Raw genomic sequence first — 72,089 nt, 5'->3', positions numbered from 1 at the left:
CCCAAGTTTTCTTCTGTCTCTAAAATCTGGTGAATCTCATTTTCATAATGTAAAATACCAAATGTCCCCGAGGCTGTGTGGGGGTAGAAAGCTGCTCCGATCTTCCCTTAAGGAATATAAATGTGGGAGAGATGCATGAAGATAGCCTGGGGTTTATTGATCAGGAATCGAGAAAGGGGATGGTGGGAGCGAGCTGGCTGCCACTGGGAGCCCCCTCTCTTCCCAGCACCCATCCACTCCCTCCCTCCCAGTAAACCACAGGGAGTAGGATGGGACTTCCCAGTAACCAGCCATATACTGCAGCCCCTGTGGGTCCAGCCCTTACCTTCTCAGACGCCGGTGGGAGGGTAGGAGAGTGAGATAGATGGATGAAGGGAGGGCTATTGGAAGCTTCTAGCTCCAGGCCAGGTTAGGAACCAGTCAATACTGATTAGCTGTCAGGGACCTGCCGGAGAGACAGGAAACCCCCAAGGACACTCATTTCCCCTTGAGAATCAGTGACATTTTTTTTTTTTTTCCTGTTCTTACTCTCTAGATGGAGTAGCTTGCAGCTGAACAGGATTATTCTGCCACTTGAATAATCACATGCAGTGAGATCACTGGCTTGGCTCGGCTATGTGTCCATTTCCTGCACAGAATCCCACCCAATCAGAGAAGTGTGCTGCTCATTCAGGAACTGCTCACAGGTCCCCGAAGTCTTTGAAGCAGTCGGCTATTTCACTGAATGGCTCCTGGAGCTAGTGGTCTAACCTTTACTTCATCAAGGACGCTCCAATACCTGGCTCAGCCTCTCTAACTTGACACAAAAAGTAATGCTGTTTTGAATGACTTCCTTCCTATATAAATCAGAGCTAATTCAAGCCTAGTCCTTTAGAATGTCACTGTCACTTCCTGTATTCTCTTCCACGGTATTGCATAGGATAAAAGGGTGGGGTGGGATCGTCCTAGTTGGCCTCTAGGGGTTATGTCTAACCTTCCCCCCTGCATGGCTGCTGTAACTTTTCTCCTAAAAGTAACAGAGTTAACTGTTAACACATAATTACACCTACCCGTGAGTCTGTTAACAGGTTTTGCACTCACAATAGCCCTGACCAATAAAGACTGTTATTACCATATCTGAATAAGAACTATTATGGACTATAATCATCATTATCAGCTCCAGTTTAATGATGAGAGACAAGAAGGAAGTTGCTGGCACAGAGAAGTGAGGTCACTTGTCCAAGGTCACACCAGCAGCAAGTGGCAGAAGCAGGATTCAGACCCAGGCCTTTCCACTCCAGAGTCAGTGTTACCTATTAACTAGTATTGGGTATTACACATATGCTCTTCTGTGTTCTTACAGCTCTCACTAGCGTCTTTTCATCATCCCCATTTTATATAAGTGTCCTCTAGCTAGTAAATAAGGAAGGCAGGATTTGAATCCAGACCTCCCATGTGCCCAAATTTCTGTTCTTTGCAATCAGACAGTATCTCCAGGTGAAACTAACACTAAACTACCATTCCAGCAGACGAGCAGGGTTATGTTTCTACCTAAATTTTACAATAATAACCCAAATCTGAGGACTTCCCAGGTGGCTCAGTGTTAAAGAGTCTGCCTGTCAGTGCAGGAGCCACAGCAGACTTGGGTTCAGTCTCTGGGTTGGGAAGAGCTCCTGGAGAAGGAAGGGGTAATCCACTCCAGTATTCTTGCCGGGAGAATCCCGTGGACAGAGGAACCTAGAGGGCTACAGTCCATGGGGTTGCAAAGAGTTGGACACGACTGAATGACTGAGCATGCATGCATGCAACCTAAATCTGGTGTCAAGATGATATGCTCAAACTGTAAAGCAAGCCAATATAATTATAGCGGTAAGCAATATACTTGTTGCTTATATACTTATAATATAATATACTTATAATATACAATTATAACAGTAAGCAGTATACATTGTGTGCTCACTACCAAGCATTCTTCTGAGCACTTTATACGTATAAATTCATTAAGTTTGACAACTTACCCATAAGGTCCCCTCTCTGGAAGTTTAGATTCACTGATTATGTGTGTGTATATATATATGTGTATATGTATATGTATATATATATGTGTGTATATCTATATATGTGTGTGTATATATATATACTGTGTTGTTAAATGGGTACATCTTTTGAAGAGCAAAAAATAGCTGCTTCTTGTCTCAAAGGAAATAGGCACACTCAAAATTAAATGCATTTTTGCTGGTAGTAAAACATATTTCCTACATTCTGAACACCTTCACTGAAATCTAAGCATCAAGAACATTTCACATAGCCCCAATATGACCAATCATTTTCTAAACATCTGAAACCTGAACAGGGACACACTGATCTTAAATCTAAGAATCCATTAAATGGAAATCTTGGCTTGAAAATGTCAAAAACTCTGAAAATGGAAAACTTCATGTATTTTGTGAAAAACCTGGTTTAAAAATATTTTTATTCGAATGTGGAAAGCAAGCAATGAAAATAAAATCAGCAAAAGTGTTCATAATCTGTACTGAAAACTTAAATTCTTTAACACCAGAGGAATACAAACCTAACACTCCTTGGTTTCTGAGTGGACTCACAGCCATTTTAATGAACAGATTTTATTTCTCCAAATTTTAATGACCAAGGAGAGAAGGGGGCCTAGAAGGTAAATCAAGTGGGACGAATGAGGCTATTAAATCTGAGAAGAGCAGCACAGCAGACAAGAAAAAGGTCAACGGAAACTACACCAGGGTACCCACACATGAGCACACCCGTGTAACCCCCAAGCGGGCTGATACACATGCTAGATCATCTGCAGAACCTGAAGAGTGGAGACTGCAGACCCTCAGACAAACGCTGTGAAGACAGCAAAAGAGCCTGAAGAGCTGTCATTCGGTGAGACAAAATTAAAAGCATATTCAAAGACGGAATCTGCAAGCAGTATCCCCACTCTGGGCACCATCATGAATGAAGATGCTGGGGAACAGGGACGCGCCACACTGCCTGCCAGTGGTACATCCCAGAAGCTCCCAGAAGATCTGGGACTGAAAGGCGCCAACCAGCAACAGCTGGCTGTGCACGGGGGAACAGCTGGTTGCTGCTGTAGCCCTTCTGGTGAAGGCCACCTTCTAGGGTGTCTTCAGGTGACACTTCCTGTGTCCCAGGAAGTAGGACACAGAGATTGTCAACGGCTGGATGATAAGGGAAGTGGGGCAAGCCGAATAATTTCTTCAGAGTTGCCCTTTTCTTCCTCAAACATCTGGTACCATGACAACGTCATATGGGACCAAAGGTCAACACTGACATGAAATGTCACCAACACCAAACCAGAAATGTGACCACAGACAGAGGAGAAATCTCCAGAGCTCTCAGTGGGAAAGGTAAAGGCAGACCAAGCAGAGTTCCATTTGCAAAACTTTATTTTGATGCTAAACTAATATGCTAATAATTTATAACTACACCAGTGAATTTTTCCCGTTTTACTGGTCTGCCAGTGGCTGGACAAGTCCACATAAAGGCATTTATTTTAAGGATTGTTTGATGACTTCAGGCACTGCTTTGAGCCACACTTCATCCCTCTTATATTTCTTTGCACTCAATCGATACTGTGGTCTCAGGATACTGCACTGTCTTCACTTCAGGAAATCTCCCCTAAACATTTCACACAGTGCCCTTTAATTCACAGCTGCACTCACTATCCACTAGCTCAGGCTTTATCAACAGGATACGATAGAGAAATTTGGAGAGCAAGCACTTTTTATGGCCTTATTTCCCTATACCTTGTTAGAAAAAAAAAAGAGAGAAGCAGGCAGATTCGAGACTGCCACAGCTTTCCACTTGAAACAACTATAAAATATCTGTTTACAAAAGCAGTCAATCCTATTTTATGCAAACTTTTTCATTCCATGTCCTTATTTCTTAAGACAGTCTCCAGGGTTCCCAGGAAAGAGCTGTTCAGTTCAGTTCAGTCGCTCAGTCATGTCCAACTCTTTGTGACCCCATGGACTGCAGCATGCCAGGCTTCTCTGTCCATCATCAACTCCCAGAGCTTGCGCAAACTCATGTCCATCGAGTCGGAGCTAAGCAGGAGACATACCTCCTGCCCAAGCAAGAGAAGCCACCTCAACTCTACAAAAGCGTGCAGAACCCAGCTACTTCCGGGATCCCCAACCAAGATGGTAATAGAACATCATGTGTTCAGAAATATAAAGAGTTGTCATGCAAGGTGGATTCCCAGCCCCTTAAAACAACTCTTCCGTTCACTCCTCAGGCCAACCCCTCCCACCCGCAGCAGGTTCCCAAAGCACAAGGAAATCCAGAGGTGGCCATGCTTCTACTCCTACCAATCTCATCTCCAGTCTTCAATCTCCTACCAATCTCATCTCCAGTCTTTGGAGGAGAGGGAACTGCAGTTGTCCCAAAGAAGGGATTTTTTTTTTTTTTTTTTTTTTAAATCCAGGACTCTGTAGTTCAGTTTAAGCACAGAGCAAGAGGTTTAGACGTTTGGACTTCTAGAGATAGCTGAGTTTCCTAGATGTGACCTATTTAAGCCAGGTCACTTTTATTAACTTGGCTATAAAGCAGAAATACTTTATACGCCAATAAAAGGTAATTTTAATAGGTAATTTTAAAATGCTCTTTCAAAGTCTGATTATGTAGTATCGCTAAGTAAAATCACCCAATTATCTAAAAGGAAGGATGAGCCATCTACGAAGTGAATGAATACCCATTAATTCATGCAGGGCACTCAGAATCAAACGGTTTGGTGGGAGGAACAATCATCACTTTCGATTTCTTTTCCTTTTTAAGTAACTTCCAGAGAATAATCTATTTTAAATGAAATAGCCACAGTAAAGCCGCCTCTAGGTGAACTTCAGAGAAAATGACATCTCTTTTAAACACACACACACACACACACACACACACACACCCCTTACACCCACAACAACAACTCGTGGCGAAGTTAGAGGGGTCTCACAATCACAGACAGATCCGGAAGCTGCTAGAAACAATTAAGCAGGGTTTCAAAATGACTGGTACAGGATGTGCCCATAGAAAGAAATGTTGCGCGCGCTGGTGGGGCTGCCAAGCTGCTACTGCGAAGTACCGTGAACTTTTAAAGGGTGGCCTGGGGTCACTCTGGCCGCCCTCCCCCTGTTCGGTGGCCTCACAAACACACCAGCCCTAGAGATACTTGGCGCGAGGGGCGAGGACGGAGATGCGGAGACCGCGAGCAGGAGTGGAGGGAGGGCCGAAGGGAGGGTGCCTGCGGGAGCTCCGGGTCGCTCTGAACTTGAAGGTTTCGCTTTCGTCCAACTGGGGGACAACGAGGTGGCAATAAACTTCCTCTCCCGAAACACCCCCTGCGCGACAAGGACAGCAGGAACGCCCCTGGAGTGCCCGAGCCCAGCTTTTCCGCCGGCCCGGGGGCGCAGGGGCCTGCCAGGCGTGGGGGACGGCCGGGATGCCCCGGGAGGCGGCGGCGGGGTGGCGTGGGCGAGGCCCCAGGAAGCGCCTACCTGTGCCGCGGCGCGCTCAGAGCCCGGAGCCCGGCCGGGGCGCGCAGGTGTTCGGGGGCCCGGGCACGGCCTGGGCGGGCGGGGCGCGCATCGTGGCGGGCAGGCTGCTCTCTTCCAGCCGCGGGGACCGGCAGGGCTCCCGCCTCTTCTCCAGTCGGCGGAGGACGCGGCGGTCCCGCGGCGGCGCGGCTGCAACAGGCAGCGAGGCGCAGGAACGCCGGCGGCGGCGGAGGAGGAGGAGGTGTCTGCGCGCGGCTCGCGTTTCCTCCTCCCTGGCAGGGCGGGCGCGGGGGAGGCGAGGGGAGGGCTGAACCCGGGATCTCCCAATTCGGTCCCCAGGGACCTACGACGGGGACGCGACGCCCCCTCCCTCCCCACCGCGCCGTGTGACTGCTCGAGCGGCACGGCCGAGACGCGCGAGTCACTCGCGGGCAACAGCTGCTGCACTGCGGGCCCACCGCCGTCGCCCTCCCCTCCCTGTCTGTCCCTTCCCGGGCGGTCCATCCTCAGCCTGCTCCCGGGCAGCCAGCCTCAGCCCCGAGAGGGTGTTGGCGCGTCGCCCCACCCAGCCCCGGAGCAGGGTCTTGGCCAGACGAATACCCTGGGCTCCGGGCACGCGGAACCCCGCGCCTGATTAGGGCCCGCGAGGAGGGATGTGCGGTCCAGCCCTGTCCTTAGCAGCCTATTTATAGCAGGTGGCGCTGCTGGCCGCGCTCCGGGCCTGCGGGGCTCTCAGCAGGTGGCACCGCCAGCCCGCTCTTCACTGCCCTGCGGTAGCCTCGGCTCCCTGCACGCTCGCCTTCTCTCCCCGAAATGCACACGGTGAGAACTGCACGGAACACGGGAAGGTGGCCAAGCCTCCTGGAGGCTCTTCCCCACGTTACCCCTTCTTCCCGTCCTAGTCAGGGAGAGAACTGAGGCACGGGCATCCTCTGGGGCCGAATCAAGGATTCAGGGAACAGCTGAAGTGTCTTTTCCTATTAAACACCCGTAAACCCATTTCCGAACAACTGCGGGATGACGCAGGGGCTAGACTGCCGGGCGCTTTCCCCCTCCCTGATGGTCCAGAGCGCGCACGCGCGCGCGCACACACCCCCTTTATCTCCCTCCCTCCCTCCTTCTCTCTGTCTGTCTGTCTGTCTGTCTGTCTCTCTCTCTCTCTCACACACACACACACACACACACACCCCTCCGTGAGCCCACCCCCAGATTTGGGGAAGTTCGTTCTCAGCGGCCTTGTCGAGTTTAAGGAGAGACACCAGGGAGATGTAAGACGTCTGAGAAAGCAGGCTCCTAAGGGTAGCAGATGGCAGGGTTCAGGACACAGGCAAACCTCCCGAATCCCTGTCTTACCCGGTAAATTTCACGCCCCAGGGCAGGGACAGAGATTTGAGGGAAGGAGGGAGCTGAGCAGAGAAGGAAAGTTAGGAAGAAGAGGAAGATGGTCTTGGGGTAGATGGAGAGGGGGCTGGGCGGCAACGGAAGGGGGCGACATCCTTCAGGATTTTTTGCTTAGTGTAGCTGCAAGCTGACTTCAGGGAAGTGGCTGAATTTGAGCTGCAGGGTTGGATGTGAACCCACATTCCAGCTCCACCACTCAGTTTGGCTTAGACAAGCTGCTGGACCTCTGGTCTCCTTTCTTTTTACCTGTTAAATGGGACCAATACACACTTTATAAGAGCCCTGTGAGGATGTAATGGGAGTGTATGTAAAGTGCAGCACAGTGGCACATACTGTGGACCTCAAGTAGTGGCAGCAGCTATTGTTACCCTGGCCCAGGATGCAAATACAGGTTCAAGGTTCTCCCCTCCCTCCTCGCCTCCTTCTGTCTCCAGGAACAGTGAGTTGCTAGGAGCTGAGGAGGCCTTTGGAGGAGTCTTTTTGATCAGGACTCGCTTATGGTCCCTGATCCCATTCCTGTGGATGCTCACATCCAAGGGAGTTATATTTGGGTGGGATACAAATTTTTATCCACAGCTTGATTTAAAACTCATCATACTGGTAACTCTTATTCAGTGAGGGGGCTAGTCTATTTGGGGCATTGTGGAAGCCACTTTATATGTATTGTTTCTAATCCTTGCAAACACTCTGCAGGGCAGAGATGATTAAATCCAGAGGTTAATGCCTCTTGGGGCCACAGAGCTAGTAAGTTCTGGGATCTAGAGCTAAAGCCCCTCGTAACACACTTTCCCTCTGGCCACTGTGCAGCTCTCTTATAGCACTCAGCTCGCTCCTTATTATAATGCAAATTGCTTGTGTACTTAGCCTCAAATCTTTTTTTTTAAAAGATAAGGAATATATATAGATGTATACAATGATTAGAATGTTTACTGGGTTATGAAAATTCTTCTTCATTAGATTATAAGACCAGATACACCAGCAGAGTCTGGTGGGCTACAGTCCATGGGATTGCAAAGAGTCAGACTTGACTGAGCATTCATACATACACACACACACACACACACCAGTTAAACCGTATTGCTACGTCTTGGATCACACCATAATTATTTCCCATCTTCATCTCCAACTTACTCATACAGTTCTCATCCCCTATCCCAGAGTGCTGGATGTCAAGACAGGCACACTCATCCAATTTCATTGACATCCCCAAACTGTCTTTCATACATAACCAGTCAGCTGATGGTTGAAACTATTACCTAACTACCTTGTTCAGATCAAGATTGGGCACGGCATACAGAGCATCCTGGCCAGATCTCCTTCCATCCTGCCCTTCACTCCCGTTGCTTTTCCTCATTAACTCCCTCTGCCCCCACTCCACCCACACCCACAGTCCCAGAGTGCAGCCAAGCTTCAGTACGTGTAGGCAGCCAGATGGGGTGCTAATCAGGCCCCAAAGGTAGGAAGTGGGAAGGGTGGGGCACAGAGGCAGGTCTAGGCCTCTTGTCTCCCATACTGTTCCTTTCCTCCTTGCTACTTAGATCTAGCAAGGTGTAGCTCAGAGATTTACAACTTAGTGGCAAATAACCATTTCCATGACCCTATAACCTGAGTTAGGGAAGGATCATAACCTTGTGAGAAGAAGTGATTTCTGTATTACTTTTCCAGTTCCTAGAGTCAGTTACTGCCCTGGGGGTAATCATAAGAGATTTTATAATATCTTTAGCTTCCTGGAGACAGAACTCCCTTTATGATATGTGGTGAAGATTTTCAAATTTTTTTTGCTATAAAGCACTATCTCAGAGAGTAGAGGAGAGCCTGTCATCAACCTCATTGGCAGTCATTTCTAGCAGCTATGGAAGAAATAAAAAAGGGGACTTTGAGACGAACGGTGTTCCTGAGATTGCAGGAGACTGTTGAACAGGGAGGGTGCACCCACATACATAGCAGAAAGGTAGGAGGGACCATTCAGTTCTCATCTGCCAATGCTGTCACTCTAGGAGGGAAGCGGCTCCCTCGCCTTGGCACACAGATATGAGACTCCCAGCAGGACTGGTACACCGTCAAGGGAGAGGCCAGGGCCGCGGGGCCTAGGTGATGACAGCAGAGAGCTCTCTGGGGCCCAGGTTGGTAGTTCTTTGCGTCACCAATCACAAAACTAAGTAGGATCAAATGGATCAAATGTCGTTGGGACTCTGCTTCCAGCCCCTGATTCTCCACCTGAAATCCTGCTATGGCTCATCCTGGAGGGGCTTCCGCTATAGATTCTTTCCTAATTTGGTCCTTTGCACAGTAATTAGCTGTTCATTGCCAGAGACCAGGAACACTGGTATCAGCTTTAAGACGGCTTCAGAGTTCTAGAAAACTGGGACCCACTGGCACCATTGAATCAAGTGGGAGGCCCAGAGGCCAAAAGGAAACAAAGGCCACTTTACTTTTAAAAAGTTAAGGGAACTATGGGACTTGCCTGACAGTCCAGTGGCTGAGATTCCATGCTTCCAGTGCAGGGAACATGGATTTGATCCCTGATCCGGGGAACTAAGATCACACACTCTGTATGTGAAAGTCACTCGGTTGTGTCCGACTCTTCGACCCCGTGGACTATATAGTCTGTGGAATTCTCCAGGCCAGAATGCTGTTCCCTTCTCCAGTGGATCTTCCCAACCCAGGAGTCAAAACTGGGACTCCTGCATTGCAGGCAGATTCTTTACCAGCTGGGCTACCAGGGAAGCCACACATGCTATATGGTGTGGCCAAAAAAAATTTTTTTAATAATTAAAAAAAGAAGTAACCATGTATATATCTAGAATGAAAAGCCTTGGATTAATGCAGAAAAGAGACCTTTAATAAAATTACTCCTTATTGTTACATCTATCAGTTACTTGTTTAAATGTTTATATTAGTTGGAAATCCAAACTCACTATTGCTATGATATATTTTCACCTAACTCCCAAATATACTTAATAAGGTAAGAGTTTTTAACTAGTGAGTCTATTTCCAAAATTGGTATAAAGGCAAGAAGTTAAGATTATATTGGACAGAACCTGGGATAGTAAGGTGGTCCACTGGGGATGCTTGCTCCCCAGAACCTTTGGTGGAGAAGGTTTCTGGGGTGAGTCTGAGTTCAGCGGGAACAGCTCTTCAGTGGTGAAGCAGGATCTGCCTGGAGCTGGGAGGAGGTGGCATCACAGCACCAAGGCTGGGTAACTGGCCAATCCTGCCAACCTGATGCATGACTGTTAGCATCTAAACAGGACGAAAGTCATGCCCAAGTATCTTTATTAACTGTAACAAACAGTCTTGAAGTCAAGATCGAAGAGTACCTTACGTTGGCTTGCCTATAAGGGCCTTGAAATTGCCTTCTCAAAGGCATAAGAATGAGTAAAACATAGTGGAGTAAAAAAGTAAATGAAACGAACAGATAACCAAAGTAGATTTTGAAATTTCACCTATTAAAATAAACAAAAATGTTACTGTGCTTGAGAACTCATGTTTGCAGTGGACGAGACAGCATAAACCCATGCGCTACGTGCTAGAGCCCCAGCGTGGCTGCCGGGAGAGCCTCGTCTCCTTTTATAGACAAAGCAGCTAGAACTCTGGGCGCTGGTTCCACTTCCCTTTCCAGCTCCTGCTCCTACTTGTTAAATCATTGCTCTTCACAAGCAGCTGCCCCACCCCACGAATCTCTCTGACTATATCCAGTGTTTCCTGGGGCTTCCCTCTTCCCACCTGCCCTGGGCCATCAAGCACAAAGCTGAGCAAGTGTCAACAGCATGTCACCTTTCGTTGTATCTACATTTGTCTAAGTCTCTGAGAATCTCTCTGTAGATTGTCAGCGTTATGGATCTCAGGGATGTTACCCAGACTGGTGAGATAACTGAACTTCCAGCACGGTGCAATGCCCCCCTCCACTTCATTGGATCCCAAATACCATTCTGACCTTGCTGGTACTTGATGTAAATCTCATCTAGAAAATGCGGCAGCCAGCTAACTGGTCTCCTTGCTGTTGCCCTTGCCACAGTCTCTTCTCAGTATAGCAGCCAAGTGAATCTGTTAAATTATTAGTTGAGCCATGTTACTGCTCTACTTAGAATCCTCCCACGGCTTCCCAGAACTCCCAAAGTAAAAGCCAAAGTCCTTATAATGGTTTAGGGAGCCTTGTGGAATCCTCCCCCTCTCCGACCCTACACCACTACCTCTGATTTTCTGGTCTGCTACCAGTCTTGGTTCACTCTGCTCAAGCCATAATGGCCTTGCTGCTGCTCAGACCTGTCAGGGGCAGTCCTGCCACCAAGCCTTTGCACTCACTATTCCCTCTGCTAGTCGTGCTTTTCCCTTAAATGTTCACCTTGCCCCCTACTTACTTCACCTTCTTTCACCTTTGCTTAAATACTACCTACTTGGGACTTCCTACATGGTCCAGTAGTTAAGAATCCACTTTCCAATGCAGGGGATGTGGGTTCGATCCCTAGTTGGGGAACTAAGATCCCACAAGCCCGGAGGCAACTGTTCACCGAAACAACATAAAAAGATCCCATGTGCTGCAATGACGACCCGATGCCCCCAAATAAAGTACATAAATAGTTTTTTTTAAAAATAAACACCACCTTCTCCATGAGACCTTCTCTGACCAACCTTTTGGAAATAGAAGCACACTTCTTATCCTATTTTATATTTCTTCAGAGCATCTATCACCCTCTGATACACTGTATTAGTCACTTGTATTTCTTATTTGGCATCTGTTTCCACCTGGCTCCCCCACTGTGTGGGCAGACAATTTTCCCTGTTTTGTTCATAGCTGTATCTCCAGTGCATAGAACGGAGCTCGGCACATAGTGGGAATCCAATAAACATGTGCAGAGTGGATGCAGATAGCTTGCAACATGTGACATTTGTGAGCTCCTGCATATCTATAGAATCCTTCCTTAGGTCAGAAACTTTTCCAGGTTCCGTTTATCCCTTGCGCTCTCATCAAGTTTGTCAGCTGTCCCAGGAGGCATGTCATTCCTCTCCCAAAGTGAGCTGATTGTTAAAGCATGTGACTCCTTGTTTAATCATCAACACAGGATCGGATTTCCAGATACACAGCACAAGGATTGCAACGCCTTGGAACAGTTGAGAACTCATCCACATTCAGTGTTTGTAAAAAATATAGTTAAGAAGAAGATCATTTTGGAAAACTTTCTGAAAGATACAGCCCATTGGCCCTCTAAAATCTGTATCCCCTAAAATCAGTTCCTATCTCAGATCAACCCAAATGAAGAGTAGTTACCTGGACTATATACAGAAAAATTTCTTTTATCGAATTTTATTTTGGCATGACCCCATTTGCCCATATTAGGGGGATATATTTTATAAAAAGTGCCTTTTTCAGCCTGAGATATTGGCTTTTTAAAAAATAAATATTTATTTTTATTTATTTGGCTGCACCAGGTCTTGTGGTATGTGGGATTTAGTTCCCTGCCCAGGATTCAAACCTGAGCCCCCTGCACTGGGAATGTGGAGTCTTAACCACTGGATCACCAGACAAGTCCCTGAAATATTACTCAATGACTCACATGATATCCTTTCAAGGAGAGTCCAGGAAGTATTTTCTCTCAAGACTCTACCGGAAATAACTGTTCTTTTTTGAGTGACTAGTTTTATCTTCATCCCTGGCCTGAAATGGGCTCAAGAGGTTCATTGCTTGGCAGGTATCCAGGTTATTTTGTATTAAGTCACAAGTACCCATTCTAAGCACTTGGTAGCTTGTGCCAACTTTCATCCATCCAAGACAAAATATGAATAACAGTGTATAATTTCATAAGACTCAACTGGGCTGTCCTGAGGTCACATTCTTCCCACTTTGTAGGTATTAACAAAATAAAGTCTTTGTTTAATGAAATGATGGTGAGCATCAATGGTAGGAGTTTTTGTTTGCTTGATTTAGTTTTGTTTTTTGATGTCTTTAGCTGGTAAAAGGAAATGATAGCATGCTTCATCAGTTCCCAGTCCGCGGGAGAATTTTCCTGGTTCAGAAAATCCAAAGTCTTAGAAGCACTGGTTTTCTACCTTACTCCTAGTTTCATTTAGTTTCACCTACTTTCTCTTCCTTTAGTCCCGTTTCCTTATTTACTTACTGTTAAATTTTCTCATGCCTTACATGCATTTAAGCCCCCTCCAGGCATTTCTGGAATCTAGCAGGCATGAATGAATATATGAGTGAATGAGTGAATGAAAGACCAGGCAAAGGACATATCAACCTGCTTGGCTCAGCCTACAGCTCCACACTGCGCCAAATGCTTTCCCTCATCATCACCTGGCGTGTTATTTGCAAGGGCATAGTGCTTTGTAATTGACATCTTATCTTATTAATCTTCTCAGTAGCCCTCAAAGGTAAGTGTTATTTCCCCCCTTTCCCTCATTATATATAATACATGAAGAGATTTAGACTTAGAGCATTTGAATTTTCCTAAGGCAGAAAGCTATGGAAGAAAAATTAGAATTTTAACCTAGATGTCCTACCTCCAATTTTAATTTTCTTCCTCTGTACCATGCTGTTGTCATTGTTCAGTCGCTACATTATGTCTGACTCTTTGCCACCCTGGCAGAGTAGCCTGTCAAACTCCTCTGTCCATGGGATTTCCCAGACAAGAATACTGGAGTGGGTTGCCATTTCTTTCTCTAGGGGAATCTTCCTGACCCAGGGATTGAACCTGAGTCTCCTGTATTGCAGGCGGATTCTTTACCACTGAGCCACTGGGGAAAACCCCATACAATTTTCCTGGCTTTTAAGTGACTGTTTTTGAGGGCAGTAGTGTACAAGAGTTGTGTGGTTTTAGAAGACATAAGGAGAGTCTGGTTATTTCCCTGGGTTTCAGAGTAACCTTCCTGGATGAAAGATGTTCTGTGGGAGGGCTGGGCTTCTGCTGGGCTCTTCTGGCCCCTTCCCTTTAGCTTGGGGGAATGTCCACTGACCTGAGTCAGGGTTTCCCCTAATCAGTGCATATTGAAGAAATGTGATGCAGAGTAGTCTCCTTTTGATCACTTTTTTTTTCTCTTGCCTAGTAATTCCTATTGTGCAACACCATTATAGTGGGAGCTTGCTTCATCACTTGGTAATTTCCTTTAACAGTAGGGCTGAACCAGAGACATTCAGCCCTCTTCTCGTTTTCCTGTTGCTAAATATAAAATGTAAGATGAAGTTCTCCTGTTATTCAAAGGAAAGGAACTTGAGTCCTTAAAATTGAAGCTTAGAGAAAAAATTGAGAGGGAGTTAGAATTTACCAAGATGCCAAGATTGGCAGGTATGTGCCACAAAAGGCTTAGAAGAATCAGCCAGCAGGGGGGATTTATTCATTAGCGAGTCTTTCTCTGGACTTGGGCTAGGCCCTGAAGTGATATAAGCAAATGTGAGATGCCGTCCCTGTCTTCAGGACCCTTATTCTCTTCTAATTCATGGTCAACAAACTTTCTTGAAAACCCATTTAGTAAATACTATAGCCTTTGCAGGCTATTCCTTCTCTGTCCTAGCTTTCAACTTTGTCACTGTAGTGCAAAGGTAGCCATAACATGTAAATGAGTATAGTTGTGTTCTAGTGAGTAAGGGAATTGCATTGGAATTGCATGAATTTTTACCTATCAGGAACTATTATTCTTAAAACATTTTTTCCCAATCATTTAACAATGTAAGAATTACTATATCAAACTAAAAATTCCCTCAAAGGAAACCATCAACAAAACGAAAATTCCCCCTATGGGATGGGGAAACATTTGCAAACCACATATCGGGTAAGGGGTTTATATGTGCTTAATTATTAGCATACTGAGTAACAAAATCTGGCCATGGGTCGAATAGGGTCTAATAACTACCATGATTTTGTAGTGATGAGTATGAATGATAGTCTGAGATACCTATGACAGCTGAAATGTAAAACATGGGTGATTTCTATTGATGACAAAGTCGCAGGGCCTGATGACACTGTTGTGGTTTGTTGCCTTCATTTATAATTAGAAGAAAACCTAAATCTTGGTCAGAACTTCTAGAAGTAATTTAAAAAATGTTTCCTGTTTGCTCTCCAAGTTCACTGATTCTCTGCATTCTCTGCACAGAATCACTGGAGAAACTTTGACCTCTGGTTGACAGTTCTTGGGAAGTCAAAGAGAATGTGGGGAAATGGGGAAGTTAGAAAGAAGGCCTCAGCTTTGAGAACACAGTTTTAATAGAGATGAGAAGACAAGGGAAATTTGAAGGGCATTGTTTCAGCAATGTTGGTTCCCAAATGTCTCCCAAATGCAAGGGCGGGGAGAGGCTGCAGAATGAGGCCAGACAGGCTGATTCAATGGCTGTTGCCTTGAGTCACTCATTTTTGAGGTGGTTTCATATGAAGCAAAGGCTAACTAATGCAGGGGGTAATGTATTTTCCAAATTTATATTTCCTGGCAATTTTCCACATTCCACGAGTTCTCCAAGATTAATACACTGTGTGTTAAGATAACATCTACAACTATTCTTAGTATCCAGAGAGATTCTTTCGAGCTGTATTTTCTTAGTGTCATGTTACCCATCTCGGGCTTCAAAAATTCATTTGCACTTGGCATGCTGCAAGATCACACATGGACCTCAATGTCTACTGTTTCACAATTCATTTCTTCTTATAACCAGTGACAAGACTCCACAAATATATGTTAACTTTCCCTTTAACCTTCCATAACCACAGAAGTTTCTTTAGGTCTGAATGTTCTTCTGAAGCAAGACCCTGTTCTTGTCACAGTGATCAGCCTCAGGGAGCCATGGATCACCGCCTAGCTTTGTAAACTTAGACAAATTACAAAGTATTTTGGTTCTCAGTGTTTCCACCTATGAGATGAGAATAAAAATAACTGTACTTTCCTTACAATGTTGTCAACAGAATTCATGAGTTAGCAAAGGGCTTTCTAGTTGGTGTAATGTGGGAAATGCAAGGTTTGATCCCCAGGTTGGGAAGATCCCCTGGAGTAGGAAATGGCAACCTGTTCCAGTATTCTTGCCTGGAAAATTCCATGGACAGAGGAGCCTGGCGGGTTATAGTCCATGGGGTCACAAAGAGTCAGATGCGCCTGAGCGCAGCACATAGCTCAAAAGTGAAGTACTTAGAATCTGGTGTGTAGCGGAGCTGCCATATTGTTATATTTCAGTGTTCCAGTTTCTCTGCTTTATCTTCCTGTCTGGACTTATCAGTTTTCTTTCCTCTTTCATCTCTCTGTAGGGAGAACAGGATACTAACCTAATAGTCTATTTCAGGTAACCCCAATCTTTTTGGAAATTCAGACTCCAGAAATTCAGCATTTACGCTGCTTCAGAAGCAGTGTAATGATTGCTATAAAGAAAAAGTCAGAAACAGTTTTCCCTTTTAAATGGTCAAAGTTTTTCCAGCCAGGACTGGAAAGTGTCTTCAAAGCCAGTAACATTTTTCAAGTTAAAATTTTACAACTTAAAAGTCTTTCAAAATTCCATTGGGCCCTGTTCCCCATTAATGAGGTTTTGCTGGGTGGTAGTGGGGTGGGCCACTACCCACTACCTGCTACCCACTGCCCGCTACCCACCGCCCACTACGCTGCCCGCTGCCCGCTACCCGCTACCCACTGCCCACTGCCCGCTGCCCACTGCCCGCTGCCCACTGCCTGCTGCCCACTGCCCAGTACCCACTGCCCGCTGCCCGCTGCCCGCTGCCCGCTACCCACTGCCTGCTGCCCACTGCCCAGTACCCACTGCCCGCTGCCCGCTGCCCGCTGCCCAGTACCCACTGCCCACTGCCCGCTGCCCGCTACCCACTGCCCACTGCCCGCTGCCCGCTGCCCGCTGCCCAGTACCCACTGCCCACAGCCCGCTGCCCGCTGCCCGCTGCCCGCTGCCCACTGCCCGCTGCCCGCTGCCCGCTGCCCGCTGCCCAGTACCCACTGCCCACTGCCCGCTGCCCGCTACCCACTGCCCACTGCCCGCTGCCCGCTGCCCGCTGCCCAGTACCCACTGCCCACAGCCCGCTGCCCGCTGCCCGCTGCCCGCTGCCCACTGCCCAGTACCCACTGCCCGCTGCCCGTTGCCCGCTGCCCGCTGCCCACTGCCCGCTGCCCACTGCCCAGTACCCACTGCCGGCTGCCCGCTGCCCGCTGCCCACTGCCCGCTGCCCACTGCCCAGTACCCACTGCCCGCTGCCCAGTACCCACTGCCCAGTACCCACTGCCCGCTGCCCGCTGCCCGCTGCCCGCTGCCCACTGCCCAGTACCCACTGCCCGCTACCCACTGCCCAGTACCCACTGCCCGCTGCCCAGTACCCACTGCCCACTGCCCGCTGCCCGCTGCCCGCTGCCCAGTACCCACTGCCCGCTGCCCAGTACCCACTGCCCACTGCCCGCTGCCCGCTGCCCGCTGCCCAGTACCCACTGCCCACAGCCCGCTGCCCGCTGCCCGCTGCCCACTGCCCGCTGCCCGCTGCCCGCTGCCCACTGCCCAGTACCCACTGCCCGCTGCCCAGTACCCACTGCCCACTGCCCGCTGCCCGCTGCCCGCTGCCCACTGCCCAGTACCCACTGCCCGCTACCCATTGCCCAGTACCCACTGCCCGCTGCCCAGTACCCACTGCCCAGTACCCACTGCCCGCTGCCCGCTGCCCGCTGCCCGCTGCCCAGTGCCCAGTACCCACTGCCCGCTGCCCGCTGCCCACTGCCCAGTACCCACTGCCCGCTGCCCGCTGCCCGCTGCCCACTGCCCAGTACCCACTGCCCGCTACCCACTGCCCAGTACCCACTGCCCGCTGCCCACTGCCCGCTGCCCGCTGCCCACTGCCCACTACTCATTGCCCGCTGCCCACTGCCCAGTACCCACTGCCCGCTGCCCGCTGCCCACTCCCTGCTGCCCACTGCCCGCTGCCCACTGCCCACAGCCCGCTGCCTGCTACCCACTGCCCGCTGCCCACTGCCCGCTGCCCGCTGCCCACTACTCACTGCCCGCTGCCCACTGCCCGCTGCCCGCTACCCGCTGCCTGCTGCCCACTACTCACTACCCAGCCAGGCTGGGCCAGTTCTGGCAGCATGTGGAGTGAGCAGGCGTGCAGGAGGTTCACAACTCAAATGGACATTAGTGCTAGATAAAATGGAACAAAATGCTTTTAAATGTATAGCTGAATTCTAAATAAAATACATTTCCTACATGTAAAAAAAATTTTCCTCCATAAACTGAGAAAACCAGAAAGCAACCCCTGGACCTATGGCCTGAGGGAGGTAGGAGACCAGGCGTGGGTCTTCGGGGCTGGGGTATAACATATCACATACACGAACACACGCACACACACCACACATGGCTGCTTGGAAATGTGGCCCTGGACTGGTAGGAGGCAGGGAGGTGGAGCTGACCCAGTTGTTTTGTTTTTTATTTTTTCTCCCCTAATAGTTTTATTGGGTCCTTTTTTCTAGTTTCTTGCTCCTATTCATGGTGTCCTATCTTAATCCCAGTGCCCAAGACATCTGTAAAGGACTGTGCCTCTGTGAAAAGGAAACCAGAAAAAGAATGTACTTGTGGTCCAGAATCAGAGAAGCGTGTAGTTGGCTTGAGACACTGGGTAGTGTCTCAGATCACAGGTGAGGAGAGTGGGTTCTTGATCAACATTCAAAACCTGTGTCACATGAGTGTATAAAATGGATTTATGTTCACAAGTTGGTGTAGGATTCAAAGTTAATAAAAGTAACATAAAAACTCATCACCAATTTTGTTAGAAGAGTTACAAATATCTTCTCCCAAACTGTGGGTTGTCTTTTAATTCTATTTATAATGGCTCTTATTATTCAAATGTGGTTGACTCTTTTGCTTTATGGTTTGGGTTTTTAATGCCTCCTTTAAGAAATCCTTCTCTACCATATCATAGAGACAATCTCCTACAATTGATTTCTTCTAAATTTTTTTTAGCCTGCAACGGGTAGTTTTTAAAAAAATATTTATTTAATTGAAGTATAGTTGATTTACAATGTTGTAAATTTCTTCTCAGAATTTTAAAAGTGTTCACATTTAGATCTTGAATCCAACTACAATTTACTTTTCCATATGGCTTTGGATATGGTTTGAGGTAGGGATCTAATTTTAGTTTTTCCAACTGAATAGTTAATTGTTGCAGTTTTTAACTCAATAGTTTTTCCCTTTCAGATGGACTTATGATGCCATGTTGGTCATATACCAATTTCTTCTACATACATGTGATTATGTGGTATCTCCTTCCATTGGTTTATCTGTTCATCTCTCTGCCAAATTTATCACTGTATCTTTGTAATAAATCCTAATATTTGGTAGTATAACTTCCCTCTTCTTATTGTTATGAACTGTGAAGAGTCTGAGAATTTATCTGTTTGCAAGCTAATGAGTTAGCCTGTCACTGATTCATGGATCCAAGTAGAAGACGTGAGGCTGTTGAGTCAGAGGCAAGGACTGTATTGCTCACAGCACAGAAGGCAGCATAAGCTTTACATTCACCTCGGTTACCCTTGTCCCCAGGTTCCACAAAAATCAAACCTGAATCAGATCAGGCTTCTCCATCTTCCGCACCACCTTACCTGACCTGCCGGGCACAGTGAAACATGTTACACACACAATGAGGAGGCAGTTAGTGAAATTCACAATGTGGGAAACCCTATGGGGCAAATCATTCCGTGTGGAATAGATTTAAAAAGAAAAAAAGGTGAAGAATTTACAAATTGAAAGATATTTAAGAGACGTGTTACCCAAATGCAGTAAGTGGATGCTATCTGAACCCTGATTCCAGCAAAGAGAGGCTTCCCTGGTGGCTCAGATGCTCAAGAATCTGCCTGTCGGGCAGGAAACGGGTTCAACCCCTGGTCGGGAAGATCCCCAGGAGAAGGGCATGGCTGCCCACTCCAGTATTCTTGCCCGGAGAACTCCACTGACAGAGGAGACTCGCGGGCTACTACTGTCCATGGGGTTGCAAGGAGTCAGACACAACTGAGCGAATAACATACTTTTTTTTTCAAGCAAAGACTAAATAGCATGTATGAGACAAATGATGGGGTTAGAACATTGACTATGTAATTGATAATGTTAAGGAGCTGTAAACATTTTAAAGTGTAACAGAGTAATATGGTGGTGTGTGTGTGTGTATGTATGAGTCAGTATGTCCTTATCTTTTATAGATATATACTGAAATAATTACAGATACAAAGATAGGTCTGGGGTCTGGTTCAGAATTGTCCTGTAGAGAGATAGGGCAAGAGGGAGACTTCAGTGTAATGGGATTGGCCATGATTCGCTACAGCTGGGTGATGGGCACTGGGAAGCTCCTTGTATGATTCTTTGTACACGCTTGAAATTTTCCATAAGTTTAAAGGGGAAAGGGGGCAAGTCACAGGTTAAAATCACCAAGGACTCCAGGCAGGTATTTTGAGGTGGCTGTGTACAGATTAGACTGGAGGAAGGACATCTGAGGAACTAACTGAAGAGGAACAACAGATTCGGAGTTGGGCCACACTGATGTAATTTGAGGGCATTGCAGATGGTGACTGCAGCCATGAAATTAAAAGACGCTTACTCCTTGGAAGGAAAGTTATGACCAACCTAGATAGCATATTAAAAAGCAGAGACATTACTTTGCCAACAAAGGTCTGTCTGGTCAAGGCTATAGTTTTTCCAGTGGTCATGTATGGATGTGAGAGTTGAACTGTGAAGAAAGCTGAGTGCCGAAAAATTGATGCTTTTGAACTGCGGTGTTGGAGAAGACCCTTGAGAGTCCCTTGGACTGCATGGAGATCTAACCAGTCCACCCTAAAGGAGATCAGTCCTGGGTGTTCACAGGAAAGACTGATGTTGAAGCTGAAACTCCAGTACTTTGGCCACCTCATGCAAAGAGTTGACTCATTGGAAAAGACCCTGATGCTGGGAGGGATTGGGGGCAGGAAGAGAAGGGGACGACAGAGGATGAGATGGCTGGATGGCATCACCAACTCGATGGGCATGGGTTTGAGTAAACTCTGGGAGTTGGTGATGGACAGGGAGGCCTGGCGTGCTGCGATTCACGGAGTCGCAAAGAGTCGGATACGACTGAGCGACTGAGCTGAACTGAGTAGGAAAGCCCGAGGAGGCAGGCGGTAATATGGGATCGGAACTTGGGAGAAAAGTCTGTAGTCCTGCACTTAGAACAATGACAGCTTTGAGCATAAAGGCACTTTCAGAGGGCAGAGGATGGATGATTCCACCTCAGGGAATAAACCGACTTAGGGTTCAGAGGAAAAAATAAGGAAGCCTGCTGGACCAGCAAAGAAGTTATCTCAAGCTAGCTCAAGCCTCCACCTAAAGTTTACTTTTGTTTTAGGAACACTTATCAGCTATGGAGCTACATTTCATTCTTGCCGCCTAGAGATTTATGGAAAATAGCTAAGGTGAAATAGTTCGGAACAATGTATGAAGGACACAATCAGGTCTCATCATCTCTGTAAACTGCAAGGGTAACTTCCCTTTGGAAGTTGCACAACGCTCCTTTGAAATGGTTTCAAATGATTCTTTGACCCGGAGCCAAGCCTTGGCTCTGGGTGCCTGAGTCCGTTATGGACCAGGTTCGCAGCAAACACCGAAAGTGGCTTTCACTGGACACAAATGGGAAGTGGCCACTGTTTCGACAACTTTAATTTCAGGGACCTGCACAAGAAAGCCAGGCCAAGAGGAACTAGATTCCCCAACACTGCTCTCCACCCTGGTCACCACGTGCTCATGCTGGAGAGCCGCATCTCTCCAGATAGCTATCTTTCTCCTCCAGTGAATCTGAGTAGTTACTGCCCTGTGCTTACATGGGGAAGTCTCTAGAAGGAGCGTTATTTTAATTCTTGCTTCCCATCTGCCTAAAGAGTGCGACATCTTGCTTTCAATGGTTGAATTACTCAACACAAAGTGCGTTGGTAGCAAGAGGACAGAGGGATGATGTAGGGAAATGGCATCCAAACAGCCCCCCAGAGTCAAATTATTTTGAGCAAAAATGTTAGGAGTTTGAATTTGATGTTCTTGAAAAAGACAAGGCCAAAGGGGGATATCACAGAACTGCCTGCCCATAATTCAAACCCTTGACTACTGCAATGCAGCAATCACGTGTGTCCATATGGATTTCCTCGGCTAGACTACCTGAGGTCACAAACACAAGTTTATTATCACGATCCAGAAAAGTGCCTGGCTCATAGCAAAATTAAAGCATGACTCAATCAGCGAACATATAACGAATACACAAATAGCTCTGAGGAAGTAGAAATTATAAACACGATTTAGATGCCATCCTCTCCAAATTTCTTTAAAGTAGCACACATGCATTTGCTTCATTACTTAAGTATTTCTTTTTAAAACCATGTTTCCAGTGTCAAGAAATAATAATACTTTCCTTTAATAGCATGATGATAGAATTAAATCCATGAGACAAATTAATGAGAGGTAATGACAATGTTTCTTATGGGAGAGAAGAATAAAGGTCTCTATTTCAGAAACACCACGAAGAAAAAACCAAAACAGTTGGCCTGCATTGCCTCATACAAGTCAGACTTTCGGACCTCACTTGGATTTGTTCTTTCCAGGAATCAAGAGAAGGCGACTGCCATTCCCACATCAAATCATACTGTCTTCCCCAAGCAGGCTCAGCTAGAAGGCAGAGGGGGCTGCCGGACGGCGCTCAGCCATTTCTGCCTTCCACCCCTGCAGAGCATGCTGCTGATTCCTGACATCTGCATGCCACCCAGTTCTACCTTCCTCACACCCAATTTCAGCACCCCAACCCTCCCTCCAGGCTGTACGGTTAGGTGGGATAGGAACCCAAGGCTGCCTGTCTCTGTGGTACAAAATGTTTCCCCCCATCTCAGATGTTAGTTCTTTTAAGAGGGCTAGTTGAGCATTCTGCCAAAGAGAACTGCTGACGATTTATGATTGCTGATGGTGCCCTTAATGGATTTTTATATAAAGACCTGCAGCATGAAATGACCTCAGAGACCATTTAGTAAAATCTCTTTATTTTAAAAATGACAAAATTATCACCCCAAATCCATAGTTTACATTAGTATTCACTCTTGGTTTTGTACATTCTATGGATTAGGACAAATGTATGTATAATGACATGTATTCACTATTACAGTATCATAGAGAAAAATTTTTTTACTGCCATAAAAATCCTCTGTGCTCTGCCTACTATTCCTCACTCCTTCACTGATCTCTTTCTTGCTTCCACAGTTCAGATGACAATGATGCATTAATTTAGGTTCATCGATGCTAACAAATGTACCACTCTGGTGGGGGGTGTTGAGGATGGGGGAGGCTGGCATGTGTCGGGGCAGGGTGGGTATGAGACGTCTCTGTATCTTCCTCTCAATTTTTCTGTGAACCTAGAACTGCCCTAAAAAAAATAAAGTTGTAAATAATAACAAAATGGAGGCTTTGGTAGGCTAAGTGACCTGACCACGGTCACAGAGTTGGTTCCCAGTGAACCAAGACTAGAATGCAGGGGCCTTATGTTGCAAGTTTTATGCCCCGCACATTGCTATCTTGCATCCCATAGTAACAAGAAAAAGTCAAGATATACTTGGAAATAGAAGAGGATTTCCTCTAGGTCCTGCTAAATCACCTGCTCCCTGCTCATGGGGAGAAGTGGGGCAGGTACTGAAATGTGCATCCAGCTTCTGCCTTCACCCCCCAGCCCACCCCAGCCAGGGCCCCAGCACTCCACACTTCTCCTCTTGCTGTCCTCTGTGCCTGGAAGACTTCCTTCTCCATCTTTAGCGGCTACTTGCTCCTGAAGGTGAAGCTTCCTCTGGGCAGAATAAATTCCTTTGTCACAATTTTCAGCTCTGAGTACTTTGCAAATAACTCAGCCATAGAATGAGTAAATACTGTAATCAGTAGTTGCGTATTAGCTCTCTAATTAGACCCTGAGCTCCCTTAAGCAGGACTAGATCTTAAATTACCTTCGCATTTCCAGAGACAAGCTCTGTGATGGAGTACCATTTATGTGCTCAGATCTAAAATTTCTTTTTTCCAGAGTACAGTTTAAGACTGGAAAACATTATCAAACAAAAATAAATATTGCATCTACAATGAAGCAGCTGATAGAATACATGGAATATTGTACTTTAAAAGTGCTGGTAGGTGACAAACTATGTTATTATGAGGACATACAGATATTCTTTCCTTCACATAGGAAACATGATTGACAATAGAACTGTAATTTTTCATTGTTCTGAAACTTCTAATAACCATTTAAGAATAATAGGCAATCATTTGCTTTAAAAATAAAAAAATCACACAAAATATATAAAGTATATAAAGAACAGTTTGGTCCTTGGTCATGGTACTTGCTGGGAGTCATTTTGGAAGGTTATAAGGCCATCAGTGATAAGGAGGCACAGATCAAATAATGAACCTGGAAACATCTGGTTTTAGATTGTGATCACATAAAAACAAGGCAAAAAAAAAAATCAAGGTCAGTCACGAAGTTATTGCTTATAATCCTTGCTACTTTAGTACCAAGATTACATTTAAATGTACTAAAGCAAAAAAAAAAAAATTACAGTAATCTACTTTGCAAGTGTCAAATAACCAACTGTTTGATTCAAGATTTAAAAAAAGGAAATGAACACACACCACACATAGATGGTTAAGCTGTTTTTTCCTACCACCTACACAATGTATGATGGTGCATAATCAGAAAATAAAGTTTTAGGTCAAAAAACTTCACCTTTTTAAAGTATCTTTTGCTCAACTTCATAGGTTCCCGTGATTTGTATTTTCCCTAAAAAACAACTTTTGCTCTGTTTATTTATCTTATAAGGACTTGACAGAAATGCAAATATATACATATATAAAAGTGGCTAGCTTAGATATGACAGCCCAGAATTTAGTAATTGTATAGGCTTTATGGCTGTTTCACTTACATATAAAATGAACTTTAGAGGACAAACATAATTGGTATTTATTCTAATGAAAGCTTATTAATCACAACATGTTTTTTGAAGGTTATTTTTAAAATCTTCATTTTTTAAATTCAGATGATGTCCAGGCTCAGCCTTTTAAAAGGAATGTTGGTTTGTTAGATTGGGCCATCTTTCTTTATTTCCCTTCACATTCAAACATAAAATAAGGAGGAATGCAAGTCTATTAAAAAAAAAATACTTTTAGCAATAGTTTAAATTATTTGGCCCTCAAAAACATTGCTTAAGAAATCAAGTTCAGCTTAGTTGTAGGTAAATGTAATTATGCCCAAGGCTGGGATGGTTTACTCTCCTTTTGGCTGGAGGTTATACTTTTGTGGCTGGAAAAAATGCTCTTCAATAGCACTAACTAGTTCATCTAGTTCTTTCTTCAGCTGCTCGGGATCACTGCAAAATAAGGGGGAAAAAAATTCCAAGTCAGTGGATCATTATGGAGCATGTTTTAAAGACTCCCAACATCAAGCAACATCGATGTTTACTCTTAAGTGAAGAGTTAAATCAGATAGAACTCCAGTTACTTAAGCATGGGAACACATCTGTGGCGTGGATAAAAAGCCCATGAGACAATATTCATTATTTTCCCCAAAGGCTTCCCCAAGGTCTCTACTATAAACAAAACCACCCCTTTGCACTTCTCATAAGATTTTTTTTTCTGGCCATGTGAGGCCTGTGGGATCTTAGTTCCCTGACCAAGGATTGAACCTCTGCCGTCTGCACTGGAAGCGCAGAGTCTTAACCACTGGGCCACCAGGGAAGTCCCATAAGAATTTTCTAAACACACAACCTGTAGCCTAGCGTCCCTAAAAGTTCTGCAGGGTCCAAACCTAACAGTGCAGAGAAAACTTTCATGACTCCAGTTGTCATTAAATCGCATTGAGCTATTACAGATATCTCCTGCAAGTCCTTGGTCTTGCAGGACATGAATGCTCCTGATCCTGTCTGTCCTCAAACTACTGGGGGCTTGCTGAAGCCTCATGTGTAAGGCCTTCCCAGGATGCAAGAGATGGGGAGCCTCCTAGTGGGCCTGCTGGCCACTCACCAGGAACTCAGACCCCCTGTTTATCTTTTTAACTTTACTTTGGGAACAAAAAGGTCACAACCAAAGTATAAACAAAAATCTAGGGAACTAGATCTCTTTAATGAAATCAAGATTTTAAGCATGTGAAAAATATTCACTTATGTGCAAACAACTGGAGAGCTGATTAATAGATAAAACAGACTTATAATTACACATTTGTCTAATTTATCTGTCAGGCTTATGTATCAGGCTACTAGCTGATGTGAGTGACTGTATTGAGAACCAAGGAGTTCAGTAAAAAAGAATTTAAATCTCTTAATTCAAACTTTTAATACTTTAACTTGACCATCTTTAACAAAATGGGCAATCTTTGTAATTAGTTAAGATCATTCTTGCACTGTAACAGTTAACCAGTACAACTAAAACAATCCATTTTATTACAGACAGTAATTCTGGTTCTATTGCTTACTAGCTCTGTGCCCTTGGGCAAGTGACTTGACCTTTCAAAGGCCCAGATTCCTCACTTGTAAAACTGAAATAAAGACTATCTTCTCAAGAGAGTTGTTGTATAGATTGAGATAAATTATATAAAGCAATTAGCACCACCTGGCCCAAAAACCTCAATAGATGTAACTATCATTGTAATTATTTTTATCCCCATTGGTAACATATAAAGAAATTATGCTTCATAAATATTTATGAATTACACAAGTCTTTTTTTTCCTTCTCCAAAAATGTGCTTTGAGGAAAATAACAGTTCTCAGGAAGGCACACTCACTAATGATTACTGTGTTTTTTTTAAAAAAAACAATATCCATTAAACTAAAACTCATCGATGAATTTAATTTACTATGTACCTCCTGCTGGTTTTGTTTATGTTAGAACCCTGCTTGGCATAATTATGACCTAATTTTTGAGACAGTAAGGGAGGGTCTTTGTTCTTAGCAGATGAGTATTAAAGTCTGCGACTTGTTTTCAATCGGCTGAGAAAAATGAGAGCAAATATTGCCAAACCTTAGCGACTGCCGAGACTCGGGTGGGGGAGGCAAACGATGGCTCTCGGCCTGTTTGAGAAGTTTTGTTGGGAAACAGCCACGACACGCTTTTAAGTCTGTGGGCGCGTTCCGTCTACAGCAGTAGAGCTGCGTGGTCGTCACAAGGGCTGTGTGGTCTGTAAACCCTAAAACAGTTACTATTTGGCTCTTTACAGAAAGTTTGCCAGCTCCTAGGTGTTCATTGGAAGGACTGATGCTGAAGCTGAAACTCCAATACTTTGGCCACTTCATTCGAAGAGTTGACTCATTGGAACAGAACCTGATGCTGGGAGGGGTTGGGGGCAGGAAGAGAAGGGGACGACAGAGGATGAGATGGCTGGATGGCATCACCGACTCAATGGGCATGAGTTTGAGTAAACTCTGGGAGTTGGTGATGGACAGGGAGGCCTCAAGTGTTGCAATTCATGGGGTCGCAAAGAGTCGGACATGACTGAGTGACTGAACTGAACTGAGTCTATGTGAGGAGTATGTGCTTATTCACTACATTATTTCTACATTTCTATAGGTTTGAAATTTTTCAAAATAAAAAGTTGGACAAAACTAAAGACATTAAGGGAATTCCCTGGTGGTCCACTGGTTTAGGACTCCGTGCTTTGACTGGCGAGGGTGCAGATTCAAACCCTGATCATGGAACTAAGATCTCACAAGTCGTGTGGTATGGCCATCCCCCCGACAAAAAACAATAATAATAATAAAAAGAACAAAGACATCAACCCCAACAGAAAATTTTAAAAGCAGTACTTATATTTGAAAAAAGATTTTCTATTCTAAAGAGTTAGTGGGCTGTGGAAATCTACAAATGAATAAAACTCATGATATAAAATATATTAATAATATTTAGCATTATCAGAAAATAAGGAAACCTTAGCCATGGCTTTATGGCAGTTGTGTTAGGTATGCTGATGCCTTGCTTGAGTCCAGACATCATATCTATGGACTAACGTCCCAGTTTTCTGATCCTGTCTGTCTTCAAACTATTGGGGGCTTGGCTGAAGCCTCATGTGTAAGGCCTTCCCAGGATGGAAGAGATGGGGAGCGCCTCCTAGTGGGCCTGCTGGTCACTCACCAGGATCTCAGATCCCCTCTTTATCTTTTTAATTTTACTTTGGGAACAAAAAGGTCACAACTAAAGTATAAACAAAAATCTAGGGAACTAGATCTCTTTAATGAAATCAAGATTTTAAGCATGTGGAAAATACTCATTTACGTGCAAACAATTGGAGGGTTGATAATAGATAAAACAGAGTTATAATCAGACATTTCCCAATGACGATAATAAAACGGCAAACTTTCAAAGTATCTTCAGCAATGTAGAAACTAATATTTGAATTTAAGTCCACTCAATAAGCCATGTGAAAAATATAAACACCATAGACCCCTGAGTAGTAAGTTGTATTGTTACTATAAAAGAAAGTTTTTTTAAAAAAAACAAAACATTATATATATTTTGACAGGATAATGAAAAGGAAAAGATAAATATAGAGAGAAAACAGATCTTTTTGTTTTTTAAATTTTTTGTCCATGCTGCATGGCATGTGGGAATCTTAGCTACCCAACCAGGGATCAAACTTGAACCTCCTGCAGCAGAAGCTGCATATACATCTTTAAATGGGACTTAATGTTCATTTGTTTCCAAAACAGTGAGTCACAGAAATATGCAAACACTAAGTAAGAATGAGAAATGAGAATTATTCAGAAGATTCAGGGCTCATTTGGATGCAGCTTGCTATTTCCTTTATGATAAGCTCCCCGACAGGTGAATATTCTGAGTTCTTGTACCCAAGATTTATAGTTTTGTTTTACTATTTCCTGCTTTGCTTTCAGCACTCACTTCTCCCTGATTAAGGCAAGTCCAACTGCAACAAATCTTCCCCGGCCCCTCTAACCGGCTACATTTAATCTGTCATTGGCTGGCTAATCTAGGATGCTCAGAAAATTTCCTCTGCTCTTATTTCCACATAATGAAAATTTGGTTCACAAGCCAGAAAAACCCTCTGAACAATGCTATGGGGTGTATGTGCTGTTACCACCTAGACAGACTTATGCTGTCCGCTACAGCCACTAGTAGTAACACGTGGCTATGGGGCACTTGCAATGTGGCTGGTGCAACCGAGGAACTGAACTGAAATTTCAACTTGCATATGTGGTTCATACTTTATTTTTGTTGGGTAGCACTGACTTAATTCACTTAAAAAAAAAATTTCCTGATTTTGAACTGTATTCTGAATAGAGAAGTGAAAGCTAAGCGACCGTTAAATGCGTGTAATATTACATTTACATGTGCTAGCTACATGTACCATGGCTGATAAAGTTCCAAATGTTACAGGTGTTGGAAACTGAGTGACTCAAACCCTTTCAGTTCAGTCGCTCAGTCGTGTCCGATCTTTGCGACCCCAGGGACTGCAGCACGCCAGGCTTCCCTGTCCATCACCAACTCCCGGAGCTTACTCAAACTCATGTCTGTCGAGTCAGTGATGCCATCCAACCACCCCATCCTCTGTCAACCCCTTCTCCTGCCTTCAATTTTTCCCAGCATCAGGAGCTTTTCCAGTTAGTCAGTTCTTCGCAGCAGGTGGTCAAAGTATTGGAGTTTCAGCTTCAGCATCAGTCCTTCCAATAAATATTCAGGACTGAATTCCTTCAGGATTGACTAGTTTGATCTCCTTGCAGTCCAAGGGACTCTCAAGAATCTTCTCCAACACCACAGTTCAAAGGCATCAATTCTTTGGCACTCAGCTTTCTTTATAGTCCAAATCTTTTACAAGGTCACAAAACATGACCTTGAAGCTACTAGACCATCAGTTCTTCGTTGGTGAGGACGCTTTCTGCTGTAGCTCTTTATCTACCCCAAAACCCAGCATGACTTACACACGATGGATGCTCAAAGATATTTGTTGATGGATTTGTAATTCATTGGATGGATTTCATTAATTTCATTAATTTAATCCATTAATTCATTAATAGATTTTAGTTCATTTGTACCAGAGACATGGAGAAAAAGTCACTGGTGCCAGCCTCAAATAAAAAGTACTAGAAAAAGGAAATTTTATCAATATTACTGAAATTAGGATGTTTTCCCATACAGGGAAATCTTAGAAGGAAATAAGTAGGAAGTAAGCACTCCTGTTCCTCGACACTTCAAACAGCTGTTAAAATCACAATATTGCTGCAAGTTCTGAAATAACATTCTTACTTAAACCACATACTGGAAAGATGAGCTATTTTACTTAGTGTCTGCAGAGAATTTAGGAAGTTTAAGGAATAAAAACTACAGCTGCTGCCATCCATACCTATTTCCAGGGGGGGCGCACAGTTCCAAATAGTACTTGATTTTGGGCTCTGTCCCACTGGTCCGCATGGTGGCCACGCCTCCATTAGCAAAGCTAAAGGTGATCATCTGGCTGCTTTTACTAGTCGGGAGAATCTAGGAATTAATTTTCATGTTATAAACTTATTAGTAAGTAGCAACGTAAGTTGTTTTTCACCTAACTAATATTTTCCCCTGAATAAGTAAGAAAGTAAATGCAAAAAAAAAAAGAACACATTTGAGGAAGTCAGAAAATATACTCGGTATAAATGAAATAAATAATAATAAGGCAATTTGTGAAAATAAAGTAACTTTGTAGACTACTTTTCACCTCTGTAGTTTTATTAAAGCTACTAAAAGTTTTTCCAAAACTGAAACACACCCTTTCTGAAGAAATTGCTTTAAACCGATTAATAATGCATTACAAAACCCCGGAGAACAGTGAAATAGTCTTATTTCACTTTCAAAAGCTTCTGGTATATGTATCAGGGCTGATTGCTCTTCAAACTCTACTAAAGTGACCGAAGTATTAAAATAAAAAAGCACACAAGGGCAAAGAGGCAGCAGCTGTTGAGGGGTGTGCCAACCAATCGTGGCAGTCAGAAACCAGATGAGGGGGCGGAAGGGACCTGCTGGGACGCAGGACAATGACCAGGGAGCGCCTACAACAGGCAGACAAGAACCGAGGCAGGATGCTCTGCAGAGCCCGGGCAAAGCTCCTAACCGGGGCACCAGCTACTGCAAAGGGCAGGCATGAGGCAAAGAGAGACAAAGGCAGCAGCTGAAAGGAGGTACTGGATCCTCCCAGATCCTCAACTTCTGCCCACGTGGTCAACCAACCACCTCATCAGGAGCCGGCTTAAATCTCTGGTATAATCAAAACAGAAGAGCTCAGAAGTTGGGGACACTGGGCATCACGGAAGGCAGGGCACAGAGAAAACTGCGAGGAAGTCAGAGTTCCCACGTTGAACACTAGCACCCCTCCTCCCAGGGCCCGTGGACCTCTCCACCACTTCCAGGGACTCAGCATCCCAGCTTGTTACCCTTGGGCAGGAGACTAGGGTGACAGTGAGGCATGCCCAGAAGACCTTGAAGGAAATAAAGACAATTTATAGGAAGAAAGATCTACATTAAAAAAAAAAAAAGCTGTAATTAATATCCTTAACAGAGATAAGATATAATATACATGAAACAAAATATTACTTTTAATAGAGAAAAAGAACTGAAATGTTCAAAGAAGCAGACATTTAATGTTGAGGTAATCTCCCCAAAAGTAGGAAAGGAAGACACAGATGGACAATGGGAAGAGAGAAACCTGAAAAGTAGAACATCACTCCAGGAGGGTCGGCGTCTAAGAACTTGTCAAGAAGAGGAGAAAAGAAAATTCGAGGGACAAGGTTATTTGGAAAACAACCATCCAGCCTCCTTCTTTGACAAAAATCAAGAGTTTCTCAGGATGGAAAGAAATGACCCCATAGGCCAACAAAGACCAACCAAGTATCCAGAAAAATGAAAGAAAGGAGGCCTATACTAAAAGCTTATCACTGAAATTCTGAACCCAAGGTTTAATGGAATGTTCCTAATACTTTCCACAGAGGGAAAAAAAATTGGACAGAAGGGACTGAATGAGAAGGGCATCCTTATCCCTGGAGGCAGTGCACAGCAGGTCCCAACTATTTCCTGAACAAACGAATGATGGATGAGCCACAGCTTAACAAACATGGAGCAATGCTTTCAAAACTGTGAGTCAATAAAGTGTGAGGGTAGAGTAAGACATTTTCAGACCTAAACACCTCCAAAAATTTACCTCTATGCACGTCTTCTTAGGAAGCTACTAAAAAATGTGATTTAGGAAGCTAATTATAAAAAGGGGTCCAGGAGCAAGGGATATAACCCCAGAGAGCAGTGAAGAGCATTCTCAGGATGACAGCTAGGTGTTCAACCCAGAGAGCAGTGGGCCCTCCCCGGAGAAAGGGGCCAGGAGGGAGGCCATTGGAAGTAAGATGGAACCAAGAGAAGCACAGAATCATTGGACTAGGTAGAAAACCCTACTGAGACCTATCTGAAGGATGTGGGAAGAACTGGTGAGGAATACACAGAAATCCATGCAAATGAAAGAACAAAGCAGCTCTTAATTACAGAAAAGATAATTCTGTATATAATGTAAGGGCAACCTAATCAAAGTACACCACTTAGTTAAGCAGAAAACAACAGTTACTAGTAATCATAATACACGCTTGGAATCTGATGTTGCCAAAACCTGTGGTACAAATGAACTGCAAGGACAGGGGAGAAGAGCTGTGAATGCTGCAAGTCTGAGAACTAAATCCCTATTTCCATCATGCTGTTAAGTCACTTTAATAGTGTCTGACTCTGCAATCCTATGGACTATAGCCCGCCAGGCTCTTCTGTCCATGCGATTCTCCAGGCAAGAATACTGGAGTGGGTTGCCATTTCCTCCTCCAATCTCCATCATGGAAAATTAACAAAGCCTAACACTGAGAAGTCACATGAGCATGTTATTTAGAAATCTGGTGGTAAAGACCAGAGAAGCAACGAAGAGGGAAGGCGGTTTTCCTGACACGTGGCAATGAAACGGTAGGGGGTGGAGTTGACAAGTCTCTTCATAACCCTTTACTACTATTTGCCTTTTAAAAACATACTGTGTGCAGATGCAAATTAAAAAATATAAAAAGGAGAATAGTAAGGCAAATGTCCAGCATCTCATAAGGATATTCTTACCCTTCTTCCCCTACCCACTGGCCATCGTTAGCAATACTATCCTCTGCCATACTTGTGCCTTCCTGTGACTCCAGTCGGGGATCCACATGGTTGGAAGAACTTGGAATCATGTGCTATAGCTAACAACTCCCATGTGAATGAATGAATCAGGGTTAGTTGCTCAGTCATGTCCAACTCTATGCAGCCCCATGGACTACAGCCCGCCACACTCCTCTGTCCATGGGATTCTCCAAGCAAGTATTCTGGAGTGGGTAGCCATTCCTTTCTCCAGGGGATCTTCCCGACCCAGGGATTGAACCTAGGCATCCTACACTGCAGGTGGATTCTTCACCATCTGAGCCACCAGGGAAGCCCCAACGACTCCCATATAGTCAGAGAACAGGGTGAAACGAAGGAGGAAGGAAACAGGAGCTCTCAAGGCTGGACGAGTGACATCAGCGTCAGCAGGGCGCGTGTTAGAAAGGCAGATAAGGGGGAGCTGCGGCCTCAGCGTTTCAACCTGGCCACCAGGTGACTCTGATGTCTTTTCAAGTTCAACTGCTGAGAGAGGAAAAGCCGCATTTGCAGTCAGAAGACCCAGCATCTACCCAGAGCATCGCCAATGAGCTTCTAACCACAGGCAGGTCTTACGCTCCTGAGTATAGTCACCCCTCGGCACCCACGGAGGACGGGTGCCAGGAGCCCCTGCAGATACCAAAATCCACGGATGCTTAAGTCCATTATATGCCCTAGTGTAGTGAGCTGACCCTTGGTGTTTATGATGTGAAACCCTAAGATGCCGAGAGCCGACTGTATCAATTTCCTGCTGCATTAAAAGATGGCATGGGCCGAGATGACTAGTGAGAATCCCTATAGTTTTAGCTCATGTCTTTAAATTATCTCTATATTTTAACAGGTTATTTATAAAAAAGCCTAAAATCAGCTTCAATTAATTATATGATTAAATAGGTTAATTCAAAGCACAGTGAAAAAGTAAATAGAGAAGACTTAACTGATAAAAAACATTACTTACAGCTTTTTTATCAGGTTCATTATCATCATAGCCAGTTGTGAGGTCCCTAATGTGAGAAATCTCAAATCTGCCACAAGTTTTTGGATAATTACTCTTCCCATCAAAGTTTCTAAGGTTTTCAAATAATTGTTTAATAGTTTCTTGATCATGGCAGACAAAATACGAAGCTCTGGTGATATGGTAGCCATACCTATCAATACAAACACGGTTACATTCAAATGAGGAACAAATAATTGTGCCCAGTGTCCACTGAGCATGTATCTATCAAACAGTATGTTCTAAACAAACAACCACAACTAATTTCAAAGGAATAATTCAGCATTAAATAAAGAGGTCCGACGAGCTACCCCAGGAATCACTGCCCTGCTGTGTGGCCCTCAGACTCTATTTGTAAGTAAAAGTTTTATCACTGGAATACAGCCACGCCACTCCCATTACCTTATATCTGGTAGCTTTCGCACTAGAAAGGCAGAATTAAGTAACTGCTACAAAGACTAAATAGATGTTTAATGAACACATTTAGTCTTTTTCAACACTGGACATTTAAAAAATCACATTCTTCCCTTAGCCATTTCTGCAACATTCTCATTTATTAAGGATTAACAACATCACAAATGGTAATTACTATTAACTGCTTAAGTAGCAAAAGGGAAAGGTGATCTCTTATTTAGCTTTCATAAGAAATAGAATTCATAGCTAAAGCAAGAGCATCAGAAAGAATATGAGTATCCCATGCACAAAAAGAGAGTAAAACATTAAAAAATATTTCTGTGTGGGGATGCATGTTAATTGCATTTGCTGTGATCATTTCACAACATAGACATATACTGAATCACTGCGTTGTACACCTGAACTGATTAAAAAAAATTACTTCAATTAAATAGTCAATAGAAACTTACTCAACATAGATGGCTTTCAGCTGCTGAGACAAAGACAGATTCTTGGTTGCTAGAAAGCTGGCCAACTCTGCAGTTATGACGGCAGCACTGACTCCATCTTTGTCCAGCACGAAAGGGCAGCACATATATCCTGCAGAAACACGAGTCATACACACATCCTAAGGAGTGGGTCCTTTTACACGCTGCGCATATACATGTCTATATGCATCCTGCCTATTGCATGAGAGGTTGTCCAGGATGTAAATGATTCTCATTCACCATCACTGTATTTAAGAATCTAGCCCAGTGCCTAGCAGGTCTTCAAGAAGTATTTGTTGAGTACAAACTATTATGTATAAAATAAATGATATATAAGGATGCATTGTAGAATACAAGGAGTATAGCCAATATTTTATAATAACTATAAATGAAGTATAGTCTATAAAAATACTGACTATATTGTAAACCTGAAACTAATATAATATGGATGCGCTCAGATGCTCAGTTGTGTCCAACTCTGCAACCGCATGGACTGTATTCCTCAAGGCTTATCTATCCATGGGATTCTCCAGGTAAGAATACTAGAGTGGGTTGCATGCCCTCCAGGGGATCTATTCAACTCAGGGATCGAGCCCTCATCTCTTATGTCTCCTGCATTGGCAGACAGGTTCTTTACCACTAGTGCCACCTGGAAAGCCCTCAGTTCAGTTCAGTCACTCAGTCCTGTCTGACTCTTTGCGACTCCATGACTGCAGTACACCAGGCCTCCCTGTCCATCACCAACTCCTGGAGCTTACTCAAACTCCTGTCCATTGAGTCAGTGATGCCATCCAACAATCTCGTCCTCTGTTGTCCCCTTCTCCTCCTGCCTTCAATCATTCCCAGCATCAGGGTCTTTTCAAATGAGTCAGTACTTCGCATCAGGTGGCCTAAGTATTGGAGTTTCAGCTTCAGCATCAGTCCTTCTAATGAATATTCTGGACTGATTTCCTCTAGGATGGACTGGTTGGATCTCCTTGCTGTCCAACAAGGGACTCTCAAGAGTCTTCTCCAACACCACAGTTTAAAAGCATCAATTCTTCGGTGCTCAGCTTTCTGTATAGTCCAACTCTCACATCCATACATGACCACTGGAAAAACCATAGCTTTGACTAGATGGACCTTTGTTGCCAAAGTAATGTCTCTGTTTTTCAACATGCTGTCTAAGTTGATCACAACTTTTCTTCCAAGGAGCAAGGGTCTTTTAATTTCATGGTTGCAATCACCATCTGCAGTGGTTTTGGAGCCCAAAAAAAAATAAAGTCTGGCACTGTTTCCCCTGTTTCCCCATCTATTTGCCATGAAGTGATGGGACCAGATGCCATGATCTTAGTTTTCTGAATGCTGAGTTTTAAGCCAACTTTTTCACTCTCCTCTTTCACTTCCATCAAGAGGCCCTTTAGTTCTTCTTTGCTTTCTGCTATAAGTGTGGTGTCATCTGCACATCTGAGGTTATTGATATTTCTCCCGGCAATCTTGATTCCAGCTTGTGCTTCATCCAGTCCATCATTTCTCATGATTATACTCTGCATATAAGTTAAATAAGCAGGGAATCCCTCAACTATGCCTTAATTAAAAAAAAAAAAAAGGGAACAAAAAGAGGAAGTATTTGTTGAATAACCTGTAAGGAGAGTCTCCCTTCTAGACAAATTGTCCTCATTTTCCAGGTCTAGCCCCTCAGCTCACACAAAATTGTTTCTAATTGCTCAAGTCGATGCTTATTCTGTCTTCTCCAAATTCCCAAGTTTTTGCCAGTACAGGATTCACCTTGACAGTGAGTCTATACTCTTTTGTGTGGTTACTAACCTCACCTATATAAACTAATGTGGGCTAACATCAGTTCATCCATTTCCTTCAGAGTCAGTGTGTAACTGATAAGCAACGCATATTTGGTAAACAAATTTTGGGGCTTCTCAGGTAGCACTAGTGGTAAAGAAACCACCTGCTAATGCAGAAGACAAGAGATGAAGGTTCAATCCCTGGGTCAGGAAGGTCCCCTGGAGGAGGGCATGACAATCCACTCTGGTATTCTTGCCTAGAGGATCCCATGGACAGAAGAGCCTGGTGAGCTATGGTCCATATGGTTGCAAAGAGTTGGACATGACTGAAGCAACTTAGCATACACATAGTAACTTTTACTAAATAAAAACAGCTAAAATATCCCCAGCACAAACATTTGCATTTCATGTTTCTATTGCTAGCTCTCCTTTTTGCTTATTTATAGTGATTATTTAAGACAAGTGCTTTCCCATCATCCTGGTTGGCTCTTTCAGGTGATAATCACTCTGATGGAAGTCCTACGACTGTGGTTTCTCCTTTCTTCTGGACAGATCTCTGCAGGGCACTCTCTGACGGGCAGTGAGCTACATGTGGCCTAGACATCAACACCACAGTGAGGAAACACCACAGCTCCCCAAGTAGGAGGACTTTCTTAAGCTACTACAGCCAAGCACAAAACATCATCATTCACAGTCATCATGGGGAGAGGACTCACTTCCTCACATGAATGGCTTGATTATTTGTGAGATATTGTTTTCAGCTAAAAAAAAAAGTCTGTGACGCCAATTCCCGGGTTGGACAGTTCAGCATTTGCAGAGAGTCACAGAAGAAAAGCAAACGGCGTGCTTCTGTTTCAGTGTTAATCTTTGAACCCAAATTCAAATCTCTGTCCATTTATTTGCAATCTATAAATTAACTGATCATGTGACCACAGCACTCAACTCTTACCAATAGCTTCTTCGAATGCAAATAAGACATTTTTCCCCTGGTCTATCAGCTGTTTGGCTCGATTTCCCATCCACTTGAAGCCAGTTAACGTTTCCTAGAAGGACAATCCAAGAGAGAAAGAGATGCCTGAGACCTTCTCCAGAGCAGAAGAAAGCGGAAGAGGCAAGTCACACAAACACTGTACCTCGAAGTGAAAACCCTCCTTCAAGGCGATAGCTCGCAGGATTTTGGAAGAGACAGTGCTGGACAACATGTATAAGTTTTGGAGGGCGCTGTGATCTTGGTTCTTTTCTTTCCAAGAAGTAAAGAGCCACCAGCCCAGGAGGGCCCCCAACTCGTTGCCTGAAAACACTTTCCATTCGCCACTGAAAGAAAAAAACCACCTATGCGTGACAGTGATCTTAAGAGAGTGCTTAATTGTAAGTGACCAATAAGGACAGAACAATTAAGCCAAACAAGGGGCCAGGGGGCTTCTGCAGGACTGTTCTCACTATTCTTGCTTGTTGTTGTTGTTCTCATTATTCTTGTTTACGTAACAGAAGTGTGGCTACCACTGCACAAACATCTGAGCAGCTATGGTATCTCAGCCAGTTTGCCTAGACAAACATCCCATCTTTGAAAACGGCAAGTATGTCAACGATGACACAGAAATGCTTTTATCTCAGTCTTCGGCAAAGGCTTTGGTTTTAAATATAACAGATACAAGCTGGCAAGATGCCCCCCCCCCAAGTATAATAGCTTATATATTTCAATTTTTTTGCTCAGCCCTGCTGATTCTGAGAGAGAGCTTAGCATTCCTTAAGATTCAGCACAGTACTCACACAGTCTGGACACCAGAGAACCAGCTTGCGACTGTCCCTTTGTGAAGTCAAGGTGGTTACAAGCATACCTCACATTTGATCATGTAGCACCTCAGTTTAAATTTATAAAAACTGACACAGAATCGAACCTGTTTTGTCATAACTGAAAGTCCTAACCCTTTGGCAGCACCAAACTGTCCCCCAAGCATCACACATGCTGTTTGACCTGCAGAAATGCTTGGAGGCTGCATGCCTTTCAACTTTCCTCCTTATCCATCACTCTCTGTACAAACTCCACAGTCACACTATCTCAAGCGTTGCAGCACCCACAGGCATGCTCTCGGGTCTGCTCAACATAAATTCAACATGGCATTGAAGGTCTGGCTCCTCACCAAACCTTTGCCAAATGCTGAACTTTAAAGCCAGCACCAAACAAAGTACTTTGCCCTCATTAGGCATTGAGTCATTAATTATGATAAAAGTAATGATAAAGGGGGGATGGCAACAGATAGTAAGTTCAATACCAAAGTTCAATACCAATACACGCCGGGCTGGCTGACCCTCCACTATGCTTGCTGAACCTGTGGCCCCTGGACCAGTTCTTGCTCTATGTCAGAGCATCTGACAGAGGCTCAGTGAGATGATCATTTGCAAGATAAGTGGGAAACACTTCCATATACATCCGGTCTCTCCAGAAACATCTGACTGATACCATATCACACATTATGCAGGTAATCACAGTTCATTGTACCTTTCTTGCTTTTCTGCCACAGCAAGCCTGTCAGCATCTGGGTCATTTGCTAAAATGATTTTGGCCTTGGTTTTGTCAGCCAAAGCAAAAGACAAAGTCTGAAAAAGAGAAAAAGAAGACAAAAAGACTCCAACCAAGAACTGAGCACATTAGTCTTTAAAAACATTCAGTTCTCTGAGAACTAAAAGAGGTCTTTTCCCAAACCAAGACTGAATCCTATTTCTGGAACTGGCCTTGGTTGGTCACACACCACGTCCTAAGTCAGAGGTCGGATAGCGAGAGCATCAATGCACGACCCATGTGTGCCAGTGGGACTCACCCAACATCTGACTGTGTTTGTGGCTGGACTGGCTATTTCCAAGCCTGGCCCTGTGATCAACCTCACAGACAAACCAAAATTGACTCTCTGAGTATAACTGTTACCCAAACCTTTAAAAAGTTTAAGTGGGGGCTTCTTTGATGGTTCAGCAGCTAAGACTCTGTGCCCCCAATGCAGGGGGCCTGGTTCAATCACTGGTCGGGGAACTAGATCCCACACACTGCAACCAAGATCTGGGGCAGCCAAGTAAATAAATACTAAAAATAAATAAAAAAGTTAAAGGAACCATAATTTAAATAGCACTTTTTCATATCAGGAAAATGTCAACTGAGGAATAAAAATTATGTGATAAACCTCCATTCTATTATTGGTTCTTGTTGGCATTAAGAAGCATAGCAAATTAAATGAAATTAAATTAATTAAATTGAATGTAAAGCATCATTTTAAATTTGTGAGCAATTTCAGCTTTCACATCCTGAAGTCTAAGACATCTGATTTGAAAGTTCCTTTAAGAAATGGATGACTAATAAATATAAATATTTCCAATGACAAAATCACATTTTTGTTTGGCACAATGAAAACGCAAATAAACTTATTTTACTCCAAAGTAACAGTTTTGAATTATGTTCAAAATAAATTTTATAATTAAAAAACAGTCAAGTTACCAAGACACCTTCACCCTCTTCGGGATTCGGGTATTTCACTGTTGGGAACTCAGGATCAGGGTCCTTTTGCTCGGGAACAGCCTCGGGAGGAATAAAGTCGAATGCCTTGAAAGCCGACTGCACGAAGCTGTGACCCACACCATGGACAGAGGTGTGCACAAACTTCACCTTGGTCTCCTTGTTCACAGCCCTAAAACAGGCATGTGGAGAATGAGAAGACACACAAACACGGCTCTCAAAACGAAAGGTTTGCAAAACATCAAGGGGCCAGGTACCTAAGAACATCAGATTTCAAAATAATAAGAAGGTGTAAGACAACTGAGTATCTTTCAAAATTCTATTTAAAAAAAGAAAAAGAAAGAAAGCTTTTTCACTCTCTTCCAAACACACACGCTCCCACAACACATTGTTTTAAATTTCACTCTGTAGTTACTTCCTGCAAATCAGATTCCGTTTGGATTTTGTTTCATGCTACAACCTTCACACCTACAGTGGGTTCCAGGAGGGACTCCCAGCTGGCCCATGGCAGTACGTACCCACAGCAGTGCCAGCTCCAGGGCTTCAACCATTCTCTACCATCTTCACATATGATTTTCAAAATGTCCCTTTGAACACAATGTGATGGAACTTCCCATATACAGATGCATAACAAATTAAACATTTTCTTTGTCAAGTAACAACCCTATTTAGCAAAGTGCTCTGATTGAAACTTAATGTAGAATAAAAATAACATCAAAATTAACAGCAGACATTATAGAAAATGTAAATACAAAGTGTTAAAAAATTCCAGCGATCTGACTGCTAGGTTCTAAGGTAGTGTGCACTTCTTTTGGCAATGAGTAAATAAACAAGGTCTTCCTTAAGACAACAGTAGTTTAAAACAAACATATCTTTGAAAATAAATACATCTAGAAAAATAAATATGCAAGATTAGTGAGAACAAATCTGGAAAAGATAGAATTCAGAAGTTGATCCAACTTGAATTGGGAAATATATGAGAAGCAGTCAGGCTTAGTGGCTAACACAAGTTGGAGACAGAGTCTAAATTTAAATCCTGGAGATCTGCTACTTTTATTTGGCTGCCCTGGGTCTTAGTTGTAACACGCAGGATCTTCAGTCTTTAGTTGTGGCATGTGGGATCTATTTCCCTGACCAGAGATCAAACCGGGGCCCCCCCATTGGGAGTGTGAAGTCTTAGCCACTGGACCACTAGGAAGTCCCTAGAGCTCTGCCACTTCTAAGCTGTGTGACTGTTGCTTATTTTCTGTGACATCTCTGAGTTACAGTTTTCTCATCTATAAAATGGCAGTATATCAGAACCTACCCTCAGCATTACTGTGATGATTAAAATGAGATGAATTAATTAGTACAGAGGAAGGGAACATAGCAGTTATCTGATAGATAACAGCACTTAAATCATGTTAGAAATTGTCTGATTAAAGGTGATATTTCCAATTAGTCAAAGAAAAACAGATTCTTCAGTTTAATATGTTAGTACAATTGCACTCTTTAGAAAGAATTTAATCTGCTTTCCTACTTTACGCCTCATACAAAATTAAAAATAACTAAGAATTCAAGCGCTTTAAACGTTGCAAAATGTAGACTTCCCTGGAATAGCACAGTGGTTAGGACTCTGTGCTTCCACTGCAGGGGACACAGGTTTGATCCCTGGCTGGGGAACTAAAATCTCACATGTCATGTGGCATGGCCAAAACCAAAACAAAACATGGCAAAATGTAAACATGAAAGCTTTAAAGTAAAATAAGAGTTGTGCTTTTTTAAAAATAATCTTGGTATACTGAAATCTTTTTAAGTATGGCACAAAACCCAGAAATCGGCAATTAAACGTTTCAATGAAAAAATCCAAAGGTAACAACAGAAGGGAAAAGAATATTTGAAATAAACAAAGATTAGTTTTTCTGTATAAGCAAAGAGGTTTCACAAATGCAAAAAAAGAACAAATACTTAGAAAAATATAGGTTAAATAAAGATAAAAATATTCATAAATAAAAAATGTAAATAAAGTTAGGCATTGCTTTCATGTAGCAAACTGGGAAAGAGGAGAAACTTCATATACTCAGTGTAGGTAAGAATGTGTGTGGATCGTATACTGTTATCATATTCTGTTGGTGGGAACCTCAGCTAGTATAACATTTCTAAGAGCAATTTTTTAATCATTATTAGCTTTATAAATGCATATATAATTCTGATGCCTGCACTGTATCTTTTTTTGGCCCCGCACATCTTGTGGGATCTCAGTTCCCCAATCAAGAATCAAACCCCTGCCCTCCGTAGTGGAGGCGCACATTCTAAGCACCACCAGGACCATCAGGGACTTCCATCTACCATGTGCTTTTTGAACACTCTTACACACACACACACACACACACACACACACCCCAAAACTCAAGGAACCGTGTTTAAAGTTGCTGACTCTGGTGCTACTTGGCGAATAGCAGAAAACTAGAATCCTTAGTCTTTACAAAGTTCAGTAAGAGGCACAGAAGGATGCACAGATGAGCTGTGTCTGGATTACAGGCCAGTTTTTAATGGTCCCCAACATTTAAAAATTAGAGAATTTCATATGCAAAAATCTAGGTTTCCACCTTTTCTTAGGAGAAAAAACTCAGGTAACTGGTAACGCGGGATCTATGTTTGCACACGGTAACACCAATGGCATGGCAGCTCCCTTCAGGTGGGGTGAAGCTCCACATCCCACACAGGAGCTGCCACTCCCAGGCGGTCCAGCAAATACAACACTAGCGACAACCCTGAAGCTCTGCTGCTTAACCATCAGTGGCTTCTTGCTAAGGGGCCAATCAGGAGTGACGGGACCCTCGGCACACTAGGGCAGGACAGCCCTTCGCTCAGCACCCTGCTTTGGATCCGTGAGCATCACATCTGTGTCAGGGGGTTAAACAGACTGGTACAGTAGCCATTGAAACAAAAGGGTCAGGACTAATGGGGGCTAAAACAGAGAGGTACCCATGACAAATTAACCAGAGGCGAAAAGGCAGAGAACAAGACACATGCACTCTATATTCCCAGTTACGATTTTGAAATACTAATCTATTACATGTAAATATGTTTATATATGAAATGGAAATTTCTGGGAAGATTAAAAAAGTCAACATTTTCTATTTGACACCTTCCAACAAGCTTTTTTTCACATACATATATAAAAGTATGCACATATACACACACATATATACATATATGTATATATATTATACACACACACACCACCACCACCACCCCGCCCCCCACATACATGGTTTTCCTGGTGGCTCAGACAGTAAAGTGTCTGCCTGCAATTCAGGAGACCCAGGTTCAGTCCCTAGGTCGGGAAGATCCCCTGGAGAAGGAAATGGAAACCCACTCCAGTATTCTTGCCTGCAAAATCCCATGGACAGAGGAGTGTTTCCAAACCATTTACCTGTGAAAACAGTATTTTTTAAGGTCTTCAAAGTAGTCTTTATTGATGGAAGCGCTTGGGTCATGAAGGAGCAGACTGTCATTGAGCACAGAATCATCCCAGGCTTGAGGCCATGGTTCTAGATTTTCTTCAATAGCCTGTGAAATCCCTTTATCGTGAGGAGAGATGATCTGAGCCCCATTATCCCAATAGACCTGGAGAACATGGGAACATATCCAGATGGCTTAGAGTTCATCCATTCCCTGTGCTCCCAAGTCGTAGACTTCAGATCGAAGGACATTTAAGTATGAAGAAAGAAATAAAAATACCTTATAACCATTATCCTGCTTTGGATTGTGAGAGGCAGTTATCATGATTCCAGCACAAAGATTCAAATGTGATACTGTGTAGGGCTGTAATATAGTAGGAAACAAGAACAATTTGAAGCAAAAAAATTAGATATATTTAAAAGGTCTATCATCCATTGTTTGTACCATTTTCCCTTTAATAAACATAACATAGAAATATCATAACGTGTCATAAAATATTTGTGTGCCACTTCCAAGCAGTATACTCTAATTGCCCTTAAAACTAATTCACTGCTCAAAATTCTGCAATGTGCACCCTAAGTAAGAAAGGTGAGTGTTTTCCTGTGTTTCTTTTTACCCTATCTTCTCCTTGGTGACAGTAGAAAATTCTTTACACAGTATGATGCTCTGACTCTCCACTGCACATTCTTTTAAGCCTTCTGCTTAGGAAGGATGCTTATGGTTTCAGTTTATTCTCTCCATCTGCATCCTCTGCTCTTCTTTCCCTGATTTGCTTTTAAGTAAAAGGTTGAGGGAAATGTGGACAACGTGGAGAGACCTCTCAGAGCTTGCATTTATCTCCCACTCCGGGGCTGACTGTCCCGCTTTGTATTTCTACATAGCTCCCATCCTTATAAGACTACTTCCCCAAACGGGGAAAGGATCCCCTATGGCTACACCTGAGCTTTACTCTACACAGGGAGCCTGAAATTCTACCTGTCTGTCCCTCTCCATCCTCCCATCAAAAATCTCTATGGTCACTTGTCCCTCTAGGAGGTATCTCACGTTCCCCAGGTGTCCTGGAGCAAAGAAAAAGGGAGAATTACTTCATTACTTGGGCCAGTGATCATGAGACACTTATTTAATTCATGTCAGATATAAAAACAATTGCTACCAACATTAATACAGTATAGAAGACCAAGGAGGCCTGAACACACTGCAGTTTTTCCATCAAACAGTAAGATCTGAGCCACATCTGGATGTGACACTGAGCATCTACTGGGATATTTACCAGCTAGGAGGAGCTGCACTTACCTGTTAGTGCACCAGAGACAGTAAACGCAAAGCTGGTGGGGATCACTTCTGTATTTACACACTCTCATTTCTACTTGACGGAAGTAAGTGCATTCGAATCATGTTTTTGGTTTAACTTCTAAAAACATATATTCTGAGCATCTGGCCCTACTCTTAAAAGTTCGTTCTACTTAAAAGGAACACCTGTCATAGCACCTATTATCTTTCTCTTTAGATTCTGTTACAATAGGAATTTGATAAAAATCTTACTAAAACATGCCAAGCATGCTTCCGGTACTACCTATGAATAGGATTTAGAGTGAAACACTCATATATAAAAAGTTGGTACACCAACTTGTCAAAAAAGTCATGGTAAGACATGGTTTGAGGTGAATTCAGATTTAGATCCCAGAAGTTTCCTAATTGCAGTAGCTGAGAAAAAGAATGCAAACCAAATTAAAAAGCAAAAAGACAAACAAACAAAAGACATTCTGCTAGCCAGCTAAAATATCTTCAGAATGCAAGCAAAAGAAAAAATGCCTTAAAAAAAAAAAGAAATCAATTCTGATGAATCAAAAGTTGAACACCAGAGAAATATTACTAGGGTGTGGGAGGAACATTCCGGGAGAGGAGAGAGAAGTCCTGAGAAAAGGCAAGGAGCCCTTCTGTCTTTCAAACAACTGAATCCTAAGAGTGCTAAAGAGCACTGGCCATGTCCCACCCCTGATCCTGGGACAGGGAATTATAAAAGCAAACACTTACCACAAAAGGGGTTGGGGTTATATCAGAAAAGAGGTACACAGGAATCCCCTGGCTGATGAACGTGGTTGCAGCAAGTCGGGCAAATCTGGAAATGCAGAGTGATCGGGGAGAAAAGGAGAGGTGAGCTGTCAGGAGAGCAGGTGGCAACAGAGAAGAAAATGAAGGTCCAATCATTTGTTTTTTTATTTATTTGACCACCCCAGGTCTCAGCTGCAGCACTCGAGATCTTTAGATGCAGCATGGAAGCTCTTGGTTGTGGCATGTGGGATCTAGTTCCCTGATCTGGGATCAAACCCGGGCCCCCTGCACTGGGAGCATGGAGTCTAGCCAGGGGACCACCAGGGAAGTCCCCCAACCGTTTCTTTAGACTGAGAACAGCAGCCATATCGATGAAAATCTTAATTATACTCTGCTGGCAGGGAACATTAAGGCTGGAGGAACCTAAGGAGTCATTTCACTCCACCCCTTTGTTTAAGAGAAATGGGACCAAAGTTGAGAAAGGCCAGATGACCTGTCCCAAGTCCACCAGCCACACAGCAGCTGAGCCAGGCTGCACCCAAGTCTCCCAGCTCTCTTCCATCTCAGCGGGTCTCAGCCAAGGGCCGTGCTGCTCCCACAGGACACCTGAATCGTCTGGAGACAATTCTGGCTGTCACCGGGGTAGGGTGTGCGTGGCAGCTGGCGGATGGGGGCCAGGGATGCTGCTAAGCATCCCACCAGGCACAGGGCACTGCCTACGATGAAGAGTTATCTGGCCCTGTACCAAGTCTCATGGCACCAGGCAGAATGGAGAAATCTCTATCTGCGGCTGTCACTACCCAGGACATGCCACGAAGACTAGTATTTGATTCAATGTCGTCCTCTGCAAGACACACGGCATGCTGTCATGAGTGTGAGATGTATGTGGGACACACGTCTGTATATGACACTATACATCTTGGCTCCTTTCAGCGCTTAAAAGATGACAAATTTTTGACACTTCGACATATTTCTCAAGTTCCACAGCATCTGGCTTAGGGCAGGACACAAAACAAGGCATCAAGTCTTTCTTCGTGGTTGGAGTAAAGTATTTCGTCACAACCAACAATCTACTTCCAATGAACAATATTACACTGTTAGAGGATTTACAAAGTATTTGATCATTCTCTCAAACATTTCTTGAGCACTAACTGCAGGGAAGACTATTTTGGGAGCTGGCTGGGGCAAAAAGAGCAGATTTTTACCAACTCAGACATTAAAATTCCTAGAATTAACAGTAATACAAAAATGTTTTCGACAATTTAAAAAATGCCCCTATAAAGGAGAAAGTAAAAAAACAACAAATTTTAGCAAAAATAATTTAAATAAAAACCTGAATTAGATATATACTGCATTCACTAGAAGGTACAGAAGTCATTTTCACAACCTCAGGAAATGACATTGTTCATGGTAAGCTATCAAGAGGAAGTGTTCCAGTAAAAAAGGGGGTCATATAACCATAATTATGACCAGTGATGGGCAAACTCCAGGCATTTTGCAAATAAAGTTTCATAAAACTTTATTCAGTCATCAATTGTTCATGGCTGTTTTCATGCTACACGGCAGAGCTGAGTGGCTATAATAGATACTGTGTGGCCTAAAGTGTGTAAGATATTTACTATTTGCCCTTTAGGGAAAAAGTCCGCTGACCCCTGGTGCCAGCCTCTTTATGTTTAAACTGTGGTACCTTCTCTCACTTTATGATCTCAGAGCAAAAAGTACACAGATTACAGGTTTTGTGAGAATTAAATAAGTAAATACCTAGGTGCCTAACTCGCATTCAGCACTTGAATGATTCGTCATCATCACCACCACCACGCCACCATCACCAACACTACCACTTCCACAACTACTATCATCACCACTACCATCACCATCATCATCGCCACCATCACCATCATCGCCATCACCATCATCACCGCCACCATCACCATCATCATCACCATCATCATCTCCATTACCATCATCACCGCCACCATCATCACCATCATCGCCATCACCATCATCACCGCCACCATCACCATCATCATCTCCACCACCACCATCATCACCGCCACCATCACCATCATCATCTGCCTATAGCAACAAAAGATAGTCTCATTGGTTTGGGAATGTTACAAGAATGCACTTTGCAATGGGCATTTAAGAATGAGAAGAAGCTGATGAGGCTTATAAATAGTAGAAGAAAAAAATTACATAAAAGGGAGAAAAATGAGAAGGAGAAATAATGCTGCTGTTGTTCAGTTGCCCAGTCCTGTCTGACTCCTTGAGATCCCATGGACTGCCATACGCCAGGTCTCTCTGTCCCTTACCATCTCCTGAAGTTTGCCCACGTACATGTCCATTGCATCCATCTAAATCCTCTGACGCCCTCTGCTACTTCTGCCTTCAATCTTTCCCAGAATCAGGGACTTTTCCAACGAGTCAGCTGTTTGCATCAGATGACCAAAATACTAGAGTTTCAACTTCAGCATCAGTCCTTCCAACAAGTATTGAGGGTTGATTTCCCTTAAGGTTGACTGGTTGGATCTCCTTGCAGTCCAAGGGACTCTCAGGAGTCTTCTCCAGCACCACAGTTCAAAGGCATCAACACTGGAGATACCAAGGGAACATTCCGCCCAAGGATGGGCACAATAAATGACAAACAGTAGAGACCCCAGTAGATGCTGAAGAGATCAAGAAGAGAAGGAAAAAACACACAGAAGATCTGTATAAAAAAGATCCAGGTGAACTGGTGACGATGACGGTGTGGTAAGCCATCCAGAGCCAGACACTCTGGAGAGCAAAGTCAAGTGGGCCTTAGGAAGCACGGCTGTTAATCAAGCTTGTGTATGCGACGGAATTCCAGTAGAGCTACTCAAAACCCTAAAGCATGATGCCACCAAGGTGCTGCATTCAATATGCCAGCAAATCTGGAAGACCAACCAGTGACCACAGGATTGGACAAGGTCAATTCTCATCCCAATTCCCAAAAAGGGTAGTACTAAAGAATGTGCTACCCACTGGGCAGTTGCACTCATCTCCCATGCTATTAAGGTCATGCTTAAAATCTTGCATGCCAGGCTTCAGCATTATACGAACCAAGGACTTCCAGATGTCTAAGCTGGATTTAGAAAAGGAAGAGGAACCAGAAATAATATTGCCACTTAAAAAAAATTGCCTGAGGTAGGTATTAAGTTCTACATTGTCTACATAATTACATTTTCTTAACCCAAACATAAAACCAGAATTCTTAAAAATTACAAACAGAATCTACCCATCATTTTTATAGTCGAGCACTATACCTGACAGATGTATTTAAAGCCCACCTATTGAAATGGTGATTACAAATAAGACTACAAAATACAAATAAGACTGACAAAAATATAGTTTCCTGAGTATTAATATCTTTACACACCTCCTGCTGCTGCCTCCACTTGCTGGGTGGGCTCGAGCATCAAAGCTGATGACAACACCTCTTTGCTTCAGGTCACTGAATTGCTTTTCCAGGTACCTGCAAAATCCCTAAAAAACACCCCACGAATTAAAAGACTATGTATGTTTTAACACACTAAACCAAAAACTGATCAAGTTTTCTCTGCTTTCATAAGAAAACACTGCAGCAGGAGAGAAATCCCTCAGTAACTAAGTGAACTGTACAACCCGAAAATAACAGCTTCATTTTCTATCTCTATGTATCAGGTACTGGGTTGGACACTTACCATTTATTATCCGTAATCCCAGATCAACTTGGCCAAGAAATCCCATTTTACAGATGGAAAAGCTAGAACTTTCAGTGACTGGCCCAGTTTCAGATACACAAATAGCAGAGCCTAGATTTGTACCTGCAAACCATGAAATTAAAAGACGCCTACTCCTTGGAAGAAAAGCTATGACAAACCTAGAGAGCATACTAAAAAGCAGAGACGTTATTTTTGCCGACAAAGGTCCGTCTAGTTAAAGCTATGGTTTTTCGAGTAGTCATGTATGGATGTGAGAGTAGGACCATAAAGAAGGATGCTGCTGCTGCTGCTAAGTCGCTTCAGTCGTGTCCGACTCTGTGCGACCCCATAGACGGCAGCCCACCAAGCTCCTCTGTCCCTGGGATTCTCCAGGCAAGAACACTGGAGTGGGCTGCCATTTCCTTCTCCAAAAGAAGGCTGAGCACTGAAAAATTGATACTTTTGAATCGTGGTGTTGGAGAAGACTCTGGAGAGTCCCTTGGACCACAAGGAGATCCAACCAGTCCATCCTAAAGGAGATCAGTCCTGGGTGTTCATTGGAAGGACTGATGTTGAAGCTGAAACTCTAATATTTTGGCCACCTGATGCAAAGAACTGACTATTGGAAAAGACCCTGATGCTGGGAAGATTGAAGGCAGGAGGAGAAGGGGATGACAGAAGATGAGATGGTTGGATGGCATCACTGACTCAATGGACATGAGTTTGAGAAAACTCCAGGAGTTGGTGATGGACAGGGAAGCCTGGTGTGCTGCAGTCCATGGGGTTGCAAAGAATCAGACAAGACTGAGTGATTGAACAGACTTGTGCCCGGGTCTGGTTAGAGGTGGTTCAGTGCTAAATTAAAAGGTCACAGGATCTGCGGGCTTGTACCACCACTTATGAGCAAATGACAAGTTCCTTAATCTCTCAGTGCCTCAGTTTTCTCTTCTGTAAAATAGGAATAGTACCTACCTCTAAGGACTGCATGAGGACTAACTGAGTTAAAACATGCCATGTGCTAAGAGCCCAACACCAAGGATGTACTATGTGTTTGCTGTTATGAGCATCATTTTTACTGTCATTTTCCTTCAAAGCTTGCACCCATTTTATACAAATCTAAAATCTCTGAGGACGAGGAGGTGTTTCAGATATTTCAACCTGCTATATATAAAGAAAAGTAAAAGAAATTCAACACACTCAGTAAGATTTTGACAGTTAACAGATCTAAACTCGTTCTGTTTGTAAAATTATTTTCCAGCAGACAGGTCTTAAGGAGGCTCTATCAGTCCACTATTATACAAATAAAAATTGTGCAGAGTTTGGGCTATTCCCATCTGCCTAGAAATGGTGGAACACACAATTCCTGCATTTTAGTGGGTGCAGTAACATCACCTCAGTCTGAAATATGGACGATTAGAAAACTGTTAACTTTGACTTCAAGAGGTTTCAATTACTGGACAAAGTACATTTTATTACAGAACAAAAAGAACTCTGGTTGATTGGGTTATAATCATGGTTCATATTACTTATTTCACTTTGATTAAAGGAAGTCATAAAATGCAGTGTAACTCTTGTTTTTGGTAGGGCAATATTTCACAGCTTTCAGGGTGCCAGTTTAGAAAGCCTTGAGCTTTTCTTGTACAATAATACTGCACTGGGCATATCTTCTGAAGCTTCTGAGGGATACAAAGTAACAAGCACACATGGGAGCTGTTTTTGTGGGGTTCCTAGGAGGTAAGCAGATGCTCACACTCTAAGGCTTCCCATAGAGATAGTGCCCTCTCTCCAGCCCTGGTGGAACCCTGAGCCCCAATGTTCAAGAGGGTTAAAAGCATTCAGTTCAGTTCAGTCGCTCAGTCGTGTCTGATTCTCTGCAATCCCATGGACTGCAGCACACCAGGCTTCCCTATCCATCACCAACTCCCGGAGCTTACTCAAACTCATGTCCATTGAGTCGGTGATGCCATCCAACCATCTCATCCTCTGTCGTCCCCTTCTCCACCTGCCTTCAATATTTCCCAGCATCAGGGTCTTTTCCAATGAGTCAGGTCTTCGCATCAGGTGGCCTAAGTATTGGAGTTTCAGCTTCAGCATCAGTCCTTCTAATGAATATTCAGGACCGATTTCCTCTAGGATGGACTGGTTGGATCTCCTTGCAGTCCAAGGGATTCTCAAGAGTCTTTTCCAACACCACAGTTCAAAAGCATCAATTCTTCAGTGCTCAGCTTTCTCTATAGTCCAACTCTCACATCCACATATGACTACTGGAAACACCAAAGCTTTGACTAGACAGAACTTTGTTGGTAAAGTAATGTCTCTGCTTTTTAATATGCTGTCTAGGTTGGTCATAGCTTTTCTTCCAAGGAGCAAGCCTCTTTTAATTTCCTGGCTGCAGTCCCTGTTGTCAATGATTTTGGAGCCCAAGAAAATAAAGTCTGTCACTGTTTCCATTGTTTCCCATCTATTTGCCATGAAGTGATGGGACCGGATGCCATGATCTTCGCTTGCTGAGTGTTGAATTTTAACCCAGCTTTTTCACTCTCTTCTTCCACCTTTATCAAGAGGTTCTTTAGTTCCTCTTGCTTTCTGCCATAATGGTGGTGTCAGATACTTAAGACTAAGATACTTTAGACTAAAGCACTCAGCCTCAGTCTAAAATCCCTACTGTCTTCAAATGGCTCTAAAAAAAACTCTAGGGCCTGTTGAGGTGGAGCAGCTGAGGGCACAATTAAGAAGGTGGGATGCTTTTTCCACGGAAGAGACTCACTGAAGGATCAAAATATTATCGTAGAACCGAATAAACACCCTTTATATAGCTTCCAAAGGTTAAACTACAACCAGTATGGAAAAGCTACAAAAAGACAGATTTGGCTCAAAATAAAGAAACCATTCTTAAATGAGAATGATCCAAAGATAGGATGGCTATTTCAGAAGACAATGAATTCTCCATCATTGACGTGTCATGGCTCAGTCAAGGAACCTAACAGGAAATGATAGCCTCCATCAATGAGGCAAACAGTACAAAAATTTCCCTCTAGTCCCCATCCTGTTTCCCACCGGGATATTCCTGACTCACATCCACCAGCTTCTTAAATACAACCAGATGAATCTGGGGCAGCAATAGGACGAGAGGCCACACAAGGGACCAGCAAGCAGGGAGTGTTCAGAAGACTCCAGGCTCCACACTGGCCCATGTGAAGCCAAAAGCGGCCGCCCCACTGAGCCCTACCCACATGACAGATCTGTGAGCAAAATAAATGTGGTTGTTGTTTAAAACCACCGTGTTTCATGTGATTTGTCGTACAGTCCTAGTGACAGAGCGGAGGGCAACCTCATCCATCAGCGTGATCCCATGTTATCCATAAACTTGAACGAGAATTCCAGGCTCACTTTATTCCAAGTCTTCCCTCCAGAAAGATCTCAGGGAGCCCTACTGCTTAACAGGGATGGGTGGCCAGTGGTTTCCAGGGCAATTCAGTACCTTACGCAAGATTTCTTTCTTAGGATTTTGCTAGAATATGTCCAACTCTGTCTTTTAAAGTACACGTAAAGTACACATCATCACCAGTAGTTAATTTTCCCAGCCTTTTCTTTTCCGGACTAAAATGACCTTCATTTTTAACATGTCCCAGCAGCTGAAGAAACAGAACGACCTGTTCCAGTTCATTTCCCTCATGGACAGAACTCTCAACACTCAGCGGCAGCAGTTTTGTCAAAGGCTTCATCTTTATTCCTTAACGCTGAACGTAGCCCCGGTAGTGAAATTCACAAATAAAGGCAAGGAAACTCAGCAATAATTTCTACCTATGCTATAAATAAAGCCAAATAGAACTAATAACTCTTGATTATTCTGGCAGTTAAAAAAAAAAAGTTTCAACGCTGGTATCTGTACAACCATCACAAAACATAAAAACATAGAAGTCTGTTGGTTTAGCTGGTGGATTTGCACTGGAATGAAGCACCATGAGGGAATCTGTCTGTTTCAGTCATTATTAAATCCCTGATGTCTGGCACCTAATAAATCTCTGTGAAATGAATAAATGAATGAATGAACTTCAAAACAATGCTGCTTCCACTGACTGTACAAGCCTAACTTTATGGAGTAAACGTGTGACACCCTGTGTCCAGGCAAATCCACCAGATTAGTACATAATGAAACCAAATTAGGTCTGTCAAATACAAAAGGTGCCTGGAGTTAAATTAATTAAATGAGGAGGCCAATAGACTGAGGTGGTTTTAATGCCCTAGGAGCCTACTAAGCAAGTCAAAACCCAACCTCGTAAAAGCCTCAGGGTGAAGAATTCATAACTTAAGAACAGCCAGTCACAAACAGCCAGCTAAGCCTTCCCAAACATGGCACCCACTTGAGCTGGAGCCAACCTATGAACTTCCTTCCTTTGTTTCTGCCGCTCCTCTCCAAAAGTCCTTCCCCTGGATCCAGACAGCGGAGCGCTCTGAGAGGGAGCAGCCTACGTGACCCTAAAATATGTCACTCTTGCACGTGGATCATTTTCAGCTGAGACAATCAAGACCCGGCAGGCCGAAGAAAACCATTTACCTCTTCCTTAGCTACCTAAAAGAATTCAGAGAAGGAGCCTGATGCTGAAAGAGAGCTATTACCAGAGATAACTTTAAATCTGAAAGACCGATCTGTATGGCAGGCAAAGATCTACCAAACATCTCCTTTCCTACTGTCCTATGGACAGTATAAAAAACCATATATATATTTATAAATATATATATATTTGAAAAGTCCTTCTCCTGTCATTCTCCATTTTGAAGCTTCAACTGCTAGATTTGCCCTTGGGTCTCACTGCGTTTATGGGGCTCCTATATGTATATAATTAAACTTGTTTACTCTTGTTAATCTGTCTTATGCCAATTTAATTAACAGACCAACCAAAGAATCTAGAAGTGTACAGAAAAAAATATTTTCTCCCCAACAGTTCCTAACTGCTTCCAGTTTAGAACTGCTTGATTTGAATAGATTTTTGCTCAAATAAATTCTTAAAAAATTTAATTGCTTCAGTTTATTTTTTAACACTGGGAAAATATTAAGAAGTATAAAAATGTGGTACCTGTGTCGTCTGAATGATGGTCAAGTCATTCATATGAGAAATTCCTGCTCCCATAGCAGCTCGGAGGCCAGCGGTCCCAAATTCCATTCGAGCGCTAAAACATTTTTGTAGCTCCTCTGTATTACCTGCTGCAATGAGTTGTTTCACTGACTCCAGAGTTAAAGGATTCTGCAAAATAGGAATGTATATACCAGATATAGTCAGGTGAATAACATAATGAAAAAGCTGGAAAAAAAAAAACAAACCAACCAACCAAACCACAATAATTCTAACCTACAGGAGAAAAAACTATATATGCATGTATTTGAAAAGAATATATATATATATATATACACACACACATACATATACATATTGTTATTGCTGTTGTTCAGTCGCTAAGTCATGCCTGACTCTTTCGCAACAGCATGGACTGTAGCCCACCAGGCTCCTCTGTCTATGGGGTTTTCCAGGCAAGAATACTGGAGTGGGTTGCCATTTCCTTCTCGAGAGGATCTTCCCAGACCAGGGATCAAGCCCATGTCTCCTGCATTGGCAGCTGGATTCTTTACCACTTAGCCACCAGGGAAGCCCACATATACATATACACACACATGTATAGGCCTTTCAGTTTTATGAGGCTTCTGAAATTTGAAATGTGACGTTGGTCTTTTAAAAATTATAATGTGTGATACTGCAATATAGTGAGAAATACATGAGACTTCCCTGGTGGTCCAGTGGTTAAGACTCCACGCTTTCAATGTAGGGGGTGTGGGTTCAATCCCTAGTTAGCAAACTAAGATCCCACATACTGCATGATGTGAACAAAATATTTTTTAAAAATTAAGAAATATATATTTATTGTTCCTGAGACAGTAAAGAATCTGCCTGCGATGAGGGAGACCCGGGTTTGATCCCTGGGTTGGGAAGATCCCCTGGAAAAGGGAATGGCAACCCACTTCAGTATTCTTGTCTGAAGAATTCCATGAACAGAGGAGCCTGGCAGGCTACAGTTCATGGGGTCGAAAAGAGTCGGACAGGACTAAGTGACTAACACTTTACTGTTCCTAGTTTCTAGCAAAGAGGTCATAAAACCCTTGAAATTCCCTTAATGATTAGGATGAAAGTTGCATCTTCTGTTATTTATAATAAATCTCTTTCATCCATACCTGAGTTTATCCTAATGAGGTGACTACTAGGAACCAACCAAGTGATCAGCTGATGGGAATTTTCAACTCCGTCCTCCCCTGAATTCCAAGAAGGGGAGGGGATGGAGATTAAGATTAATAACCAGTGGCCAATAATTTAATCAATCACACCTATGTAAAGGCACTGAAGCTCTGCATCTCTTCCCACCAAACCTTGCCCTGTGGATCTCTTCCAGATGGCTGTTCTTGGGTTGTGTCCTTCATTAGTAAAATTGGTAATAATAAGTAAAGTGCCTTCCAGAGTTCTGTAAGCTATCCTATCAAATCACCAAACCCTAGAAGGGGGTCAGGAGACCCACTGGTTTACTGCTGCTTGGTCAGAAGTACGGGTATCTGAAGTGGGAGCAAGCTTGGGGGATGGAGCCCTTAAGCGGGGGCGTCTACACTAACTCTGGGTACTTAGTGTCACAGTTGAGTTAAACTGACACCCACTTGGTGTCCATAGAAAAATGAGAACTTGTTCGCTGTGAAAAACTCACACATTTTGTGTCTGAAGTATTATGAGTACAAGGAAATTGGTTTTCCTTTACAATGTAAGTATTATTTTCTTCCCTACAAAGGTAAGCACTTTTGGAGAAAGGGGATGAATACACAGGTTTTGGGGTCTAAGACTCAGAATGGAATCCCAGCCACATCATCATTCACCAAATTTATACTGTTGGGCAGATTATCTAGTTTCTTGAATTCTGAGTTTCTTCATCTCTAGAATATGAACAACCTATAACCTTCCTTACAAGGTGGTTCTATGGTGGTTTATATTAAATTAACATAAAACACCCTTTTCTGTCTGGCATCTAGTAGTAATCAAATATTCATTTTCTTCCCTAATATCTTCAAATTTTCCCAAAGTGATAAGCTTATATAATTTAAGTCAAAACACTACCTTGGTAGTGTTGTGGTCTTTTAAAAATTATAATGTGTGATACTGTGATAGAATAAGAAATACATGAGACTTCCCTGGCAGTCAAATTTGAATCTTGCACTAACTACAATAGGCAGGCAACTAACAAAAACCCCATTTACAAATGGAGAAGCTTCAGAAATAATGTCCTGCTTAAACTGTGTGAAAAGCATTAAAATTTAGTACCTCTTCTGTTACACTGACTGCTTCAAATGAACTCACATGAATCATTCATTTTTTTCATACAACAGTTACAGAAAATGTTAAGAATGGGTAAAAATGACAATTATATTATTTCACATGAAACTTTTAAATTAAGAATTCAGGGTAACAAACTTTATTTCTATCTTCCAGCAATCATCTCAAGTAGATAAACACGCAGGTCAATCGTGGCCACATAATTAAACTTTGAAATGCTACTGCAATAAAACACTGGCTTTCTGGAATTAAGCCCACACTTCCAGATTGTTCCAGATTCAACAGGAAACAAGTAAAAGCCCATCTTCTTAGTTAAAAGCAATAGCCACTGACCACAGAGCACAAGCTGACCTATCAGACTGTCAGGTGCCCCCAAGTTAGGGCTCAGATCTGGAATGTAAAAGAGGTTCAATGGATATTTGCGGAGGGAATGAGAAACATAGACTTCAAGGTCATTCTCAATACCCGGTAATTCTTTCATTCACAACGTAGACTTGGAAAATCCTAATTGACTTTCAATATCTCTAAAAGACCAAATAGCCTGAGAGAAACCAAAGGAGGCAGAAACATAAGAATGAAAAATCAAGAGGTCAGTGGAGACCAGAATTAGGTGTGCAAATGACACGTCTGTCAGCGTCCGAAGGATGGGGGTGGAGGCACAGTGGAGACGCTGGAGGGTAGCCGCTGGGCGCCCTGGAACCCTGGGGCAACCAGACCAGAGGGCCGCACGGCTTTTAGCTGGCAGGAAGTTCCCTCTGGGTGCCTGGCTCAAGCCCAAGAAGAAACTGAGAAAGGAAAAGAACAAGAGGAGTAGCAGAAACTTTAAAATGAGAAAAACACCCCCTCACCTTTATCCAGTTATCTCTGTATACACAGATAACAACATTTTGTAGAAACTGGATTTTTATTTCTTCAAAGGGAAAGTTTTACGAAACTAAAATTCATTACCAATTATGGCTTTAAAAGATTTTTACTCACTGCCAGTTATTGAGTTATCAGAAATGGGGACCTTTCCCTCCTCCAAAGAATTACAAGAAGGAAGTTGCTCATAGCACCCAGAAACCGTCTGAACTGGCACTGCCTGCGCAGGGGCCGGAGGGGGAAGGGGAAGTCCTCACTGACTCAACACCCCAGGCCTCCAGCCCTGTGCAGGCCTAAGGACCACGCAGGTTAGTGAACAAGCGGGATTTGCTGGGGCCCAGTGCAAAACAAAGAAGGGACTCTTCGTTCAAAATATTTGGAAGAATCTTAAAGTGGGACAGAATATTAAACCAAGTGCTGGGCCCTCCTAGGGGAACAGGTGTTCTGCAACCCAGTGAATCTCTTGTCTTTGAAGTCAGCCCTGGAGATAGACATTGATAAATAAAACCACAAGCAAGTTGTTCTGTTTTTGGCCCATCTCTGTAAGAGGTATGAGGGAGAAGAACAGCATGTTTAAGGAGAGTCCTAGAAAGAAATAACTCAGGTGAATAAGCCACATTTAAGTTCAGACCTGAAACATGAGTAAGGGCAGGAGAAACAAGTTACGCAGAAGAGGAAACTCCCAGGAATGCAAACGGATGCAAGAGACGGAACAAATGGGAAGTGAGACCTAGGTTAGAAAGGAGACTGGGAATGGTGTCTGGAGCTGGGTCCCTGCTCCGACACCTCGGAGAGTGAAAAGCTAGGGCGCTGTGTCCGAGGGGCTCCCCATCTTCTTCCCAGCAAGAACGCCAGAAGCCAAGCGGGCCCAACGGAAGGCACCTCTATTGGCAACCAAGCGCCTGGGAAAGCCGCTCTGCCAAGTCCGCAGGAGCCCGAGGAACAGGGGAGCAATTCTGGGGCGCCGGGGGATGCACTGCCCACGGCAGAGGGCGAGCCCCGCGGGCAGAGCGGCAGGAACCCGCGCTCGCCTCTATCCGACGAGCCCCCGGAGCCCGGCCCGCGGGACGGCGGGTGTGGTTCCGGGACGACCCTTCCGGGCCAACTTCGAAAGGGCCACCAACCGGCCACCGCGGCGAGGCCTGGCGGCCGCCCCTTCGCCCTCGGGCGGGACGCGCTCGGACCCGCGAGATGGGCGGGGAGGGCCAGAAGCACCGCCACGCGTCTCAGGAAAGGGGACCCCGCGCGTCTCCCGGGCGCTCCCGGCCCCGGGGGGCCCCTTGCCTTGTCCCATCTCAGCCACCGGGCCGCCTCCTGGTCCAGCCGGGAGTCCATGCCTGCGCCGCCGCCGCCCGAGCCCCGTCCCAGCTGCGCCGCCGCCGCCGCCGCCGAGCCCTGGAGGTGGCGAGACCGTCCTTCCGGCGGGGCGGGGAGAGCCGGCTCGGGAGCCACTCGCGTCCGGCAGGAAAATGACGCGCTCGGCCGCGGAGCACGCCTCCTGGCGGGGTGCCCGCGCGCCCGGGCGGGGCAGAGGGAGGCGGGGCCGCGGGATCCAGCCTGGCGGTGGAGGTGGGGCTGCCGGGAGGTCAGGAGGCCTTCCATTCAGGTCCTACTGTGCTCCGGGCACCGGGTCAGAGCCAGATCCGAGCACCCGTAAACCCAGTTCAGTTCCGTTCAGTCGCCCAGTCGTGTCTGACTCTTTGCGACCCCATGAACCACAGCACGCCAGGCCTCCCTGTCCATCGCCAACTCCCGGAGTCCACCCAAACCCATGTCCATCGAGTCGGTGATGCCATCCAGCCATCTCATCCTCCGTCGTCCTCTTCTCCTCCTGCCCTCAATCTTTCCCTGCATCGGGGTCTTTTCCAATGAGTCAGCTCTTCGCATGAGGTGGCCAAAGTACTGGAGTTTCAGCTTCAGCATCAGTCCTTCCAATGAACACCCAGGACTGATCTCCTTTAGGATGGACTGGCTGGATCTCCTTGCAGTCCAAGCGACTTCCAAGAGTCTTCAGACTTATAGATCTTCTTTAGTCTATAGGGTCTTACTAAATTTCCTTGTAATTTATTTGTTGAAGGAACTGGATTGTTTGACCCATAGAGTTTCCCACAGTCTGGATTTTGCTGATTGTATCTCCGTCTCTGTTAGTGTGTTCCTCCGCCTCTTACATTGCTTGTAAATTCATCACATTATAATTTTCACTTTGTCCTCTCTTCCTCACTAACCTCCTTGAAGAAAAGAATGGTGCTTTCTTTATCTTTGCCTACCCAGAGCCTAGCAGATTCTCTGGTGGTTCATTGGTAAAGAATCTGCCTACAATGCAAGAGAAACAGGAGACATGGGTTCGATCCCTGGGTTGGGAAGATCCCCTGGAGGAGGAAATGGCAACCCACTCTAGTATTCTTGCTGGAAAGAATTCCCATGGGGTCACAAAGAATTGGACACACCTGAGCTCGCATGCTCTGCTCTGCTACCCAGAGGCTAACACAGTAAGTGCCCAATAAAGGCTGAAGAAATGAATGAAGAAAAGAGCAGGAGGCTGTTCTTCCCTCAGTAGAAAAGGGAAGGTTCCAGGGTCAGGACTGGCCCTCTAGGTTCCATCCTTTGTTCTTTGAGGGCCCCCGAACAAGTCACTTAAACTTTCTTGGACTCAGTGTCCTTATTTCTGAAATGGATGCAATCATAGTATGCATCTCTAATAGTGTGGGACTTACATGAGGAAACACATATAAATACTGTGCCTGGCATGGGGTAAGCCCTCAATAAATGTTAGCTATTATCACTGAGAGTTTTTGTAGCCTGACATTCTGTATTAGTCAGTACAGCCCAGGCTAAGCTGAAGTAGTAAATTAATCTCTGAACTTCAGTATTTAGTGAAACAAAGCTTTGTGTTTCTTGCTCATGTTCATGCTCAGGGTGAGTTAGAGGATGCTATACTCCACACAGTCACTTGGGGATCAGAATGTTTCCATCTTGTGGCTCCTCCATCCCAAGAGGTGGCCTCTGCCGTCACCATGAAGAGTGTGGGGGTCACTCACAGCTCTTAAATGCTTCTCCCTGAGAATGGGGTGTGTATCACTCCTACTGATATTTTATCAGCTAGAACTCATCATATGAACCCACTGAACTGCCAGAGTATTAGGAGGTATAGACAATCTGTGTGCCCAGGAAGGAGAAGAAAATTGGATAGGGATGAACCCTCGTGGGCACCACCACACATTCAGTTTTGTCTCTGATTAAATGTTAGGGTGGTTGCAAATATCAGTGAGCCTGATGTATCTCTAACAAGCAAGGAACAATTCTGAGCTCAGTAGAAATTTATAATTCTCCCCTGTACAGTAGAGCAAGGGATCCCTTGTAATAAAAATCAGATCCCATCCTTCTCTTGTTTTCAGTCCTCTCATGGCTTCATAATGTACTTAGAGTTAAATCTATATCTTTACCAGAGCTTCAGAGTTCTACTTAATCTCTCCCCCTGCCCTGATTTCCTGCCACTTTTCTCACTCACTTTCTCAGACTTTTCTCTGTGCTAATCCTTGAAAACTGGTCAACCAAGAGCTGGTCTGAAGCTTCTGCCTGCATTGCCCTCCCCCAGATATCCCAGTGCCAAATATCCACATGTAACTCAGGCTTCTGTTTAATTATCCCCTCATTAGAAAGCCTGTCCTCTGTAAAGAGCTGGTAAATGTTTCACATCTAGCTCTCTGCGATAAAAAGCCCCGATTTGTGTTAATAGTGTTTGTCAATTTCTGCGGTGTAAAGACATCCACTTTGGCTGTTTCCCTGCTACCAACATGATGTCCCTGAACAAACAGCTAGGAGGAGATGCAGAGTTGCACGCCATTATGTAATGTTTCCAATGCACAGATAGAATACATGTAAATAACTTAAAGAACATAAATAGTAGCAACAAGTAGTGAACTCAATAGAAAATGGTGAGTTTTGAGTATTTATTACATTTTTATTATAATGTATTTACTTGGAAGTTTGTAACATTTAAATTTTATTGATGGCAGTGTTTAATATCTGGCTAGCAAAATTTCTAACAATTTGCTAGTCAGCTCTGATAAACTGTCAGGACATACCTTGCTTCTCCTAATTGGGATCTGTACCTCTCTATCATCTTACTATATTATTTTTCAAAGTGTTTAGTACTACCTGCCATGATACTGTAAATTTTATTTTTAACGGTATCTGTCAACCATGCTATAACATAAATTCTTTTTTTCTTACAGAATCCCCAGCACCTAGAACAGTGCTTGGCTCATAACAGGCGTTCAATAATGTTTATTGAATAATAAATCATTGGGTCTCCTTACACTTTATGAAGAAAAAAGAAAAATGGATATAGCAATAAGATAGAGATACAGCACTGATGCAAACTTTTTCTCTAAAACGAACTAGCATTTCTGAAGTTAACCAAGAAGAGTGAACTGCTTGCCAGTGTTCTCTGGGGTCCTGACTTCAAGGCTGATGAGAAAAGGAGTAAATATGTGTCAACAGACTTTATCAGTATCCTCATTACTGGTCACAAACTCAGGTACACCAGTAGCAAACATTTCTGCAGACCAGCTGGAGTTTAATTGTCTTTCTCAGTGAAAAAGTGCAAATATCTCTTTGTTCGGTTGTTAAGTCGTGTCCGACACTTTGAGACCTCATGGACTGCAGCACGCCAGGGTATCTCTTATTCATGCCTATCTTCATTAATAAATTCCTGAAATTGGCTCATTTCCCCCCATGACTCATTTTAACAATTTTTTGTGCTTAAACCCTCAGTAAGCCTTCCGATCGTTAAACCTAAGGCCAGCGCTGGTTCGTGTCCCCTCCCCTCAGCGTCCTCTTTCTACTGCTCTTTTTCTCTTCCTGGCGCTCACTTGACTTTCCATGTCCCTGGCCTGTCACAGCCAGATCTCAGGGCGTAAGTCATCATTCACGTTAGATGGCTGATGACTAGTTCAGCATCACCGCGTCTTTTGGCCTCAGGTGTTTGGGTATTTGACTAGGCACTCCTGAGCTGGTGAACCTAGTAAAGCACTGCCATTGAGGTGCTAGGTGCCTTGGTTTCCACCTTCGTCAGAGGAAGAGACCCCTGCCCTCTGAGTGTGTGAGGGTGAATCCTCCTCAGAGATTCCTGCTTGAAACCTTCAGTGTCCTCCAAGCTGTGAGTATTCTCATTCCACTCAGGACCGATCCTTGTACTAAAATCTGCATCTCTGGCAAGTGTTACATTTAAGAGGCTAAGTAGGAAGGGAAAGTTTTATTTTTATTTTTATCCTGAACAGCCCATAATTACTGATGTTTCTGAAAACCACTGTTTTGGCAACTGAATATTCAGATTTTTTTAAGTTAGAAACCAGGGAATCCTTAATTTTTGTTTGCTGCCGCTGATGCTGCTAAGTCGCTTCAGTCGTGTCCGACTCTGTGCGACCCCATATATGGCAGCCCACCAGGCTCCCCCGTCCCTGGGATTCTCCAGGCAAGAACACTGGGGTGGGTTGCCATTTCCTTCTCCAATGCGTGAAAGTGAAAAGTGAAAATGAAGTCACTCAGTCGTGTCCGACTCTTCGCGACCCCATGGACTGCAGCCTACCAGGCTCCTCCGTCCATGGGAGTTTCCAGGCAAGAGTCCTGGAGTGGGGTGCCATTGCCTTTTCCAAGTTTTTGTTTGGGTAGCCACTAAATTATTATGCACCAAAGGAAGCTGCAGATACATTGCATTTTTCTTTTCCAACAGGATTATTTTTATGACTGCCTTCTCACCTCAGGTATTTCTAACTCTCCCTGCATTAATATGGACTTTAGTTTGTACTTCTTGAAGCAAATAATATCAGAAAAGAGACTAAGGGTATACTGATAAAAGTAGTACTTGACCTCAATAAAATAATATTGCAAAGATAACACATGAATCATAATTTAATTTAATTTAATCCAGCCTTAAAGTCCATAGAACACCACTGTGCTTAGCTCCAGAAAGATAATTTAAAATCTGTAAATTTTCCCATTCTAATCACTCTGGTTTTGATCTAATCCCACTCTCTTTCTTCAGTGATTTGAGCCCATCTCCTCTTCCACCTGTAGAGATTAGATTTTAACTTTCAATGACTGGTCCATGCCTTTGCTTATAGAAAGATCATACATCCACCCTTTCCTAATGCGACCTGTGGGGACTTCCTGTTGGAGGAGAAACTTCCCTTCCTTATCAGTGTGAGGCTTGGCCATGTAACTTGCTCAGTGGAACGTGAGGAGACAAGACATGGGTTGCATTTGAACAGAAACAGGCATCATATCTTTTAGGCAGCTCTCCTTCCCTCTGCTACTGAGCAGATGTTCCAAGCGGTGCTGCTCCTTCGGTTTGCATCTGGGGATAAGAAGCCCCCATGGTGGGTCATAGCACCTGACCCATCGCCTGCCATGTAACGTGGCCGAGAGCGAAATATTTGCAAACCACTGGGATTTCTGGGGTCATCTGCTACTGCAGCGAAGTTGACTAACCCAGCCTGGAGTGGCTTTAACTTGCTTTGAGGATGGTTGGAATAAAGGAATGTTTGGACTTAGCCCTTCTAATGTTTTTCATACCATATGAAGACAAAAATTTTCAGAGAAAGTTCCCTAATTATGCTGAACATTTCCCCTGGGTCACCAGCTTGATGAGGGACAATCAACGCTTTTAGCCTCTTCTTAATGGTAAACAAAATGAAACCAAGCCAAACCACAATGTTTCTCAACAAGCTCCAAGCACCATGTACCCTAAATAATTGAAAAGTTTTAACTATTAAATTTTTCATGTTGTGCTTTTCAAAGTGCCCTCAGACTACAGACAGACAAATAGATTTCTGCCAAAAGCACAAAGGAAAAAAATTTCCACAGTTCTTGAATACTGGTAATTATCACATTCTGAAAAATACTGTGTCATAGTCTGACTTGATGAAATCATTAAAATGTGATTTCACAACTATAATTTGCCCTAGACAGACTCCTTTTCAAATTAAAGGCTAGATAATTATATAGCTGAACATCTCAATAATGAAAGGTTTTCAGTAAATTTTACCATTTCTGTATGTCGAATGTCCCATTGCTTGGCTTTATGTCTTCATATTCATTTACATTTCTATTTCTTTGTTGTATGTATGTATTTATGTATGTATTAGTTTTTAGTTTCAGTAATGGAAAAAAAATTCATGCTTAACCATAAAATTATGTTTTAAAATGTTGCTGTTTTTTAAATGATGTTTTAAATGTTGCCATTGTTCAGTCACTAAGTGATGTCCAACTCTTTGTGACCCCATGGACTGCAGTGCCAGCCTTCCCTGGCCTTCGCTATTTCCCAGAGTTTGTTCAGATTCATGTCCACTGAGTCAGTGATGCTATCTAACTACATCATCCTCTGCCGCCCCCTTTTCCCTTTGCCTTTAATATTTCCCGGCATCAGAATCTTTTCCAATGAGTTGGTTCTACGCATCAGGTGGCCAAAGTGTTGGAGTTTCAATTTCAGCATCAGTCCTTCCAATAAATATTCAGGGTTGATTTCCTTTAGAATTGACTGGTTTGATTTCCTCAATGTCCAAGGGACTCTCAAGAGTCTTCTCCAGCACCACAGTTCAAAAACATCAATTCTTCAGCGCTCAGCCTTCTTTATGGTCCACCTCTCACATGGGTACATGACTATTGGAAAAACCATAGCTTTGACTATATTGGGCCTTTGTTGGCAAGATGATGTCTCTGCTTTTTAATATGCTTTTTTCAATAATTTTTCACAAAAGTGTGCTAAAATATTGAATGGTTTAATTGGCATAAAATTAATGAAATATGTCTAATACACAGAAGTCTAGATACTGGGAGTGTTGTAATGAAGAAATAAAAACAAAATAAAAAACAGAAAGATAAATCAACAACTTCAGATCTTGGACTTGATCTGACAGATAAACATTAAAATATTAGTTTTGTTAATGGTAAGACCTAGACTGAGGCTTTGCACCAAGAATAGCAGGTTGACTGCATGCTTCCACCCCTTCTAAAACCACACTAAGGTGGAGATAAAGGGACACTTCAGGAGGATATAAATCTACCAGGACAATGAGAATCGAGAGGGGTGGGAAACACCAGCACATGTTGGAGGCTGGAACACAGGTAGAAGGATGTGGTTGTCATAGCAACTTGGAGGCAGCTGAGTCCTAATCTAGAATAATACAGTTCAAACACAGAACACCAAAGACTCAGAAACTGGTAGACCCAGATAATTCCACAGGGAAAAATAAAAATGAGGCTAAAAGTAGAAAGACTGGTTGAAAGTCTGTTGAAAAAGCAGTTAAATCTCTGCACTTCTTGCCCTCTATGCCAATAGGAGTTGCCCCTGGTGTACCAGCGGAAGGCTGGGTGTTTATTTTCTGGTTTTTTAAAGTCTCTTGACTAAAGAATCCAGATATGGGTGAGATCAAGATGCCAAAGCAAAAGTAGGACAGCTAGTAAAATACTATTTACTGGACAGAGAAGAGTAACTCCTGGTCTCTGTGACTAGAGACACCATGCATGCAGCAACCAAGACCCAAATGCAGCCAAAAATAAACATAAATAAATAATTTTTAAAAAGAACATTCTCCCATATCACATACAAAAATAAACTCAAAGTAGTTTAAAGACTTAAACAAAAAATGACACCATAAAACTACTAGAAGATAGACAAAACAGTCTGACATAAATTGTAACGATGTTTTTTTAGATCAGTCTCCCAAGGAAAAAGAAATAAAAGCAAAAATAAAGAAGTGAAGCCTAGTCAAACTTAAAAGCTTTTGCATGGCAAAGGAAACCAGCAACAAAACTAACAAAAAAAAACCTACAGACTGGGAGAAAATAACTGCAAAAGGTGCGACTGGCAAGGGGTTGATTTCCAAAATGTACAAAGAGTTCATGTAACTCAGCATCAAAAAAACAAATAACCCAATCAATAAGTAAACAAGAGGCCTAAATAGACATTCCTCTGAAGAAGGCATACAGATGGCCAACAGGCACAGGAAATGATGCTCAATATCGCTAATACAGAAATGCAAATCAAACCGGCACAGAGATAATCGCCTCACAGTAGTCAGAATCTGTCATCAAGAAATCTGCAAATAATAAGTGCTGAAGACGGTATGGAGAAAAGGAATCCTCCTAACCTATCAGTGGGAATGTAAATTGGTGCAGCCACTATACAAAATAGTATGGAGGTGCCTTTAAAATTAGAACTACCATATGATCCAACAATATTACTCCTGGGCATAAATCAGGAAAAGACTAAAACTCTAATTCTGTTACTGAAAGCTGGATTGTAGCTGCTCGCCACTCTGTAGCCAATAAAGAAGCAAGGCAAATATATATATATTTGACTGTTCTGGGTCATGGTTGCAGCATGTGGGATCTGGCTCCCTTACCAGGGATTGAACCCGGGCACCCTGCATTGGGAGCGTAGAGTCTTCACCATTGGACCACCAGGGAAGTCCTGATGGTTGTCTTGAAACTGGTCATGCAGTGGTCTGATCAGTGCCATCTTGAGTGATTTGAATACAGTTAAGCCTTCAATTCTAGGGGCAGTTTGGTCCCATTTCTTTGAGGTTAGATCTCAGAATTGGGGCAGTTATGTCATGGCTGGTCATCATGCAGTTAACTTCTTCCACCCAGTGAGGGTTTCGGTATCGATAAGATAGCTTAAAGGATATGGCTCAGAATATTATTTATAGCCCTTGAGGAGGAACTAAAGGTCCTCAACTTTGCTTAATGAGTAAACTATTATTAATTAGTCTTGTTTGACTGTTTTCCTTTGCTTCTGCATTTTCTCACTTCTCTGATGAAACTTACTTTGGCTAAAGTTTATCTGGAGCTAAAAGGCAGATAGAGGACATGGGGGAGTGGTGGAAAGACCATAGTGTCCTGCTCCATTTCAGTTTGAAAAGATATATACAGCCCAATATCCAGAGCAGCATTAGTCACAGTAGCCAAGACATGGGAACAAACTAAGTGTTCATCAACAGGTGTATGGATAAAGCAGAGGTGCTACATGCATGCACACACACACACACAATGGAATATTATTCAGCCATAAAAAGAATGATTATTGCCATTTATATCTATGTAAGCACGTTATTTGGAAGTATATAGGGAAAGATAGGGCTTTCCGGGTGCCTCAGTGGTAAAGAATCTGCCTGCCAATTCAGGGGACACAGGAGATGCAGATTTGATTCTTGGGTCAGGAAGATCCCCTGGAGTGGAAAGTGGCAACCCATTCCAGTATTCTTGCCTAGAAAATTCCACAGACAGAGGAGCCTGGCGGGCTACAGTCCGTGGGGTTGCAAAGAGTTGGACATGACTGACCACAGAGAACAGGGAACGACAAGGCCATTTAAAAAGAGATAACTGAAGTTGCGTTATTGTGAAATGGTGGTGGTTGCAGAGGCTGCTGTTTTTCATAGCAAGCCTTGTGGGATTACGTAACTTTAAACTGTAAATATGTATCACCTTGATACAAATATAAGAGAAATTAAATTTAAAAAAAAAACAACCCTGTATTAAAGAGGAGGCTTTGAGGTGAAGCCAAACAGCTGAGTGTAAATTGGGCCAACTTGGTTTTCTTTCAAGAACTGAGTTCTGGGGGGCACCCCGATTGTCAGGGACACTTGAAATGGTGCTATTGGACTGTTGGAGGAGAATCGGGTTGTGGGGGGTCCTGGAGGCCAGTGAAGCAAGTGTTTCAAGGAGGAACGGTCAGGCTTCTCAAATGCTGCTGAGAACAAAGTAAGAAAGCTCCAAAATGACCACTGAAATAAAGATCACACAAATGCCAGGTGTTTCCTTGAGATTTCCAGCCTATAGAAAGAAACTATTAGCCTCCTAGTTTAGTGACTCCCAAACCAAAATTACCTGGAACCCTTAAAACAAAGCTCTGTAATTCATACACACAAACACTCACACACATGTGCATACACACCCACTCAAAACTGAGCTAGAGTTAGATCACTGTATTTGTGGGGTGGGATTTGGAACCTGCATTTCAAGGCATTGTAGTTCTGATTCTAGAGGTCAACAAGGCTTGGGAACACTGCCCTCACTAGGTTTTATCTGGAGCAGGAGTTGATAGCCGGACGCTGGCCATATCTAAGATTCCTGTCCCTCCTCAAACTTCACATATTTTATTCTTAAGGTTTTGAGTATCTTGTTTTAAAATATTTATTTTACCTTAAGGAAAGTAAACAGCTGTGTTTTGCAGGGGTTTTTCTTCTAGCTTTTTACCTTATTGCAAGTAGCATCTATTCTTATGCATTATCCCACTGGTCATTCAGACCCTGAAAACAGTTTGTTTCTCCTTAACAACAATGTTAAATGAGTATTGAGACAAAGTGGCAAAACTTCTCTTTCAATAGCTTTTGTAAAGAAAGAGCAAACAATGCAGTTTCTGTTACAATTAGTAATCCTCCAACCATCTTTTAAGCCATAAAGACTTCTGTAACAGTAAAATTAAGTAATAATTTTTCTTGCATTAATGATTATTTATTTCTATTTGGCAACCTGGTAATACTATTCTCTTTTCTGAAAGTAAATATAACTCTTTGAAAATAGCTTCTTTTTATTGTGGTAAAATATGCACATTATTTACCACTTTAATAATTTTCAAATGTATGGTTCTGTGGCATTAAGTACATTTACATTGTTGAATTAAGTACATTCACATCGTTGTGGTACCAATACAACCATCTCCAAGACTAAAACAGCTCTTTTTAAAAAATGTCTGAAGATAGTTTTATATGCTTAATATCACTAAAAAATTAAATACTGGTCAAGCTAATAAAAATTAATATAAATATTAAGAGACTGTTAATAAAATGCTATTAGTATCTTGAATCAAGATTGAATCAAGATAGCTGGGAGAAATATCAATAACCTCAGATATGCAGATGACACCACCCTTATAGCAGAAAGTGAAGAAGAACTAAAGAGCCTCTTGATGAAAGTGAAAGAGGAGAGTAAAAAAATTGGCTTGAAGCTCAACATTCAGAAAACTAAGATCATGGTATCCGGTCCCATCACTTCACGGCAAATAGATGGAGAAACAGTGGAAATAGCAACAGACTTTGTTTTCTTGGGCTCCAAAATCACTGCAGATGGTGACTGCAGCCATGAAATAAAAAGACACTTATTCCTTGGAAGAAAAGTTATGACCAACCTAGACAGCATGTTAAAAAGCAGAGACATTACTTTGCCAACAAAGGTCTGTCTGGTCAAGGCTATGGTTTTTCCAGTAGTCATGTATGGATGTGAGAGCTGGACTATAAAGAAAGCTGAGTGCCGAAGAATTGATGATTTTGAACTGTGGTGTTGAAGAAGACTCTTGAGAGTCCCTTGAACCACAAGAAGATCCAACCAGTCTATCCTAAAGGAAATCAGTCCTGAATATTCATTGGAAAGACTGATGTTGAAGCTGAAACTCCAATACTTTGGCCACGTGATGCAAAGAACTGACTCACTGGAAGAGACCCTGGTGCTGGGAAAGATTGAGGGCAGGAGGAGAAGGGGACAACAGAGGATGAGATGGTTGGATGGCGCCACTGACTCAAAGGACATGAGTTTGAGTAAACTCCGGGAGTTGGTGATTGACCGGAAGACCTGGCATGCTACAGTCCATGGGGTTGCAAAGAGTCGGACACGACTGAGTGACTGAACTGAACTATCTTGAAGTATTACATTTTCCACTTTTTTTTTCTACTATTTTAGTTTTCTATTGCTGTATAACAAATTACTTGAGTTTAGCAGCTAAAAGAAACACATGTTTTACATTCTTTTCATCATAATAAGTCTTTGAAAACTGTTGAGTCTGTTACACGGACTTTTACATCCCAGTTAGGACAGACCTTATTCCAAGTGCTCAGTGACTACCTGTTAACATCCTTACTGCATGAAGACACACCAGTTACAAATGCAGGGACCTGGCACTTAGAACTTTTTTTCTAGACCTCAGAAGCAGAAGACTGCAGGGTAAAGGCACAAGCTCATTACAGTTGTATCAATTACACGCAATTCACCTTGTACCATCCTGGCTTTGTAGGAGGCCCATGAATGGTCTTAACAGCTGAACTCCCTCTAGATGGAGAAGCTGGGAACTCTAGGGCAGGGTTTTTGTCATGATACCGAGGGAGGATGTGGTCTAGAACAGGGGTCTCCAACCACTGGGATCTCATGCCTGATGATCTGAGGTGGAGCTGCTATAATAATAGAAATAAAGTGCACAGTAAATGTAATGCACTTGAATCAGCCTGAAATCATCCCCCTTCTCTCTAGTCCGTGGAAAAATGGTCTTCCACAAAATCAGTCCCTGGTGCTAAAAAGGTTGGGGGAACACTGGTCTAGAAAATAGTAGTGTTCTGGGTTTCCCTATAGTCCAGTGGTGAAGAATCTGCCTGCCAATGCAAGAGACACAGGTTTGGTCCCTGGTCTGGGAGGATCCCACACGCCGTGGGGCAACTATGCCCATGTGCCACAACCACTGAACCTGTGCTCTGAACCCAGGAGCCACGACTACTGAACCATGCGTACTCTGGAGCCTGTGTGCCGCGAGAAGAGAAGTCAGTGCCGTAAGAAGCTTGTGCATCACAGCTAGAGGGTAGCCCCCACTCTCCACAACTAGAGAGAAGCCCTCACAGCAACCCAGGAGGGCCAAAAATAAATGAATAAATTTCTTTTTTTTAAATAGAGAGAAAACATCAATGTTCCAAGACCCTGTTTGCTGACAGGTTTAAATTGAGGAATGTTATGCAACATCCAGGGTTTCCCTGGTGGCTCAGATGGTAAAGAATTCACCTGCAATGCGGGAGACCTGAATTCGATCCTTGGGTTGGGGAGATCCCTTGGAGGAGGGCATGGCAACTCACTCCAGGATTCTTGTCTGGAGAATCCCATGGACAGAGGAGCCTGGCAGGCTAGAGTCCATGGTGTCACAAAAAGTCAGACATGACTGAAGCGCCTGAGCACAGAACAGCCTAGTATGTACAACACATGGGGCTTCCCATGTGGTTCAGTAGTAAAGAATCCACCTACCATTGCAGGAGACTAAGATTTGATTCTTGGGTTGGGAAGATGCCCTGGAGGAGGAAATGGCAATCCACTCCAGTATTCTTACCTGGAAACTGGAGGGCTGCAGTTCATGGGGTCGCAGAGTTGGACAGGACTGAAAGCGCATGAGCACATTCAGTTCATTTCAGTTCAGTTCAGTCGCTCAGTCGTGTCTGATTGTTTGCGACCCCATGAACCACAGCATGCCAGGCCTCCCTGTCCATCACCAACTCCCGGAGTCCATCTAAACCCATGTCCATGGAGTCGGTGATGCCATCCAACCATCTCATCCTCTGTCGTCCCCTTCTTCTCCTGCCCTCAATCTTTCCCAGCATCAGGGTCTTTTCCAATGAATCAGCTCTTCTCATCAGGTGGCCAAAGTATTGGAGTT

General features: G+C 43.5%; 2 protein-coding genes across 8 annotated transcripts in view; both read right to left on the bottom strand.

Moving 5' to 3' along the window:
* TBC1D1 (TBC1 domain family member 1) overlaps positions 1–5,738 on the bottom strand; it is a 227,330-nt gene extending 221,592 nt beyond the window's left edge. For 3 of the 7 annotated variants that reach the window (XM_065907585.1, XM_065907587.1, XM_065907589.1), the window contains exon 1: positions 5,505–5,737. The gene's annotated coding sequence lies outside the window, so the exon portion shown is untranslated. Of the gene's footprint in view, positions 1–5,504 lie in introns of all 7 variants that reach the window. The other 4 variants (XM_065907590.1, XM_065907592.1, XM_065907586.1 and 1 more) reach the window with 3 other exon arrangements.
* A 17,143-nt stretch (positions 5,739–22,881) lies between these two features.
* On the bottom strand, positions 22,882–59,023 carry PGM2 (phosphoglucomutase 2). Its single transcript, XM_065907229.1, has 14 exons — positions 58,910–59,023; positions 54,479–54,646; positions 49,097–49,203; positions 45,682–45,766; positions 43,927–44,010; positions 43,619–43,812; positions 40,183–40,372; positions 39,199–39,296; positions 37,832–38,012; positions 37,648–37,741; positions 34,903–35,032; positions 34,004–34,193; positions 30,233–30,366; positions 22,882–25,256 (listed from the first exon to the last, which is right to left on the bottom strand). The coding sequence occupies exons 1-14, from the start codon at positions 58,958–58,960 to the stop codon at positions 25,154–25,156; spliced, it is 1,809 nt and encodes a 602-aa protein (XP_065763301.1). The 5' UTR covers positions 58,961–59,023; the 3' UTR covers positions 22,882–25,153.
* Between the last annotated feature and the right edge of the window lie 13,066 nt (positions 59,024–72,089).

The sequence above is a fragment of the Muntiacus reevesi genome, chromosome 16, assembly GCF_963930625.1.
Source record: "Muntiacus reevesi chromosome 16, mMunRee1.1, whole genome shotgun sequence".
In the NCBI taxonomy this organism is placed as follows: domain Eukaryota; kingdom Metazoa; phylum Chordata; class Mammalia; order Artiodactyla; family Cervidae; genus Muntiacus; species Muntiacus reevesi.
The sequence above is the reverse complement of the archived record's forward strand: the minus strand, read 5'-3'. Positions and strand labels throughout refer to the sequence as shown.

What these genes read in the sequence shown, in the direction of transcription:
- PGM2 (XM_065907229.1), bottom strand. Translation starts at nt 58,960, where the DNA reads ATGGACTCCCGGCTGGACCAGGAGGCGGCCCGGTGGCTGAGATGGGAC. An exon ending in CCATCATTCAGACGACACAG is followed by an intron (nt 49,204 to 54,478) that starts GTACCACATTTT and finishes GGTGTTTTTTAG; the next exon opens with GGATTTTGCAGGTACCTGGA. An exon ending in TAACCCCAACCCCTTTTGTG is followed by an intron (nt 44,011 to 45,681) that starts GTAAGTGTTTGC and finishes ACTATATTACAG; the next exon opens with CCCTACACAGTATCACATTT.